The 72,089-nt window shown below is 41.8% G+C and overlaps 1 protein-coding gene, 1 long non-coding RNA gene and 1 pseudogene across 3 annotated transcripts; all 3 read right to left on the minus strand.

Annotated features, from left to right (window-relative positions):
- Positions 1–26,241: 26,241 nt before the first annotated feature.
- PPDPFL (pancreatic progenitor cell differentiation and proliferation factor like) lies at positions 26,242–32,118 on the minus strand. 2 transcript variants are annotated; one of them, XM_040487822.1, is made up of 5 exons: positions 30,537–32,118; positions 30,117–30,179; positions 27,971–28,048; positions 27,769–27,868; positions 26,242–26,443 (listed from the first exon to the last, which is right to left on the minus strand). In XM_040487822.1, the coding sequence occupies exons 2-5, from the start codon at positions 30,169–30,171 to the stop codon at positions 26,257–26,259; spliced, it is 420 nt and encodes a 139-aa protein (XP_040343756.1). In that variant the 5' UTR covers positions 30,172–30,179; positions 30,537–32,118; the 3' UTR covers positions 26,242–26,256. The 2 variants fall into 2 exon arrangements, with proteins under 2 accessions (XP_040343756.1, XP_040343757.1); XM_040487823.1 differs by having other exon boundaries at positions 26,329–26,553; positions 30,537–32,112.
- LOC121038283 (small EDRK-rich factor 1-like) lies at positions 28,058–28,667 on the minus strand (annotated as a pseudogene).
- Positions 32,119–34,231: 2,113 nt separating the features above from the next.
- On the minus strand, positions 34,232–37,914 carry LOC121038284 (uncharacterized). The gene is made up of 2 exons (XR_005794285.1): positions 37,110–37,914; positions 34,232–36,503 (listed from the first exon to the last, which is right to left on the minus strand). It is a non-coding gene; the product is annotated as an uncharacterized LOC121038284 (long non-coding RNA).
- Positions 37,915–72,089: the final 34,175 nt, after the last annotated feature.

Raw genomic sequence — 72,089 nt, forward strand, 5'->3', positions numbered from 1 at the left:
GAGGAGTATAATATATATGTGTATGTGTGTGTGTGTGTGTGTGTGTGTGTGTGTGTATGTGTGTGTGTGTATATGTGTATATATACATATATATATATACTGGGTAGGAGGACAGTAACTTTGTGTTGCAAACAATGCTGCAGTGACAGTTTAAAGTTGGATTGGAACAATATGGTGTTAAGAACTCACAGACACATACTAAGTCTTGTGAATGAAGGAGAATTACTATTTGCCCACAGCACACAACTCTGACTAGTTCAACATACAAAGGTCTTAGAAAAAAATAAAAACAAAGTCGTTTAAAAATAATTTACTGGAAGGTATATATATATATATATATATATATATATATATAGGAATATGTACATGTCCAGGAAAAGACCTGAGAAGATACTAAGCTCATAGAAAAAACATAAGTGTAAGCCTTGTGATGTGAAACCAAAAATCGCAATTAATCAACATTTCTTAAAAGGTAAACTTTATTAAAGATAGACTTTATTAAAATAAAAACTTTGTGCTTCAAAAGATGCTGTGTCTTCAAAAGACATCATCAACAAAGTAAAAGGACAACCCACAGAATGGGAAAGTATATTTACAATACACATATCTGGTAAGAATCTGGCAATCAAAACACATAAAGGGCACTGACAACTCAACAATAAAAAAGACAACCCAATTTTAAAAGGTATAAAGAATTTGAATAGACATCAAAAAAAGAAACAAAAATGGCTTATAAGCATATGAAAAGGTGCTCAACATCATTAGTCTTTAGGGAAATGCAAATCGAAATTACAAAGAAATGCCATTTCACACACATTAGGAGGGCTATAATTAAAAAGATGGACAATAACAAGTGTTGGAAAGGATGTGAAAAAATTGGAACCTGTGGGGAATAAATTTAGGATTTCCCTGAGCTTGCACCTATGGGTCAACAAGACTTAGAGGTGGAAAGCCGCCACAGGGCGAAAGTGCCCCCAGTATAGAACAAAGCGAACAAAGCACAGAGCAGAAAGTTGCTTCCACAGGACGACAACATCCGAGAACAGGTAGAGACAGAAAGCTGCTGCAGCTGGGCAAAAAATACCAGAGCTAGTTAGCAAAAAAAACCAAAAACCAAAAAACAAAACCTTGTTGACCCTGGGGTAGCATGCTCTATCTGTCTTAGCCCCTGGACAAGTTAAGATAAACAGACACAGTGCCTGGTGCCTGCAGTAAATGGCCATCTACTCCACTCCAGGACTTTGATTTGTATTGACCCTAACCCCTAACACCGCATACCTTCAAAGCCCCCTTTCTCACACACATGAATTAATGATCACTGTTTTATCATCTATCTCTGTACGTCCATCATGTATGTAAGCCTTCTGATCCTAATAAAAACGGAGCAAGATACCCTTACTCGGGCTCTTGTCTCCTCCCAGACATTAGCCTCTCTCGTATTCAATTCTGCATCCGCTTTCTTGCTAGACAAGAGACAACTCCAGATTCACAGTCTGTGACTGGAATCCTCACAGATTTTCAACAGGAATTCAAAATAGTGCAACATTTTGGAAAATATTCAATTTCTCAAAAGTTGAACATAGAATTACCTTATGTCTCAGTAATTCTATTCCCAGGTATGTAACCAAAAAAAGTAGAAACATATGTTCACACACAAACTCCTACATGCACGTTCATAGTAGTGTTTATGAATAATAGCCAAAAGTGGAAACTACCCAAATGTGCATCAACTGATGGGTGAATAAACAAGCTACGTTATATTCATAAATAAAATAATATTTAGCCAGAGGAAGGAAGAAGGTGCAGATACATCTAATAATATGGATAAACCTTTAAAGCATTATAAGTAAAAGAGGCTACACACAAAAGTTCATCTATTGCATGATTCTACTCATATGAAATACCCAAACTAAGCAAATCCATAGAAACAGAAAATGGGTTTGAGTTCTCAGGGTCTGGGGAGGGGGGCAGGGGGGGAGTAAGGAGAGTTGAGTGCTAATGTGTATGGGTGATGAAACTACTAGAAGGAATCGGTGCTTTGTGAATATACTAAAATCCATTGAAGTGTATAGTTTAAAAGAGTAGATTTTGTGGTATATGCATTACATTTCAATTATTAACAAGTATGAGAAAATATAAAACTACAAGGAAAAATGGAATTCAAGTACACAGTGAGTGTGTCCAAGGAAAGAACTAGAACAATGAAACAGAAGAACATTATTTACATATGCTATTAAAGAAAAATTTCCAGATATAACTAAATCTTGATCTTTAAAAGAAATACTGCATATATATATACACATACATGTATATATATATATATGCATTCATATATATATATGCATGCATGCATATATATATATATATACATATATATACATATGTATATATGTATATATATGTATATATATATACACACAGGGGAAAATGACACCAAACAGGCAACCCTAAAATAGCTTCATGATTTACTTAAAAAAATTATAATTTGAATAGCTACATAAAATCTTATACTCTCTATATGGAAAGAAAAAGGCAGGACATGGCCATACATACATTCTCAAGGCTTGACAACCTTAGAGCAATACCCACAAAATCTTCAGAGAAAGAAAGAATGGTCCAAGGATTTCACACCTAGCCAAGCAACAGTGTAAGCACAAAGTCAAAATAAAAGAAAAAATTACTCAGGCATATGCGTGCCCAGGAAGCATTATTACTATAAGTTATCCTTTTTTTATTTAAAAAAATGTTAATGTTTATTCATTTTTGAGAGTCAGAGAGAGACAGTGTGAGCAGGGGAGGGGAGGGGCAGAGAGAGAGGGAGACACAGAATCCCTGGAGGGGCAAGCTCCAGGCTCTGAGCTGTCAGCACAGAGCCCACACGAGGCTTGAACTCTCAAACCACAAGATCATGACCTGAGCAGAAGGCAGACACTTAACTGACTGAGCCACTCGGGTGCCCCTGTAAAATATGTTTTAAAATCTATAAAAAAAGGAGTTGCAGCAGAACATATGAGCAAAGAAATAATATCATATATATTACACATAAATAGATATAAATGAACTAAACTCATTTGATAAACAATTAAAAATAGAACTGAACATATAACTTAAAGTTGTAGACAAGTGGTATCCACAAAACAAAGAAACTCAAAAAGTTTGTACAAAAAAAAAATTCTAAGCAAATGAAAGCAAATAACCAAAAATGCAAGCATCATAATCTGAATAAGGTATGTGATGGAATTCAGGATTATAAATAAGGAAATAAATAGTTGTTACAAAGTGGACACTCTACAATGATAAATTTTGTATCCACAATGCAGATCTAATAGCTATAACTTATGTGAGAATAGCATAGCATCATTCTAAAAGCAACAAGTATAAGAAGAGAAGGAAAAACAAACAAAAAAATGTTTGTTAGCCGAGACAAATTCACCCCTCTCAATTGTGGCAAATATAAGTGATCAAAAATAAATAAGGTTATAGAAAACCAAAAATAACTAATAACTAAATAATGAATATAGTAGGCAAATGCGAGCATAACCATTGTACAATAGTGTCCCCTGGAAAGCGGGTGGTACATGTAATTTGCTTCTAGCAATAAAATATGACTAAGGTGATGGGTTCCACTCCTGGGATTTGTTACCTCATATGGCAAAGGTGAAGCTATTTTGTCAGTGTAAATAAGGTCCCGAACCAATTGGCCTAAAGTTAATCAAACAACAGGTTACTTTGGGTGGACCTGACCTAATCAGGCAAGCTACCTTGGGTGGGCCTGACCTAATCAGGCAAGTTTAGAGGTCAGAGAACAGAGAAGTCACAGAGGCTCCACCTCTGGCACTAAAAAAGCAAGCAAGCGTGCTAGAAACTTCCCATGGGTGGTTAATACTTTAGCCACCCTGAGTCGACAGAATAAACCTCCACTCAAAATTTGCTTCCAGTACTGAGACTGGTAACACCAACCATATACCAAGAGAGTATGCACGGTTGTATTCCTTACACAATTGAGGCTTTACGGTGAAAGGAGGATGGGCCTCCCACGCTGCTCCAAAAATGGCTTAGGAAAGCAAGGAAAGGAGTCTGGCTGGCTTGGGAGGTTTTCAATGTGGTCAGGGGATGGGGCCGGTGTGCGGGCTCCCATTTGTGAAAAGGGGTTGACTTCATGTCGACATGGTTTGACTCTCCCCCTAGTGGCAGAAGAGGGAACAGGCAGGCTTTCCTTTCTGCTTTCCCAGATGGGGGCGTGGATGGGGACGAGAGAGGGCTGAGGCTTAACAGCCGTCAGCAAACCTCAGACACTGGAGTCAGACTCATCAAAATCCATGTGGGATGTTTTACAGAGGACTGAAACGTGCCGTTACTATGGGATGAAACTCAAGTTGCTGTGTGGGGCCTGTAACCTGGGGTTAGGAGGGAAGGTGCCCCATCCGCTGATTGCTTTAAGAGCCCCAAATTGTGTGTTCTTCAAAGTGACACAAACATCTTGATCTCTCAGTAATGAGCAGTGATGAGCCGGGGATGAGCAGTGTCCTGCTGAGGGCTTGTATTGTGGCTTTGGTAAGTTTAAAAACATGTGGGAATTTAATTTATATTTTGGGTCTCGATGAAGCAAGAGATTCTCAGATTTCTTTAACCCAAAAGGGGCATCACTTGGGCATTTGCCCAGTTGTGCAAATATGGGCAGATTGGGGCCACTGGTGGGCTTGGGCATCTGGTGCTAACATGACTGCCTGAAGCTTGGCCATTTGTGAAGCTAATCCTTGGTGTCGATCCTTGATCAGGGACATCCTAGACAAGGGATGGAAAACAAGAGCTTTCCAGTGAGCCCCATTGTGTGTAAGAAGAGGTGTGAATATCCAAGGCTATTTCACTCTATTGATCCTAAAGGCCTTCCCAGGAATCCAAGGCTTCCAGGAGAGGAGGGAGAAGCTCCTGAACCGTGGCAACTGGCAAGGGACTGAGGACGGGGGGAGCCGCCCCCTCCTGCAGGTGGAATATGTCAGACATCCCAGGTGTGGCTCCATCCTGTGTTAAGACCTTAGTCGCTGAGCTCGCAGCCTTAAGGTATATGGGCAGCTGGGTGCAGATACAGGGCTGTGGGAGCCTGTACCTCTAGAAGAAACCAGTGTGTCGCTGGCAATTACACTCTCATCATGGGTAGCAAGGGGCTAAGGACGGCATTGCTTGCGGCAGATGCCTTTGGGTCACTAGTGGTCATCACAGGATGTATGAAGAACCCAGAGGCACGACGAGAGGTTGCAAAAGGCTCTATTATAAAGAAGTGATTTTGCTGTTTTGGTTTGCTTTGGTTTTGCGTGGGGTGAGGGGGGAGCAATTATGGCAGTGCCTGTGGTATTGCAATTCGGACATGTTCTAGAACCTTTTGCTAGAGGGGGCTCCTTTTAGAGTGGGATGATTTTCAGATAACAGCATAAATAGGCTTAAGTAAAACTTGTAAATAAAGAATATGTTCCCTCTAGAGCCCAAATGCCTAAAAGAAGTTGTGAATGCTGAGAAAATCAGTAGCTGTTTCTCGGCAGTCTCAGAGACTGAGTCGTTCTTAGTTTTTAAGAATTTAACCGAGTTAGGGAACCTTGTACTATTAGGCACCATTTATTCGTTCCAGTTTAAGAACAGGCCACATTGGGCTGTTAGAGAAGCCATAGGCATATCGCTCTTTCACAAAATAGGTCTTGTTTAATGGGTTTTAATTAATGGGTTTTAATTCTTGAAGTTCCTATAGAATTTACATCAGACCATACTAACTGGTTTCCTCCAGGAAAGTCCACAGAACTTCATTTTTTTCATGCCAGTTTGTGTCAAACACTTAATTTTACCTTATTATCATTAGATGAGTGCATCCATGACCACTATGAGGTATTTTAAGGGAATAGGTGTGACCGCAGGGAAGAATCCCAGTGGTTAAGGTGAGGCATATCTGTTTGGCCTCTGTTTTCTATTCAAGAAAGCCCCAAGAACTGTAGGGACTACCTCCTTTAAATTCAGTGACATTATCGGTGAGCTTGAGTTCCGACATTAATTAAGGTCATAAAGGTTTGCCAAATGATGCATTGTAGCACATTTTAAGTTAATTCAGAATATGTGTCAAAGAGGTTCAAGGGCCAGTAAGAGGCCTTTTCTCTCTTTATTCTTTTAGTAGATTATTTTGAATTGGATATGTTTCAGGGTGTTTTTTTTTTTTCTCTGCTCTATTTACAAGTCTCTTCATTCAGAAAGCCTGAAATGAGTATCTTGCGTTAGGGGTGTCCCTGAAGACGATGGCTGCTTTACAGGGTGGAAAGACCCTGGTCTTCAATCAGATTTTCATGAACTCCTTTGTTGTGCCACGGGAGGCCATGGTGTTTCCCTCTATGACCCCTGAGAATCAGGATCCAGGCATGGGCAGTAACAGTAGTGAAAGTATTTGGGGTCCCGGTGAGTCAGCTGCTCTGGAGAGTCTGGAGCCCAGCACATCACGTAATGACTGCATTTTCACAAGCGATCACCTAGTGAATAGGCCTGTATGTCACACAGGGTGAAGCCTTTCCCCTGGTCACTATGTAGATTGGGAGCAACTCCTGGCTTAGACACCCTACCAGTTGGTCACAGGGAAGGGTTTCTCCCCTAAGCCTAATGTCAGTCAAAGCTACATTCTGAGATACTGCATCAGTCCGGGCTCTCCAGAGACTAAAGACTGTCTCTCCAGAGACAAAGGAGATCTATCTAGACATAGGTATTTGTGTGTAATAAGGAATTGGCTCATGTGGTGATGGAGGCTGAGAGGCCCCAAGTTCTGCAGAGTGAGTTGGCAAGAAGGAAAGCCAGGGGAATGGATGGTGTAAGTTCCAGTCTGAGTCTGACTGAAGGTGGGAAGAGACCAAGGACTGAGGTCAAATTCTTTCTTGTTCAGCCCTTGTATTCAGACCCCAGAGGAACTGAATGAGGCACAGCCCCATTGGGGAGGTCGCTCTGCTTTATTCAGCCTATACATTAAAATGCTAATGTCATCCAGACACAGCTTCACAGAAACTTCCAGAGTAATGGTTTTGTTTGTTTGTCTGTTTGTTTCAGAATAATGTTTCACCGCATAATGTTTAACCATAAAATACCCTGTGGTCCAGTCAAGTTACAATATAGAATTAACAATCACAGATGCACAGGTATGTAAGTCCAGACCAAGATACGTGACCCGGAGCGACTTTCAGAAGGGCCCTGTTTCCATATTCCCCTCTCTAAATACCAGTTAATTCCTGAAGCCTCTGGTATAAATGGACTAGATCCATGACAGAAGCTTGGTAAGCAAGCAAATGCAGCAAATGCAGAACAGCACAACCCAGTCACAAGCCTGCCTTGGGACAGCAGGGCCAATTAGCTGACCAAAGCAGGAGCAGGAAGACCACGGCGGTCGTTATCATTGACTCAGCATCCTGCTAAGAGCACCTATTATCCTAACTACCTGGCTGAGAAGGAAGAAGCCCCCCCACCCAAAGCGTGGCTTGTCCATCACAAAATGACACACACACACACACCAAGAAGGGATGAGAAGATTTTTGGCCGACCTAATGGAGCTTTTTCCAACAGTGAACCGTCGAGCTGGTTGGAAAATGACTGGAGAGAACAGGGGAAGGAGACAGACCTGGGGTTTTTCTTGTGATTAGGGGTGGGGCTGAGATGAGAGAGCTTCCTTGGGCAGGGGCTTGGGGGGCTTGAATCTCCTGATAACACCAGAAGGGGGCAGTACGCAGGCTCTCAGCTCGGCTTGCTCGGGCCTGGGGCACAAGAAAAGAGCGAAGTCCTCAGACCCGCATCCATAAGGAATTGAGTTTGCCAACAATCTGAACCGGCTTGGAAGAGGACCCCAGGGTCCAGAAGGGAAGACAGCCCAGGCTACCCCTGGCTTGGGGCCTGTGAGACACTGCGTGCGGGACCTGGCCAAGCTGCCCCGACTCCTGACTCATGCAAACCGTGAGGTCACAAGTCTGTGTTGCTGCCGAACCTGTGAGAAGTTTCCTGCAGCAATAGAGAAACGAATGCAGTGAGTCACACACCTCTTGAAACCAAAAGTTGAGCCTTTTTCTTTCCCTACAAACATCCACGGAAGTGTTCACAAGAAGTGAAGATATATTAATTGACATTTATCTGGTAGTAATGGAATAAGACTGGGAATTGATAACAAAACTGGAAAACAAAACAGTGAACAGCAAGTATTCTTGTTTTAATAACTTTTGTTAATGTTTATTCATTTTTGAGAGACAGAGCGGGAGTGGGGGAGAGGCGGAGAGAGACACAGAATCCGAAACAGGCGCCAGGCTCCGAGCTGTCAGCACAGAGCCCGACGTGGGGCTCGGACCCGAGAACCATGAGATCATGACCTGAGCCGAAGTCGGGGCTTAACCGACTGAGCCACCCAGGCCCCCTAACAGCAAGTATTCTTTTAACCAAAATGTTAAAAGTCGCTTGAACATCTTCTGAGTCATAAAATCAGACAACAATTATAAACAATATAGAGTGTAACAAAAATTAGAATACTCTACTGAAAGAGTAGTCAACTGCCTCCCTTTTGACCTCAAACTTTGTGATTCACCGCTGCTTTCCAGCTTATCTCTGGACCCAGGCAAAAGGTCTGGGAGCAAAGGGCCCACCCACTGGACCCAAACTGCCCCTTCAGTAGGGACTGCGCTGAACCAAAGACCCACCCGTGACCCAGCCCTAGACATCGATCAACCTATTTTCACTGCTGAAACCCACGCTCGGACCCACGGACCTCTGGCCCACATTTTCCTTAAAACCTGGAAGTGTTTTTGGCACTTTGGAATCAGTCATGGAGATACCAGTCCACTGTCTTCCTGGTGTTGGCCTCACTGAAATGAATTCGTGCCTTGTTTCATCACCATTGGTCTCTCTGTCTTTGGAGCTTGTCACCAGCAAGTGACAGAACCTGGTCTGGGCCCCGGAGGCAGGTGCTCTCCCAGCCCTGCACCCCCACCCCGCTCCCCTACAGTGTTAGGTTCTCTTACCACCCTGCCCCCCCACCCCCTCTACAGTATCAGGTGCTCTCACAGCCCTGCACCCCTGCTAAAATATCAAAGCTTTGGATCTAGAGCTAAAGCTGAGGTAAGAGAAAAATTCCTAACCTTAAACATTCATGTTATCAACAATTTTCAAATGGAATAAAAATAAATTAATGAGGGGCGCCTGGGTGGCGCAGTCGGTTAAGCGTCCGACTTCAGCCAGGTCACGATCTCGCGGTCCGGGAGTTCGAGCCCCGCGTCGGGCTCTGGGCTGATGGCTCAGAGCCTGGAGCCTGCTTCCGATTCTGTGTCTCCCTCTCTCTCTGCCCCTCCCTCGTTCATGCTCTGTCTCTCTCTGTCCCAAAAATAAATAAACGTTGAAAAAAAAAATTTAAAAAAATAAATAAATAAATAAATTAATGAAGTTCCAACCGAAGAATTAAAAAACAATAGAACAACAAAATAAATCTAAGGAAAGAAAAATGATTGATAATATAAGGGAAAAATTTATAAATTCAAAATCATTTTTAAGGGGATAGCATTTTTAAAAAGACCAGGAGTTAGTTCTTTCTTTTCTTTTTAATGTTTATTCATTTTTGAGAGACACAAAGAACAAGGCATGAGTGGGGAAGGGGCACAGAGAGAGGGAGACACAGAATCCAAAGCAGGCCCAGGCTCTAAGCTGTCAGCACAGAGCCCAACGGGCCTTGAACTCAGGAACCATGAGATCATGACCTGAGCCTAAGTCAGAGACTTAACTGACTGAGCCACCCAGGCGCCCCAGATATGTGCTTTTTGAAAAGGCTGTATCATGATGAATCTCAAAGCAAAATATTTAATGGAAAAGTATTGGAAATACCCCAATTATAGGCAAACACAAGCCAAGGGTTTACAATCACTGCTTTAAGGTCATGGCACTGCAAGTCAGAGATATGTTTTCAAGGAATAAGATGTGAACGATGTCTCCTCCCCACATTGTGCAACTCGGCTCCATTGGTCATTTTTATCCGACACTGTGTGAATAAAATGCCCAACACAATTAGGCAAAGGGAAGAAATGAGCTATAAAAATCAGAAAGTAGATGATAAAATAATTATTTTATTTACAGATGATATATTTATTATATAATTATAAAGAATCAGTGAGGGGTGCCTGGGTGGCTCAGTCGGTTGGATGCCTAACTTCAGCTCAGGTCATGATCTCGCGGTTCTTGGGTTCAAGCCCTGCATCGGGCTCTGTGCTGACAGCTCAGAGCCTGAAACCTGCTTTGGATTCTGTCTCCCTCTCTCTCTGCCCCTCCTACCACCTGCGCTCTATCTCTCAAGAATGAATAAACATAAAAAAAAAATTAAAAATCAGTGAAAAACTATTATAAATGACATAAAAGCTCTTAACGTATCTAGGTAGAAAATTAGCATACAGGAATCACTAGTCTGTAACACACAAACACAAGTGATCGGAAGAGAAGATAGGAGAACGTGTATAAAAAATATCTAAGAATAAAAACACCCCACCAAACACAGACCAGCATGAGTAAAGGTTTGAAACACTAGAGAGAGACACAAATGAGGCCATGAGCCATGGAAAGACACACTGACCTTGGGGGAAAATAATTAATTCAATAAAAATGAAAATTCTCTCTCAGTTAATATTGAAAGTTAATGCAGCTGCAATGACATAGCACCATTTTGGGGGGATGGGGGGAGACAAGATTTAGAACCTCATAGAGAGAAATAAGAAAAGAAAATACAAAGAATATGTCTATAGAAATGAGCAAGGCGGGAAAATTGGCTTGAGAAGATGGGATGCACATTACATGCTGAGCAGATACAAGAAATCCCTAAAGAGGAAGGGCCAAGGTCCTTGGATCCAAGGAAGAATGTGGTGGTGAGGTCCCCGGGCTTATTTTCCCCTCGTATGTCTCACACTGCATCCTGGAGAAGCCAGCAACCAGGAAATCCAAATGGGCAACAGAACCAGACCAAATCAAAAAAGAGCAGACAAAAGTAAAAGCCCAAGGAAAGCCTGCGGAGTCCGGTCAAAGGGCCAGGAAAGGGGCATGTTAGCCTTTGAGAGTATTCCCTGTGCTTCAGCCAGCACCCCAGAGAAACCATGGCCCCGCTTCCCTCCTGGCCAGCAAAGGTGAGTGGGGGCTTGGACTCCCACCCTTGCCAGGCAGTAGTGGGCACCCCAATCCCCAGCACTGGTGGGGGAGAAGGTGTCCCGGTGCAGAGCCGGAATGTGACGGTTCCCATGATCTCGGGAGCTTCCGGGCTGTGATTTGAAACTGGCCTCCTTATTTGGGGCAGAGAGAGAAAGGAAGAAGCAGGCCTCCAGATGGGGCAGATGGGGAGGGAGCAGGTTCCATAAGCCAGGGAATGCTGTACAAGGATTGTCCTGGGCTGTGCAAGGTAAGATCTCTGAGGCCACCTGTCACATTTTTAGTTTATACGGAGTCCTTGACTGGGACCGGTCGCGTTACCTTCCAGCTCTCAGTGCCACGTCGCCATCTCAAGGCTGTGTCCTTGAAGCAGCCTCTGGGAGTTGGGAAGGCAAAGAGAACACGCATTCCAAAGATGGGAGGGAGTGGGGAGCCCAGTTCAGCTCACAGGTCAAACAGCGGCCATGTCCTCTTGATGACCTCCCCTAACACTCTACCCCTGACCCATTAGCAGCCTCCTGGGTATGAACACGTAGCATTCTGTTTGGGTAACAATGCAAGTGTCCCCTTGAGACAGTTATAAGGTCCAAAGCCATCCTATTTTGGAGGACAGCTCTTTTTATCAGAAACATTTCAGTGTTCAGTAAGGACAGGTTTTATTATTATCATTCAAGGCTTGCTGGACGAGGGGTGCTTGGTGGCTCTGTCGTTTAAGCATCTGACTCTTGATTTTGGCTCAGGTCACGATCTCCGCGTCTTGAGATCGAGGCTTGCATCAGGCTCAGCGGAGCCTGCTTGGGATTCTGTCTCTCCCCCTCTCTTTACCCTTCCTCATTCGCTTGTGCACATGTATGCTGTCTCTCTCTCTCTCTCTCAAAATAAATAAACACTAAAAAAAAAAAAAGACTTGCTGGGTAAATTTAGCAAGGGCTTCTATATATGTTATGACACCCTCCAGGCCAATGCAGGGAACAAAGATGGCAACCAAACAATAAACTAGTGGAAAACAGAATGTGCCCAGCTGGCCTCGAGGAGAGGGAGGTTGGCAGCTTTTGGAATGTGACCAGGCTGTGCATTCCATGTATATTGGGGAGGCAGCACTGCCCGGGGTTAGGGGATGGACCGAAAGTGGGTATGTCAGACCAGGATGTGCACCCTCTCCCCCTTTTCAATGGTGTGTGTTCCATTCCAGAGAGAGTGCATTTCAACAGGTCCAGCTTGCGGTAGGACAATGGGATCCCAGTGGAGACTGAGCGGTTTCCCCTCATCCAAGGATGCAAACTGATGTACCGGCTCCCAATTCTAGTAGGCAGCTCCTCTCCCAGGCATGATGGGGCTTGGCGTTCTCAGCAGCATAGCATGTTGTGAGAGCGGGGGCAGTGGCTGTTTCCTTCACTCTACCTTTTTGGTGTTGGGTGCTTCAGCAGAGGTTCCAATCTGTCACAGGGAGCAACAGTCCTCACTGGCTGATCTTTCGAATGTACTAAAGCTTGGGACCATAATTCAGTCCGCCCAGCCAAGGTGGTTTGACATATAACCAATTTAATCTGCTACTTTAGTATTTTCTTTTTCTTTTTTACCAACTCTGTTGCTTATAGGTCTAGGTGAGATGGAGCTTCCATTGAACGCCATGTTCTTTTGCCCCATTTTGCAAATCATGACCTCTGAAATGTGACCCTCCAATCACTGTCTATTCCAGGAGAGTATCCATACATAACCCAGCTTCTCTAATCCCCTCATGGTGGTGGCCCAGTTTACACATTGGCAGGAGAAAGCTTGGGTTAGGCCGGATGCAGTGTCCACACAAACCGAGGCATATTCAGAACCCTCACTCGGAGGGAGGGGGCGAGTATAATCAATTCGTCAATCGCTGTCCAGTGGGGATCTCTGGGGGACGGCCCCAGTCTCTGTTGGCAGTTGCATTGGGCATTGTCTAAAACACACAGGACATAGTGTCACTGCCTTAACCAGGTCACTATACTTCAAGGGCAAATCATCATGCTGGCCAACACACCGTCTCACCGGGGCACCGAGGTGGCCACTTTTTAAGCACCCAACCTGAAGGGCCAGTTGCTAAGGCTGTACCCAAGCTAGAACATCAGCTTTTTGATTGCCAGGGAGTGTCAGAGCCTTCTGGGCCAGGATGTACAAAACAGTGAGGGCTGCCTCAGGTTCTTGTATGAGGGGACTCCTAAGGGCTTACGTACCCTCATCTACCCCTTGGCTTTTTATTGTCCCAGTCGGAGGGTTAATCTTTTTAGTGCAGCCCAACCGTCAATGCAAAGGGAACACCAGACGAGCCACTCTGAGTTCATTCAGTCCACGGGCTGCTGTGTTTCCTTCCTTCCTGAGAGTCTCCACCTGAAGCAGCACTGTGCACACTGCTAGGAGCTGTCACTCGATAGGGGTCTGTCAGGCTCCTGCCACCTTCCGGAGCTGGGACCAAAATCCTAGGGGCACTCTCCCTTCTCTGGTCTGAGCCGCAGCGCCAGACCCACACCTTCCAGAGTCATGGGCACATCTAACTCTCATGGTAGCCTGCTTGGGAGATGCCCAGGGCTTTAATTCGCTTCACTAGTATTTTTGTCTTCTCAAAGGTGGCTTGCTGCTCTATCCCTAGTCCCATGTGTGTTCTTTCTTTACCAGGTGGTATAAGGAATGGGGGCACAAGAAAGGGTAAGAAATTAAAGTCCTCTGAACCCCTAATTCCCCCCAAAAGGCTTGGATCTCCTTCACATTTTTAGAGCTTGGGTAGGCTCGTATCTTATCAAACACAGCGTCTGGAACACTGTGAATCTTACCCAACCAAGGACTCCCAAAACCTTGAAGTGATGCCTGAGCCTTGAGTTTTCTGTGGGTTCACCACCCAATCTCCTCTTCACAGATGTTTCAGCAAAGTGTGCTGGGAGTCCTGCATCAGGAGGGTATCCTCACATTGATGGAATGGGCCCATTTTACTGATGTGGGGAAGGAGAAAAGGGACAGCTCTCAGGTTACCAACTGATGACATGTTCTGGGGATGCACAGGTAGCTTTGGGGAAGCACTTGAAAAGTTTATTATCGTCCCTCCTACGTGAGAAAGAAAGTGATCTTAGATATATCAGAAACTTGCGCAAGTCCTTATCTGAAAAATAAAGCTTTTGCAGGAACACTTTCTGTCAAAACATGGGAGTAAATCAGTAAGTGTCAGCAAATGGCAAAGGGCTCAAAAATGGTTATGGTTTAAGATATGATGCAAGTTTATTATAAAGCAACTGACAAGGGAATTTATTTCTGTGACATAGATTTTAAATTTATGAGTGAGAGCATGATACCAAGACATATCAGATTTTTAGGAATTTTATATAAACAAACCCTAAAAAAAGTTTATCATCACTTCTTATTTGACAATGCTTCCCATAAAATTTAACATGTACAAAATTTACATAGTTGTAGAAAACAGCTCTTTTAAGCAAGAAAACTCAGCTCTCTTGAGTAATCAACGACCTAATAAAACAAAACATAGGATCTTTTCTAGGAAGAGTACATTAAAGGTAAAACAACAACAATAAAAACCTTGCTATTTTTTTAATGTTTATTTATTTGACAGAGAGAGACTGAGAGAGCAGGGGAAGCGGAGAGAGAGAGGGAGACACAGACTCCGAAGCAGGCTCCAGGCTCCGAGCTGTCAGCACAGGGCCCGACGCGGGGCTCGAACTCACGGACCGCGAGATCATGACCTGAGCCGAAGTCAGACGCTTAACAGACTGAGCCCCCCAGGCGCCCCGTGAGCTCCTCCAACTTTCTAACCTGAGCTGCAGGCTCTAGCTGGGCATCAGTGGCCAGCGGAAGGGCTCATGGGAGAGGCCAGCCCACTGTGGCAGGTACGTGTTTCCCTTCTTCGCCACGGTGTGCTCTATGAAGCTCTGCCAACAAGTTCACTAGACCGTCTGGCATTTTCAGGGCGCCCCCATATTCACATAACACTTCCAAAGCATCTACCTATGGGTCATCCCTCCCCACATAGAAGTCACTGGTCAACTTAGGAACTCCCCATGGATACCTCTTCCCCACGACCCCTTTCATCCATGTCCTGACTGGCTCGGCAATCGTTTGTTCACAAGCTCTCAGGAGTTTCCCTAACCCTTGTCCGCAGGGCAGGGACAGACAGGAGAAAGACGTAAATCACTCCAGATTGGTAGGTGGCAGTTTCAATGAGCAAAGGGAACTCACATCTGAGGCTTGTCTTAATGGCTGCAAGGCTCGTAGATGTCCACACCCACTGGCCACACCTTCAAAGTTTATATACAAAGCCTTAAGTGGGCTCAGTCAGGTATACTGTCCGGATGGCCTCAACACCATGTCACCGTGGCTGTGTCCTTGGGGAAGTTTCTGGGGGATGGAGATGCAAATGGAAGGCAAATTCCCAGACCATGGAAGGGTGGGGAGCCTCCAAGTGCCCAGGGTCCAGCTCATGGGCCAACCAGGGGTCAAGTCCCAAGGATGACCTCCCAAATAGACTGTCATCCCCACAGGCTCTTAATAAATCTTCTCCCGCTGGTATCAGTGGAGGCCAGGAGGGGACCCATACTTCCAACCTCATTCAGCAGTAACAAGGGGCCTCTCTTGCTCCTCACTGGGGTGGTCAGGGGACGTCAGGTGGAGACAGAACTGTGGACTCTGTGCAGTGACAAGGTGCCAACAAAGCCTAGGGGACAGCCTGGATCCCCACCTACTCCTGGCGGTGATGAGGTAATACCCTACCACCGCCCCTTGGAGTCTGCTAAACCATAAGATGGAAACAAGACCCAGAATCTCATAATGTAATGTGTAAAATGTCCAGGGTCCAACTGAAAGTCACTTGTCATACCAAGAACCAAGAAGATCCCAAACTGACTGAGAAAAAAAAAAAAAAAAAGCCAACAGATGCCAACACCGAGGTGAAACAGATGTTGAAATTATTTGCCAAGGATTTCAAAGCAATCATTATAGAAATGTGTCAGTGAGAAATTACAAACATGCTTGAAACAAATTCAAAAAAGAAAAACAGTCTCAGCACAGAGACCAAGAAGTTTGAAATGAAAATTTTAGAACTGAAAGATACAATAAGCAAAATTAAAAGCTCAACCGTGAGCTCAATAGTAGGACGGGAGGCACGGAGGAAAACATCAATGAACTTGAAAATAGAATAATAGAAACCACCTTTCATGAACAGCAGGGAGAAAATAGACTAAAAATTGGACAGAATCTCAAGGATCTGTTGGACTGTAACAAAAGATCTAACATTTGACTCAATGGAGGCATAGAAGGAGAGGAGAAGGTGGGTGACCTAGGTGTCCTTCTCTTGAGTTTTCTCAATAATGACTGAGAGTTAGAACAAAAATTAGGTATCACTACAGACTTATCAAAACAACGAAAATAACAACAAAGCTATAGCATCAAATTTGCGGGAGGATGTAGAAACACTGAATCACTCACGCATGCCCGTGGAAACGTACAAGGGTATGGCCACTTTGGAAAAGAGTTTCCCAGTTTTTTTATAAAACCCAACCACTACCATACGGCCCAGCAATGGCACCTGAACAGTTATTGTAGAGAAATGAAAAGTTATGTCACACAAAAAAATGGACACTGATGTTCTTTGCAGTTTATTTATAATAACCCCACCTGGAAAGAGGCTCTTTGATGGTGAATAGCGAGACATGGTGGTACATTTGTAGCCCGGAACGCTGCTCAGCATTAAGGAACGAGCTATTGACACTTGCAGCAACTCGAATGAATCTCAAAGCAATGATGCTGAGTGAAAACAAACCAACAAACACCCAGTCATAAAAGCTTATATCGCAATCATACTGTATGATTCCACTGAATATAATTCTCTAAATGACAAAATTCTAGAGATGGAAACAGGTTAGTTGTTGCCGGGGTTAAGGAGGAGTATGGGCAGCAGGAAGGCAATTCTTGGTGATGGAATAGTTCTGTATCCTTGATGGTGGGGTGGTAACACAAATCTACATGTGATAGAATGGGATAGGACGATGAACATACCTTATATCAATATGAAATTCCTTCTTTTGATGTTGTATAATTATATAAGATATGATCATTGGAGGAAACTGGGTGAGGGTTATACGTAACCTCTCTGTACTATTTTTGTAACTTTCTGTGATCTATAATTACTTCAAAATGAATAGTCAAAGAAAAACTGAGGGCAAACTAGCCCTTCAAAATATTCGTGTGAATTATAAAGTTATGGTAAATAATAACCAGACAAATGATCTACATTTGATTACGCCTTGCATCAGGCCTTTGCACGTATTACTACAGGGAGTATGAATTGGTAAAACTTTTATATCGAGAATTTGGGGACTGCCTACTAAAAATCGACATTAACTCTGATCAAGGAATTTCACTTCTAAGTACAGACTAATAACTGTTTCTGCAGGCTAATAATTGTTTGTGCGTGACATGCAATGAATTAAAATGCATTTAACGGGAGCACCTGGTCGTGTCAGTAGGTTAAGCCAGGACCTTTGCTTCTGGCTCAGGTCATGATCTCGAGCCCCCTTGCAGGCTCTGCACTGACAGAGAGGACCCTGCTTGGGAGCCTGCTCCTTCTCTCTCTGCCCCTCCCCTGCTCACGGGCATGCGTGTATGGGGGCCATGCTCCCTCTCTCTCTCTCTGTCTCTGGAAATAAATAAATAAACACCAAAAACTAAATAAACATTTTGGTAATAATAAAAGATGGAGAAAACTCAAAAATGCATTATAAGATTATTGAAAAAAAAGAGCCATTAAAACAATGAAGTGTCTCTAATAGGATCCATATGGAAAGTTCTTATCTATGTCAAGTCAAAATAAGAAGTACAGAATGGTTTGGTGGGCAGCACGCTACCATGAAAAATCTCTATGTCCGTGTGTACATCCCTATCTATATCTCTTATGTAATTTTTATTTATTTTTTATTTGAGAGAGAGAGAGAGAGAGAGAGCGAGGGCTGGAGCTAGTGGGGAAGGGGCAGAGAAAGAGAAATCTTAAGCAGACTCCACACTGACCCTCGAGGTGGGGCTTAATTCCATACCCCTGGGATCATGGTCCCAGCCAAAATCAATAGTCGATGCCCAACCAACTCAACCGCCCAGGCTCCCCTCTTTTGCTATTTTTATGAAGTATCTAAAATACTGTTTCGAGCCCAAAGGAGAAGCTGGCGACAACTGTTTCCTCAAACAATGGGAACTGGGGGGTGGGGTAAATCAAAGGAGACACATACTTATCAATTCTTCTCTCTTTCATTTGGAACGTATAGTATATGCACATACTACTTATTCTAAATAAATTATTCTTTCACAAAAAGCACGCCCCAGTTTGTGATTGTTGCAAACTCTTAACAGGCAAGAATCCTGTGTCATCGTCTCCTGAAGTACCCCAGTTACCTAGAACAGTGTGATGTACTTAATACAGTAAATGCACAAGTACAGTTGTTTAAGAATGACCCGTCCTGGGGCGCCTGGGTGACGCAGTCTGTCAACTGTAAAGCCTCACAGTCACTATTGGGTTGTTGTTACACATCTTCACACACACACACACACAGTGCTCTCCTCCTCATCCCTGACCAAGCAAAGTAACCTCTTGAGACCACACAAGCAGCGAAACCACAGGGTTTAACTGATTCTCATAACAGGACCTATCACTTGTGTAATTCTTAGTACTGAAGAATTATTTTCGAATTCTATAAAGGTTTTAAATTGTTTCCACTAATTTATCATTTAAGTTTATTTATTTATGTCTGAGAGGGGTGCAGAGAGACAGAGAGGATCTTAAGCTGACTCCCTGCTTTCAGCACAGAGCACAACGCCGGCTCGAACTCAGGGACCGTGAGATCATGACCTGAGCTGAAATCAAGAGTCAGTGCTTCACGGACCGAGCCCCTCCCTGGGCGCCCCTATTGTTCCACTTTCTTCAAGTCGAAAGCCTCGGTGGTTATTTTTCACCTCAGTCATACTAGTCTTCCCTTTCGCCATTCCACAATCTGCAAACTTCAATTCCAACTTCAAAGTTCATGTGAAATGAGCTTTCGGGAGACTGGAGTCCAGTGAGTACCTGACACGGGGCCTTCAGATGATAAATGATCACAGCGAATGAATGAATAAAACAAACACTGCCACTGGAATTTGCTTAGCAAAGTCAGCACACATCCCCAATGTCTGGAAGTCTCTTAGCCTCTAATGATTTAATTCATGTGCTGCTATTTTTGAAACTGAAGTGACACGAGCCGGTTGTTTTCTCTACTTATCTTGACAGCCATAGTGCCAGCGTAGAATCACAGGGCAATGATGAAGAGCAGAGATGCACAGTAGGTGTTTCACTTCACAGGAGTGCAGGGGGATAAATTAGAAAAAGCATCATTCTTGCAGATTGCGTGGATCTCTAACACAGCTAAGGAATGACTTAAGAAGTGAAAAACAAGAAGCTCACCTTCAGAACAAGTTAGCAGGTTTCCGTCACCCTTAACATCTGAGGATGTAGAAGAAAACTACCTGCAAAGGCAGAAGGTCCTTCCGAACTCCCACTCCTCCTTCAACCTTTGATTACACACGTTCGCCCCTAACCTTTGTCCCCTGAAATGACTTCTCCGTATTGCCTGCTTTTGTGTCAAGCATTACTCCCATGCTCTCTCGGGCCAGCTGAGTTCTTCACGTCTGAAATTACAACCACAGCAAACCAAAGCCTTGCTCCCTGGGTTTGGGTAGAGGGAGGGTTGCCCTTTCTGCAAGTCTAAGAAAGCCCAACCCTACATGGCAGGTACAGTTTACCAGGATCCCTAATTAAAAAAATGAGATTGCTGGGGCGCCTGGGTGGCTCAGTCGGTTAAACGTCTGAGTTCGGCTCAGGTCATGATTTCACAGTCTGTGACTTTGAGCCCTGCATCGGGCTCTGTGCTGACGGCTCAGAGCCTGGAGCCTGCTTGGGATTCTGTGTCTCCCTCTCTCTCTGCCCCTCCCCTGCTCATGCTCTGCCTCTCTCTGTCTCAAAAATAAATAAAAACATTTAAAAAAATTTTTAAAAAATGAGATTGCTAGGACTCAGCTTCAGACCAGGACCGTCGATCTGGAAAAGAGCTGGAAAAGGAGCTTTGGAAAAGGAGCTTTGGTGTCTGCGTTTTATCAAACTCCCCGCGCAGTTCTCAGGCCCTCGGAAGGTTGATATGTGCAGGCGGCGGCTTCGCAGCTCTCGGTGTCGGCAGCCGCCAAGGCTCTTGCAGAGTTGTTGCACTGTTGAAACACCCCTCCAGGCTTTCTCCCTGTCCCTGCTGTTTTAATTCCTCGGCATCAGACAAGTTATCATTGCCGTTTGAAGAAATACAAAGTGCTTCACCTGAGCACTGAAAATAACAAATTAGAATAATTAGCTAGAGAGAGATTTGACGTGAAATTTAATATTTTCTACAATTTTGAAAGGACAAGGAGTGTGGAATAGTGGTAACAGGCAGTTTTCAAAAGGAAAAGCCTTGTGGGTTGAGTTGGCGTTAATTTGCCAGTTTGAGACTGGTTAAAGTGTTGAAGATCTATACAAGAGAAGTTAATTCACCTCCACGTTGCCCAGATTTCCACCCCAGCCCTCCACTGCTGCTATGAATGAAGCCCGCTTGGCTTTCAGCGTGGGGTCCTGCTGCTGGAGTCCAAAACGCGGGACAGATTGAGCTCCCATAACTTCCATCAAGCAGACTCAAATGTGCTGCTACCTCAGGGACTGCACAGAATGTCAGCCAGACGGGAGGAAGTTGCAAGGATGCTTTCTGAGCAATAGAGAGAATAATCGGGCGTCCTTCCAGAATATTAAGCAGTATCGGCAGTAACAGGAAATAAACGGGTATGTGAAATCCATCTAGGATGACTTAAGAAAATGCAATATTATCGGTTTAGTTGGTGAGCTTTGTCCGACTTCTCTCTTCATGGTAAAATGTAGCTTGAAATTCAAAAATGGATTGCTCTCGAGATGCACTTTTTAAGATTGCATAAACATTTTCAAAGCAGTTTATTTGAAAATAAAATGTTGGCCCCTCTTTGCCATAAAGTAATTTCAAAATCCTAACTTTGTTAGTTGACGTATAAAATCATAGTTCCAGTAACTGTTCACTCATTAATTTGAAAACCTCTGCTAGGCATGTAAAAAGGATAAAATATTTATGAAGCTCACATTCCTGTTGGCTGTTAATCAAATAATTACAATAGTGCACGTGATTTAACATATTCTGGGTTTACAACCTGGATACAAATGATTTTCAATCTATCTAATTAAAAAGGATGGAACAAAACTCTTGTATCTGACCTATTTAGATAAAACTATAACATGGGGCGCCTGGGTGGCTCAGTCGGCTAAGCGTCCGACTTCGGCTCAGGTCATGATCTCACGGTCCTTGAGTTCGAGCCCCGCGTCGGGCTCTGGGCTGACGGCTCGGAGCCTGGAGCCTGCTTCGGATTCTGTGTCTCCCTCTCTCTCTCTCCCTCCCCCGTTCATGCTCTGTCTCTCTCTGTCTCAAAAATAAATAAACATTAAAAAAATTAAAAAAAAAACTATAACAAAAAATACAAATCATTTTTCCTGAATAGATGAAATACATATTTGGTTATAATGAATTTAATTAGAATGCATTAAAAGGTTAAATGAAAGTTGTTGAGAGCACTGTATGAGAAAGATACCATACTTTTTTCCCCTTCCACCTTTTGGAAATCAAATCATTATACTGTAACAGGAGAACATTTTTCAGACACCCCAGTTGAAATACATTCTTTCTAAACTGTTGAGGAAGGAAAGTAACTGTGTAGCACTCTCTTTGACTAGTTTTTTTTTTTTTTTGTATGAAGTAATTATAAGAAGATAATTTTTGAAATGAAACCAGAAAAGAATCTTTAAAATAATAGCAATTTGGTAAGAGAGGTGGGAAGAAAATGACGGGATAAAACTTCCCTTGTTGGTCTAGGAAATTATTTCAGGCCCTGGAGAGGCTTATGAGGCCGGTCCCACAGGACTGAAGGCATTCACAGCTGCCCGGTGACTTTACATGCGTGCTGCTTGTGCAGGGTGATGTTTCGATAATGCATAGGTCGCCCTGAAGGACTTTAAGAAAAAAGTCCGTAACCCCAACCCTGACCAGACCGCTTCTCGTCCCAGTTTTTGCTGGCAAGAAACACAGTAGACAGTTCGACCCCCACCTAGAAAATACCAAATTCTCCGAAAGCAGCAGTCTCTTGAAAACAGTGTAACAGGAGACCAGATATACTATGTAGAGCGTGGTAAATTGCACTATTTTTTTCTGCCTGGAGTGCTTTTCCCCAAATGGGCTGCTTCCTCTCTTTCAGGATTCAGTCCCACGCCTGCTTCTTGGTGAGGCTTTCCTAACACCCCGGTCGGGGCAGCCTTCCCTCAGCCTCTTGTCCTCCCTCTGTCACTCTCCAACACAAGCACTTCATTTCCTTTGCAGAGCTGGCCACTGTTGGAAAAACACCGTCTTTTTTGATTGAGCGCTTGCTTTTCTTGGCCAAAATGTAACACTTCTTGAGAGAGGGGCCAGCCCTCGCTCAAGAACCATTGTCATCCATTTGACCCATATTTGCTGAAATGTCAGAAGCTGGGTATAAAATGTTGAGCAGAGCAAACATGGTCCTTGCCCTGGTGTAGTTTACCGTGCAGTGGGGAAAACAAACAACTCGACAAACAAGTGTACCATTATAAGTGAGATAAAAGCTAGTGAGGAGAGAAATAGAGGCTATGAGAGCTTATAATGAAAAATCTAATCTCGTAAGTGGATTGGAGACATTTTCTCTGAGGAAGAGCTTTGAGCCCCTATTTAAAAGATGAGTAGAGTCCAAGCTGAGAGAAGAGGCTGGAGAAAGACCCTGTGGCAAGAGAGAAGCTGACGTATGTGAGAAACTGAAAGAAATCTGATGTAGCTGGAACACAGGAAGCTTTGGGGAGCGAGATATGAGACTTGCTATGGAGATCAGATCTGCATGGGTTAGGATACCGTGTGTGTGGGGGGGGGCAGGTGTTGTGTGAGTCGTGACTTTACCCTGAACATAATGGAATTATTGAATACCGTGGGCGAGCTAGTGTTAATGCGTATTCACAGAAGAGGATTGCAGATCTGTGTTTTGTTAGATGATTGTGACCGATCCATAGAGGACATTCAATTGAAGAGACCTAACAAAGACTGCAGGTAGACCATACGATGTCATGGCCCTTTTCCTTGGGAGAAATGACAAAAGTCTGGGTTTGGGTAATGCCAGTGGGAAAGCAAATAAGTGGGTCGACCCAAAAATGATAAAAAATAAAATCTAAACTAGAAGTTTAGCTACTCCATTCAACTTAGACAATTATTTTTCCATCATCCCTTTTTAATAGGCAAATGGAATTCTTGAATTTTGTTCCTTACGACCCAAGCTTCTTCGTAATGTATGAAGCACCAAGTAGGTTTAAAATCCAGCTAGAGGTCTTTAACTCTAGTGAGAATTGATGAATTGGCTCTTGGTGGTTTTATCTGTAGAAGATACAGGGTCAATAACTGGGAATCTGCTATCAAAATCATATCTCAACAAATTACTGGAATCGTAACATATAATTTCACAGAACCTGAGCAAAAATTGCCAAAACCTAGTTGCATTTAATACAGCCAAGTCAAATAACATTTCATAATATTAAATTAGAATGGTCATAGCACATCTCAAGTTATAGGGAGTTATGACACTCTTAAAATATATTTAGCCCTCACTATTTATTATCTAACCATTAGGCAGCAAAGCCAGGCAGGAGGTGTTTTAACTAAAATAACACAGCTATACTGAGATCTATGTGTGAAGTACTTTTCAAACACAGCCTCAAAGTGTCTGAATTGTAGGAAAATTACATTAGAAGCAATTAACTGGAAGATGTTTTGTTCTCTTTATTTATATCATTCTCGTTTTGTAGAAACCCTGGGATAGCACATAAGAATTCTTTCAATCTTTAATCATCTTTTAATTCATTTTAATGTTACTTTTCTGAAAGATTCCTCATATATTTATTTTTTAGGATCCCTGTCTATCTCCCTCTCTTTCTATCTCTCTACCCATCCATTCTCACATATATATGTGCATTATTAGCCACTCTAAAATGCTTAATAACTATATATGCTCATTATATTTGACTAAAATATTGTGTAAAATCCAACTACTTTAAACGATAACAACTTTCAGCAGCAGTAACACCGGTCAAACTAATATAAAAGCAGTAATTTTGACACATTCAAAATATACAAATGCATAGGCAAAATATAATTTAATGAACATTATATTTCTTGGTGAACAAAGCAAATGTCAACTTGATAACATATTTGAGGAAATTCATCGAATAACCTAAACAAGCAATCTGTTCACACATATACCAAGTGTCCAAGAAAAAAAGAATTTGTTGATAATCTTAAAGTAAAAACAAAACCTCCCACAATTTACCATGTTAGTCTCATCACATTTTTCTCTAACTTTAGAAAAAACACTTGGTCTTCAATCCCTGTAATTTAATTTTACAGTAAAGCCAAATGAAATACAGAGCCCAGACATGTCATTAGTCTCTACAAACACATAAAATGCATAGGCGGGCAACACCAGAAAAGCAGCAATGTGTAAATAATGGGGTGCTACTGGGCCAAAGTGACATATGAGTCCCTTCATTGACAGCAAAGTGATAGAGACACACAAAATTGAGGGAATGCATGTCCCATTTGGAAAGAGTAGGAAAAAATTGTTCAGTTGTCTCCAGCACAGTAAATGGTCAGTCCTGATATTTTTTCTCATGTTAACACAGTTGGGCAGGAAGACAGTTTTACCAACAACCATGTGTGCTCTACAGGGTGTTTAATGCAACGATAGTCACATAAAACTAGTGACATTGACCTCTTAGTGAATTCACCACCCCGAATTTCTTTTTCTTTTAATTTTTTTTAACGTTTATTCATTTTTGAGAGAGAGATGGAGCAGAGACAGAGCATGAGCAGGGGAGGGGCAGAGAGAGAGGGAGACACAGAATCGGAAACAGGCTCCAGGCTCCGAGCCATCAGCCCAGAGCCCGACGCGGGGCTCGAACTCACGGACCGCGAGATCGTGACCTGGCTGAAGCCGGACGCTCAACCGACTGAGCCACCCAGGTGCCCCAAACCACCCCAAATTTCTGAAGCCTCACATTTCACATTGAAAAATATTTACAAGCAGTATACAGAAACTTTACAACTGCAAGTCTTGGTATTATCTACCCCATATTGAGGAAAGTAGGGACTATTCTAGCCGATGTAGGAAATACTCATATTCATGAAATGTGACCAATCACTCATTATTTTCTAATTAGACACAAAACTTATCATATTAGAAAATTTGAAGACACAGAAAAATATAAAGAAGAAAATGAAAATCACCTATAATCCCATCTCCAGAAACACCCACTGTTACCATTTTGGAGTATTTCCTTTGAAACTATTATTATGAATATGTACATTTCTAACAACTAAAATCATATCACATATAAATTATTCTCCTTTTTTACTCAACTTTCTATCATGATTTTCCATATTGTTAAATATTATTTAAAATTATGAAATTTAAAGTCTACACAATAACCAATTAGTTATGTATACAGTGATATATTTTTCAAAAATGTTTAATGTTTATTTATTTATTTTGAGAGGCAGAGAGAGAGAGAGAGAGAATCTCTGTACTGACAGCATAGAGCCCGATGTGGGGCTCAATCACACAAATCATGAGATCATAATCTGAGCCAAAATCAAGAGTTGGACGCTTAACCTCCCGAACCACCCAGGCGCCCCTGCAGTAATCTATTTGTAACAGATGATGTATCTATGGGTGTGTTTTCTATTTCCAATGTTCATGATTAAAAGTACAGTTTTGCAACTGTTCTCTACATTTGTGAGTACAACGCCCTTCCGACCATCATTAGGCACAACGCTTCACTTTTAAGACATAATCATTTGACAGACATATAAAGAGTCTAAGAATTTTTTGGAAAATTGAAAATAACAACTTTTAAACACTCTTTGAAAAATCACATGGGTAAGGAAAAGTTTATTTCATACAAGTCACTACGTTTGAAGACTCGTTACTTTTCAAAGCCATGCTTCTCGATAGTCTCCACGTTGCTGATGCCACTTGCACAATCGTCTGTGTTTTGAGGAAACTGCCTAAACTTTCGCTGTCTGGGTGTCTGCAGATCCTGTCTGGGAAATGGGAACTCCAGCAGGTTTCTGTCTTCCTATAATGAAGGAAAGTCACCTGGAATAGCTTAGTACTGAAAGGTGTGCTTCACAGATACAGCAGCTCAGCAGGCAGGATCTTCTGGATCGTCAGAATCAACTATGAGAGCTGCGTAAAGTGGTGAGATATTACGACGGCGTTCACCGAATTGCTATACACAAAGAGCTGAGAAATGCTTACCCGTACATTACATTGTCTTCGTAGTCAAAGTAAAGTGGAAAAATAAATGAAAGTTACCTAGATAATTCAAATTAATATACTTGATAAAGAGAGTAAAAAGTACATGTTTTCAACAAGCAGCCTCATTTGATTTCTCTGTCTTTGATTTTTAAGTGTGTCAATATGTAATTGATTCTATTTCAAATTTATCATATGTAAAATATTCATCAAAATCTTTATATATTAACATTAGGACACATGAAATCCATTATAATTTACTCTTTTTATTCCGTCCAGTAGCTAGTCATAGTCAAGCGTCTAAAAAAATAAGTATTTTAGAACCCATTAGAATAAAAACTATACTACTCAGTGTGTTAGGGTTCAAAATGTGTAGAAACACTTGAACGCAAACCCACCAATTCAATCTCCTATTTAGAAATTGGTGCCACACAGAGGCCAATCAAAACCAGCAGTGGGACTAAAGCAGGTTGTCTAGGACAGCAATTAAATCATTGTTTTTCTCTTTGCTTTGTTAAGGTTGTATCTGAGAAGACCTAATTTTTCATACTGGTCTCCATTTATTTTAGCATCCATGGATAATCCTTGGATGTAATAAATTGTCCCAGATTTGGCCAATTGGTTCCTGTGTCATTTTGACATACTACGTCATGTTTTGAGCCTTTCTTTCTCTTTCACACCATAAGATGGGCCAGGCTCATTTTTTTTTCCTTGTCCTTTCCTGTCTGGAACCAACTATTTCTCCAGGGAGCCATGTTTCCTTTTCACTGGAGTAGATAATTGTTATTTGTTTCCTGAAGGTATCGGAGAAACAAATTTAGAACCTTGCCTCTGATTCCCAATCTATTTTCCCTAAACCATGGTAGAAGTTGGCACTTGGCTTTTCAATTTCTCTTTAGTGACAGTATTAGGAAGAGTACTGGTGATTTGGCTGACTGTTAACAAAATGGGGGGGAGGGGCAAATGTCTTATGCATCTCAATGACTCAAGTATGCTTTAGAGTGAAGCCTTCACCACTCTCAAGAAACAACTATGCTTTATCTTGATTGGTTAACATCATAATTACCACCTACATTTATATTGTTTCATGTAAGAGCAAATACAAAACGTTTATCAGAAAACAAACAAACAAAACCTAAAACGTACCTACTAGCAGACAGATCTTTTCTTCTTACATCTGAAAGCTCCGGTTCAGAATGGAAAAAGGATTTAAACCACCAGTCGGATTCTGCCACTTTTGGTAACTCTATCAAATAAAGGTCACATTATCTCCTTACCAAACACATTTGAAAGATTAAAAACAAAGGAGAATCATGAGGATGATGCTGATAAGAAATAAATCAAATACCTTGTTGGGATTTGTCATCAGGTATGACGTTAACAGAATCAGAGCCGCTTAAAGAGCTAACTGAAGAAATGCTGGCCTCTGTAGGAAACAATCAGTAAACAAAGAAAGAATTGGCAAACACAGATATATTGTTTATGCATAGACTCTGAAGTAGCAAAGCAGCATGTTTTGAAATAATTTACTCCTGGATCATGAGTTCATGAATTAAAATTGATTAAATTGTCAATCAGTCAAAAAGACTTCCAGAAAAAGGCGTATTACTTTTTTTTTTTTTCTTTTAAGTGTAAGATAGTTTCATAAGGATATGCCATAACATGTGACTGTTTGTGCTGGAAAATTTTGACCATAGAGCTTGCGATACACCTAGCTGGCATAGCACCCAGGTTTTCCAAAGAGTCATCATTTGTCTCTTGTCTGCATAGACTTTTTCTCATTAGTTGCCTTCTGCTTTAGCTGCATTATCTGAGTCCTTCTGCTCTCTTAAGACATGGTCAAGCTATCCTTGTCTTTTTCCCTTGCGAATTTCCCGGGATTTCTTCGTGATTTTCTGGAGGGCAAGTTCTGGTTGATTTCCATGGGTCATGCCTACCACCAGACCAAGCCTGGAAGGGAGCTACTGGGAAGACCAATGGACTCATAGCATGCTCTTACATTTTCTATTAATAAGGTATATTCCTTTCTATGGTGGATAACTCTGTCTCTCAATCCCTCCATAGATATAGATGTAGCATTTAAAATATAAAAGTCAGCATTTGGGGTGCCTGGGTGGCTCAGTCAGTTGAGCGTCCAACTTCAGCTCAGGTCATGATTTCGCAGTCTGTGAGTTCGAGCCCCGTGTCGGGCTCTGTGCTGACGGCTCAGAGCCTGGAGCCTGCTTCAGATTCTGTGTCTCCCTCTCTCTCTACCGCCGCCCGCCCCCCCCCCCCGCCATGCTCTGTCTCTGTCTCTGTCAAAAATAAATAAACATTAAAAAAAATTTAAATATAAAAGTCATCAATATGTTAGTATAAAGTTAAGAATAAATATTGGAAATATTCTACATTAGAAATATTACATATTTAAATATCCTACAAATATTACATATCTAAATATTCTGCAAAAGTTAGATTTTAAGAAATAAAGGAATTATTTTTAATTTTTTTAAAGTTTACTTTTGAGAGAGAGACAGAGCGTGAGCAGGGGAGTGGCAGAGAGGAAGACAGAATCCAAAGCAGACTCCAGGCTTTGAGCTGTCAGCACAGAGCCTGACGCAGGGCTTGAACTAACGAACTGCAACATCATGACCTGAGCTGAAGAAGCCAGACACTTAACGTACTGAGCTACCCATGTACCCCAAAGGAATTATTTTTAAAGACTAAACATTTTATTTACTTTATCGTACTTGTATTTTAAACCTATAAGTCTTTTAAAAGATCAGAATATAAAAATAACTTCTATGGATATAATAACATTAAATAAATGGGCATAGTTTAAACATTTTGAAAAAGAATAAATCAATAGGCCTCTCCAACTTTCATCTACAAACAAGCATTGAAATAAGAATTTTCTACTTGTGGACATATTTTCAATAAATGATCATTTGTTCCTGAAATGATCGTTTCATTCTATGGAATTTCTGAATTGTCTTTAGTAAGTTACAATTTTCTATTCAGCTATGAGTATTCACAGATGGGTAGATCAATAAAAATCAGACTGGCCAAATAGAAGCTGACCTATTATCCATAGCAGAATATGGAAATTTAAAAAATCCTTCAAGCAGAGTCATGCTATCCCTTCTTTTCTCAGGAATAAACAGTATTTTATTTGTGTAAAATTATCAGCTTTTAATGTACAAATCAAGTGTACGATACATGAAATTAAAGCAATTATGAAATATGCACTTATTTTCACTTATTTTAAGAGTTAATGGTTGCATCAATGTGGTATAATATCACAGAGTTAAAACAAAGAGATAAACCTTGACAACATTGATTCGAGAGAAGTCTGGAATGAGTTCTATTCCCATTTTCCTCACTGGCACAAACAGTCATCCAGTCTTATTCCTTAAATTCTGACCAGGACATGACACATAGGTTAATAACATCTCACAAACATCACCTTAAGTCACATTCTCTAGGCGTATCCTCTAGGGACGATACCAACTTACTTCGATAATACTGATTTCTGGCCAGCAGGCAACCAATGGAGGGAACCGACGCCATTCTTCTCCCTGTAAACAAGCACCGGTGAGAGACTCTAGAACAGTGACAGGGGAAGAGAGGACATTAATCACATGGGACTTCTTTTCTTTTTTTCCATATATATATATATATATATATATATTTTTTTTTTTTTTTTTGCAAAGCAACACAATTTACTGTGTAATAAATATCCGACAAGAAAAAGTTTACACAAAACCGTAATCAAATATACTACAATAAGCCAGAAAATGCAATGTGTATATTTGTTTGGAAAAGCAAGAAATACTAGATATCCAACTACAAACAATGCCCACAACTTATTCCATCTGAAACAAACCTAAAAGTTAGAGTAAAAGTGTCAACACAGACACGAAATAGTCACTCACCTATTTTCTCCAATTTGTTCTTTTGAAATAAACGTGTTTTCAGGTTTCCTGAGAAAACACACACGGAAAGAATGGTAGTGATCCAGGAGGGACTGAGGACCTCAGGCCAAGAGCACTCTGCAGGGAAGGTGGGTGTGCTCTGGGACCCCCGGGAACACCTTATATTTGGAAGGCTGAAACCTGAGCTGTGGCACAACAGAGGGAGGCGAAGCTCTCTGCCTGTCTGCCCTTGACCACGTCAGTGTGCCAACTGGGGCTGCAGGCAGCAGGGACTGACTCTGTAAGGTCATAGCTCATGACTGCTGGTCTCTGCGGGGCAAGAGGTGATGGCCGTGCATCCTCTCAGCCTTCCATTTGATCTCACACTTCTGGGGGAAGCACTACCCTGGGCTTTGCAGGGGGAGGGTGGCTGTGGGGGTTATGGGGGGCCACCCCAGCCAGGCTGCAGGCCAGCTGATGGAACTGTACATGCCCACAGACACAATGATGCAAAGCAGAGCCACAAGAAGAGCTCCCCGAGTCATTGAAGTCCTATGGGACAGGATGTGCGCTGCTGAAATTTATGGGCGGTCCATTAGAAGCTCAGTGAGAATAAGACAGAAATCATGGGTAATGAGGGGAAACCAGTGACTCCATGACATGGTAGCAATATTATTCACTCATTCAAAATCTGTATTTATATTCTAATTTTACTAACGTCCATTATGGGAACTGTTTTGCCATTTCACAGACTCCGTTTGTCATGAATCAAATCCTGGCTCTGGGGCGGGGGATTCTCAATCACTCTTTCAATTTATTGAGTAGCTATTTGTTTCACCAGCTCAAACCACACAAAATTATTTGTGCCAGCTAGGTTCAAATACATTCAAAACACTGATTTTAGTATGCCACATTGGTTCTTTTTAAATGTCTGGTCCACCTGGTTATGGCTCCTTTATGTTGCTAACATTACTTACTTAACGCCTTTTCTCTTTCTGTCTTGGTTAGTTTTGCTAGGAGTTTCCCTATTAATTGGATCTGCCAAACAACTGTTTGTTCTTTTCTTTGTTTCTTGATTTTATATTTCATTATTTTCTTTCCTGCTTTTATTCTTCCTTTTACTTACTTTAGTATTATTCTCGTTGTCATTTATTTCAAAATATTTTGTCAACTGCCATTATGACATTTCTCGAATGTTTAATTTCAAGATGCTTTTCTTTTTCCAAATCCATAAAAATTTCAAAATCTTTTACTTTATTTCCAGACCCACTGTATTGTCAACAGAGAATGTTTCATTTTTATTCATTCTTTAAAGTCGTTTTTGGAGATGGCTTTCTGTGTATTTAAGAATAGTAGATACTCTTCATCCACCGCATGCAATCTTGATTTCGTAAGTGTCTATTAGGGCGTGTTACTTCACTTTGTTAAATTACATACTTACCGATGTGTTCCTGCTTGATCTACCAGTTTCTAGTATGACTGCATCATTGAATTCTATCACTTTCAGTTTCTTAGGTTTTGAAGCTATGTGAATAGATGTATACAGAATCACGATAGTATCTTCTCGGTAGATCTTGGCTTTTCTCTTCCTTCACCAGCACTAATGTTTTAGAAAACTTTCGCCATTTCCCCCCCTCCCCCACCTTGATTTTTTTCTTTTTCCCCCAGACTCCAACTGGTCTAGGATTAATTTTGCAGCACCGGCTGTTTTGAAAGTAACAGAAGGGTGTATTTCTTTGCATCCCTTCATTTTCAACTTGCTGGTTTGCTTCGTCGTGTAAAGCACCCTTTGGCCGTATTATTTTTTCCTAATTTTACACGCACCCTCTGTGTCACAATTATACTTGTGGTCTTTCTTAGCCTTCGGTTTCTTGATGAGTTTTGAATGTGTGTTTTCAGGTTCACTGTGCGTGGGAGTTAACTTGTCTTGTTCTCTCCCCTCTGCATCACACCCCCTGACTACACCACTGCCCCTGTCCTGGTTAGCGGTACCGAGGTTTTACCTACCTGACTCGAGTTTTTGTATTTTTCTGTTATAAAACGACTCACATTTATAGAGGTGTTTGTTTCTGTCACACATTAGTATGTGAGTTCCTCAAAGGCAGAGAATACTCTATTCATTTTTGCTTTAGCAATACCCAGCACAGAACCTGATACATGTAGTAGTTCTTGTTCTAGAAATCTGACAAAACCAACATATTCCTCCTGTGCGTGGTCATGAGGATTACACCTTTTGCTACAAATTTAAATGTCATAACAGGGCTCAGATTTCCATGCTATAACTGTGACATAATAGTAATTTTTACCCAATTGTTTTCTGACTTACTTTTTTTGAATATCTATGCATTAACTTAGTTTAACCATAGTTTCATTCAGATTTTGTCCTAGATTTAAATTATGCTGGGGTGCCTGGGTGGCTCAGTCAGTCAGGCATCCTTCTTCAGCTCAGGTCATGATCTCACAGTTCATGGGTTTGAGCCCCGCGTCGGGTTCTGTGCTTGACAGCTCGAGCCTGGAGCCTGCTTCGGATTCTGGGTCTCCCTCTCTCTCTGCCCTTCCCCCGCTCATGTCTGTCTCTCTCTGTCTCTCTCGACAATAAATAACATTAATTTCTTTTTTAAGTTATGTTAACATTTTTCTTTGATTCTACTGAGAGAATGCCCGCCCAAGTGTGAGGACACACTACAGGCCAGCATGGAAGCTGGAACTGTCATTTGCAAATTTCTGTTCAGGAAGTCGAAAGACGCTGGCAAATGACTCTTTGTAAAGGGAAGAGAAAATAGATATAAGAACAAAAAAATAAGAAGTACTAATTAAAGTCAACCGCAACCTTTGTGAAAGCTGATCTATTTATCACATGTAAGATACTATTACTCTTTCTAATTGTATTGACATTGAATGAAGCAGTAAATGGGTATCAGATTGTTGTTTTGGAGAGCATGGGAATTTACGGTAAGAAACATGATCATGCTTGTAGGTAATTTATCATGACCCTGTGCCATCACAGACAATTGACCAAGTATGCAGTATGAGATCAGTGTGTGGCCATTCTGGAAGACTTACATTGCCTATATCTAATTCCAGTCTGCAGTTACACAATATCTGAGTGTGCACAAAGATGTCAGGGATTTTAAATATGTAGTAACATCCAGAAAAATAAACATGCCATATTAAGCGTCGATTACTCTATGCTTAATAACTTGTACCTGCAAACAAACATGTGTATGAGGTGTTTAAAAAAAAAAGGCATGACAGTGTGCACTAAAATACCGTTTCAGGGGCGCCTGGGTGGCACAGTCGGTTAAGCGTCCGACTTCAGCCAGGTTACGATCTCGCGGTCCGTGAGTTCGAGCCCCACGCCGGGCTCTGGGCTGATGGCTCAGAGCCTGGAACCTGTTTCTGATTCTGTGTCTCCCTCTCTCTCTGCCCCTCCCCCGTTCATGCTCTGTCTCTCTCTGTCCCAAAAATAAATAAACGTTGAAAAAAAAAAAAAAAAGAAAACTCGAGGCTTGAAGCCACACTGCTTGCAAGAACACAAAAAATGCAGGCCTTCTCATTTTAAAAAAAAATAATAATAATAATAAATAAATAAAATACCGTTTCATTTCATAAATTTGGTGGAGAAAATGACCAATAATTAGTTACTGAATATCTCTGGGCCTTCCACATATAAAATGGAAATAAGAATATGTTAGTCTATTTGAAATCCAACGCAGTTCCAAACTATGTAATTCAATTGTTCGTTTAAATTTCATGTCTACCTGAATTACATACAGTCTATGAGGCAGTTATCATGGTTGTACAAAATAGAAACCAATTCCACGTACAAGCAGAGAAATGAGTTATTAGGAGAAGAGTCGTCAGTTCCTAAAATCAGTAGGAGACGTGGAGAGGTGTGGTCTGAAAAGCCAGGTCATCCGGTGCAATCCTGGGAGCTGGGCAGTGAAGGACCTGAGTGGGGGTACAGCAGGAGGCGTCCTCAAACTGAGTTTCCGTGGCGCGAGGACCTAGAATTGCCACAGCCACACATCCCAACAGCGGCTGGCCTTCCCCGACAATCCGTCCAAACAACAGGCACCCCAAATGCAGTGTGCCTTCTAACAAGTGCTGTGTTTAGCTCTGCACGGAGAGTGTTGGTGACTACTGCCTAACAAGGGGAACCGTCAGAACAAAGTACTTGGCACGTTCACCAGAGAATCCTACCCCCATGTGCCCCTCAGGGGGATAATGAGGGTCCGGGGCCAGGAGTGTCTTTTCTCACTGGCCCTTTGCTCATAAACTTTCCCAACAAATCCTATTTCTCAACACATACCATGAAACGTTTGCACACACTGTCCTGAGAGGTGTTTACTACCAGAAAGCGGCCCAGAAGGAATCGGGCTTAGAAGGTGGCAGGAACTAAATACTCTTCCCTTAGCTACGACCAAGTCTCCAACCCAAAGCGCCCAGTAGAACTGATCTTGTCTAAGTCTAGGTCATGTGCTGACATCCAGCTACATAGAGACACAACATATCCTTGCCGCAAAAACTCCTAACTGCACTCTAGGAACTATTCTCTCCTTTCTTTTTAGTATTTATTGGGCATGGTCCACCTAACTGAAGACTACATTTCTCAGCCTCCCTTGCAGCTAGGAATTAGTGTGGGCCAGTGAAATGTGAAAAGGGAGTGGTCCGTCCTCAAGGTCACCGCCTTAAAGACCAGTCCACTTGCCCTGGACTTCTAGCCCAGAGGTAAGAGGTCACAACTCACGGGGTGGCACAACTGTTCTTACATCAGAATGAAATGAAATTCTTACGCGGTGCATCTTGTTACTGGTATTCAATTCACACTGCACACTGACCCTTCAAATCCCTCTGACTTCTGTAGTGAGTAGTACAGAGTGCTGGATCCCCCACACGGGAGGGGTCCCCAGGTGCCACAATGCCAGGAGCAAAGACTGAGCTTACCAGCACGCTCCACTGTCCCTATTCCTAACGTGCACCTTGCTTTATGGAGCAGTTTTCATCTCACCCACCACCAGCTCTTATTTATACTGTGTACCTGACTTACAAGTCTTCCTTTTCTGCTCTCTTCCCTGACCCCTTGAAGCAAAGGAGAATTAATTTCAATGACGTCCTCGTGTCTTGTTACTACTGGGTGGGCTAATGAGTCACTTGCCAGTTACGCAAATAGTCAAACATCTATGTGTGTGTGTGTGTGTGTGTGTGTGTGTGTGTGTGTGTGTGTATTATCAATCCAGGTCTTGATACTCCTTTGCTTTGGTCCACATTCACCCTGATCAGTCTCCAAACATTAGTCACAATGTGAAAACGTGGACTGATCACTTCTTCATAAGCCCTGGTCTTGATTCTTGAGGTTTCCCCCACCGTCCGCAAAGCCACTGGGCAGGTGAGTCTTCTCTATCTGTGGTCGCCAAATCCGTGAGAGCAGTAATTAGATCCTTTCTGAGCACGATCTCACAGACAGGAGAAGATGGCTTGCATTCTTGGTGCAAAGACCATTTCTCAGTAGGCTCTATCTTTAGGATTCTCTTAGTCGCCAGTTTTCAAAAGTCGCTGTCAGTGTCGTCTTCTGATAGTAAGGCATCTAAATAGGCAAAATAACTGGCAGTACTCCCCAAGGCTCAGCACCCTGCATTCTCCAGGACTGGCAGGATGGAGTCTGGAGAGCTTGGGAGGCGACTCTCAACAGTTGCTTCATCAAATGCTTTCTTCTTCCTAAATGTTGAGATGTAGGTAAGCAAATACACCGAAAGTAATAAATATGCTAGCGCCTAAAGGCCTTGCCTTCCATTTTCTCTTGGTTTTATGCTTTGAGGCAGAGACAAATATTCATAATTATCTAAGTCAGTGTTTCTGGCTTGTGACTCCTATGCCTGCTGAGTTAGGTACTGTCTGTCCGTGATGACCAATGTGATGAGTACTTGCAGCCATAGGAAACTGTTTGGAGACATGAACACACTTTCTCTTTTGTGTCTTCCGTAGCATCTGTAAGGACAACAACAACAGCAACAAAATCATGGCATTTATTTTTTTTTAATTTTAGATTGTAGATTAGATTTTATTTAAATTTTAAATATTAGATCAAACTCCTAAACATCATTTGTCTTTGCCATAGTCTAATTGCTCTCATCTCCCACAAATCCCAAATCTAAGTACAAGGAGGCTGTGTATTTTGATATGCAAAATATCCAATACTGATATTTTGATGTTTTGATAGGATCTTTGATACCAAGATCCTAATCTGAATGCATGGAGTATCTGATGATCTGACTGTAGGTGTCTTAGGCTCTGTTCTTAGGAAAACATGTGCATCCACATACAGTTTTACTAGAGACTCCTTTCCCCCCCCAAACCCCAAAAGAATGAAAAGAGAGTGGTGAGAAAAGGTGCCCTGTGAACTTGCCTTGACAATTTCATGAAGAAAATAGGATGGCACTTCTACGTTGTTCTTAACTGAAGCAAGGCTCCAGGCCTTTGCTCTTGTACATTGATGAGTCTCTGAATGTGGGCTGCCCCAGGGGGACACGTGCCAAGGGAAGGGTGAGTGTGTGCTCAGTTGACAGAGACCCCTGGAGGACAGCTACAACTCACCAGCGGTGAGAAGTCATGGTGGCTGGTGATAAGCACCTTTGTCCTGAAGGGAATCTGGGCAGCGCGGCCAGGTCCCCAGATGCTACCCTTTGCATTGCTTGAGTCAAGTGCTTTCAAGAGTTTGGGGACACCTCTTTGCGGTCTCCAGCAGGTTTCTTTTCCTGGGAAAATTGAGGAGAGGAAGGTGAGTGGAATGCGGTGTAATCCCTGCCAACGCAGCTGGACTTCAGTCACATCAGATAGCTAGGCTCCCACCCTTTACTGTCCATCTTGCATTTCTCTGACTCTTGGCTAGCACCTCTGCTAGTCCAAATGACCTAACCTGGAAGGCTTCACAAATCTTCATCTCTGAGTTTCAAAAGCCACTGCTCATTTTGCCCTTCTTAAGCTGAGGATGTTTGTGTGGGGAAGGCACGTTCCCCAGAAAGACCTATTTTTACGACTGGCTCCTGGACCCGAGCTCATGAAATGTTCCATTTCATAAGAGTGGTTTTGCATTTCTTTGGCCTGGAGCCAAGCTGTGCCAGTTGTCTAGAGGCTTAGTCCTAACAATGTGATTTATGGTGGTCTGGGGTTTCAGTAGCTGAGGTAAATCATGCAGGGGCTATATGGCCACACGACTGATTCTCATTAAAAACCCTGGACTCCAAGGCTGAGATGAGCTTCCCTGACCGGTAACACTCCACACATGTCGTCACATCTTTACTTGGGGAATTTAGTATGTTCCAAGTGACGCTGTGGGAAGAGACTCCTGGAAGCTTATGCCTGGTTTCTCCAGACTTATACCAACCAGGGGAATTTTGGAAGTCCATCACCATCTATAGGATCCAGCTGGTTTCTAAAAGAGACTTCGTATGCTTAGAAGTAGAATTAGTATCAGCCACTCCTACCAAGGAACAATTTTAAAAGTTCAGTATCTTAGCCATTGTGTGTGGGGGCCAGTTTTGGAGGGTTTTACCTGGACTTTCCCACCAGTAACTCCTATACCAGGGGATAATGACCACTATAGTCGTTCTGCCAACCAAGGAAAGACATTGGGCCCAGTGGACAAAGCAAGTGTGGCCTGGACCTGGATCAGGGCTCTGCTAATGATCTAGGCTCTATACCATCCACTCTAACAAGGATGTCATGATGATGTTTCTTATTCCTGAGAATCAACTTCAACATAGTACTTTTGTTCAGAGGTCCTCAACATGTCTATATATTCCCATCCCATGGTGTGTGAATGGCCCTTAGGTCCCTTTGGGGAAGACCTAGGGGGCCTATTTCCAGATACACACTCCATGTTACAGGATCTTAATTCATGGAAACGCAGCCCTCCTTAGATCAATGAGTTCCAGATATGAGAACGGTCTAGGATCCAGAAACTAGAGTGCTGTTAGAATCTTTGGCTTTATCTTAATTGTACACATTAAGCCATCTTCCTGAGATTAATCACCTATATTGGCCTTAGGAACACCGTGTTATACAAGCCATCTCACTGTAGGTTAGGCTCCCTTTATGGCTACTCTGACCTTACCACCTATTCTGATATTTGCACTCACCGAGCTTCTCATGGTTAAGTACCATAACCTGGCCTCTTTTGGGGGATCTGGTTATTCCCATTGCAATTAGTGAGTCACATCTATAACATCACCTTTGATTCTGAGTCTTGAACTATAAAATCCTCACTGCGCTTCTCGGTGAATCTGGTGCTTCTCTCTCCAATGTTCTCCTTCTCATTTTGTGAAAACAGAGTATCTCCTGGAAAATGTAATCATTTTGGGTCTTCTGACCTTAAGTAGGATATCTACTCTAGCATGACCATTTCTATCTCAGCCATCTTCCACAGTGATTCTGGAATTCCTATTTACTTTGTTGTTATAGCAGCCCTAGCAAACAAATACACAGGACAACTGTTAAGATGTATACCGATGGTGAACTGGGACAGGATACCAGTGGACAGGGATGCATTAGTATCCATTGTTGCTTCCAAGAATCAGCCTGGCAACATATTGACATTGTAAGATGGTCTTTCCAGGGTGTTAGATCCTATATTGTGAGAAAAGTGACCCTTATCAATAGACTCTCCCATTAGCCACCTTGACCCAGCACCATAATGCCCAGTTCCATTTGTATTCACCGAGGTACATGTTGGAAAATCCTGCAGCTCCTTTAGAATATACTTCCTTTGCACTTAACATTACCTTCAAGCAAAAAGGGAACTCTGATTTTAATAAAGAAGAGTTGGCCGTTTCTGCAGACACAGAGGTTTTGGGACAATCTTGGCAGCTGACTATGTTTTTTGTGCATTGGCTCAGATGTCCTTATCACAAATCTCGGTGTCTGTTTTGTTTGTTTGTTTTTTGTTTTGGTTTTGGTTTTGGTTTTTGGTTTTGGGTTTTGGGTTTGTTTTTTTTTTTTTTTTGCAACTGGGACTGTTTTGTTTGTTTGTTTGTTTGTTGCTTTTGTTTTTTGTTGTTTTTTGGTTTTTGCTTTTTTGGTTTTTTTGCAACTGGGATCCTGGCCTTGAAGAAGCCAACTTACCAAGGTCGAGAATTCAATCTTCTTTCAGTTCTCACCCCCTTGGAATTAAGTCTTAGAGACCTACCCTCAGTTTTTTTCTGCCTTCTAGTTGCAGGAGAGAACAGTCCTTTTATATGCTGCCAGGTAGCCATCTGACTTCTTATCGTTCACCTTACATCAGTTAATAATCTTTGCCCTCCTTTTGCAGATTTCCTCCAATGCGTCAGTGATATTCAGCTACAGACAGCTCAGCCCATGCATGGCCTTATTAATCGCTACTTCCTCTGACCCTCTCAGACACCTGAGATGCTGCAAATGCTAACGAATCCCCTTCCACTGGTATCCTGTCCCAGTTCACCATTGGTAAGCATTTTAGCAGTTGTCCTGTGTATTTGTTTGCTAGGGCTACTGTAACAAAGTGTTAGGAACTGGGTGGATTAAACAACAAAAATGTATTTTCTCACAACTGTGGAGCTCCAAGTCTAAGACCAAGGTGTCGCCCACTTGGTTTCTTCTAAGGTCTCTCTTCTTGACCTGTAGATGGCTGTCTTCTCTCTACATCTTCACACGGGTTTCTGTATGTATCTGGGTTCCAATCATCTCTCTACCATGTTAGATTAGGGTCCCACACTAATGACCACATTTGAACTCGGTTCTTTAAAAGCCCTATCTCCAGAGTAGAATCATATTCTGAGGTCCTAGGGATTAGAACTTCAATTTCAGGGTAGGGGGACAACTGGGTGACTCAATTAGTTGAGTGTCTGACTCCTGATTTCAGCTCAAGTCATGATCTTATGGTTCCTGAGATTGAGCCCACGTCAGGCTCGGCACTGACCACAAGAAGCTTGCTTGGGATTCTCTCTCTCCCTCTCTGTCTCTGACCCTCCCCCGCTCATACCCTCTCTCCCAAAATAAATACATAAACACTAAAAAAAAGCCTTCAATTTCAAGGGAACACAGCTCAGCCCATAACAAACTGCTCAGAGCATGCTAGGTATCATTGGCACTCCACCCATCACCAATGACAGGGGCCACATTGTCAGCCAGCTGAAGGGTGATCCAGCTCCAAACTCTCAGCTCTGCTATCATACTGTCTTTGGCTGGGTTCCCTGGGAAGCAGACTCTGAGATGCACTTGGCAAGGTTTATGGGGCATGCCAGAGGGAAGCCTTGAACATCATCTGTTCAAACCATCTATCTCTTCATCAATTACATTACAGTAACGCTCAGACACCTCACTAAATAGAGGCAAGATTTCAAACACAAATTGCATGCTAAGGATCAAAATTTTAATCTTGGACATGAATTATCCATTTCATTGAATATCCTGAATTATATCAATTTTGATTCATCTTTACCCATAAATATGAGCATTATCATTGCTGGAAGGTGACACACATAGTTTCTGACATAAAATTTCACACACTGAAGTCATCTTTTCACTGATCACTTGACTAAACTGACAAAAAACAATTTCCTATTCAGAATTGAAACCAGACAAAATGAGCTTTAGAAATAGAGACACAAAATGCATTTTTAATAGCCTCTTGTAATTATCAAAGAGCCCAAATCAACCCATATTGCTACAAGCATTCGATTGTACATTATTTATCTGAAATAAAAATTGTAAATGAGATCTACATATAAAAATAAAGAGTAGTTTTAACAGTGGTGTTAGTTTATTATACTTTTCATTCTTTATGCCTAATTGAGGATATAATTTTCAAGTAGGGTGTTATTTCACTATCATCTTGTGTTTTTTTTTTCTCTTATGGAAATAAAGACTGCTGAACTTTCAGATTGAATGTTAGCGTTTATAGATAATCCAAAGCTCAAGATGGAGTTTGAACTTCAGCCCAGGGAAAGCCATGTATCTTGATGAGTTTCATCACAAGAAAGGAAGGGGAAAAATTACCTTTGGCAGAATCTTCACAAGTTATTGCCAGAAACCATAGAAAATTCACTTGTATTGCAAATCCATTATGATATTATAAAATCGGTTTTTTTATAATCAGGATCAGTAGTTCAAGGTAATTATATAGTTAACTATAGAAAGATATAAGCAATTAATGTTACATTAATCCTAGACCACTTTTCTAAAGTATTATTATGTTTATATGTATTTAAACACATATACTCAATTACAAAAACATGCAAGGAGATAGGGAATTTTAGTTGCTTCTATAGTAAATGTTTGTAAAACAACAATTTTAGTTACAATCCAAGGAAAATATTGGTAAAACATTTGCTAAAAGCAGAGTTATCTCAATATATGGCAAACCTTCATCTATGCATATATGATACTGAACTCAAAGATAAAATTGAATATTCTTTCATGATTCCACACCCATTTCAAACTATTGGTGAATGTGTACAAATATTTTGGGGTTTTATTGTTTCTTGGCTAAGCCATATTTTCCTATGTATCCCCTAATATGGGGATACATACAACCCCTATGTATTCCCTAATGTATCCCCATCTGTGGGGGGCTGGGCCCCGGCGCCAGGCTGAGACCAGGTCGAGCAACGTTCCCTGTTGACTCACGCCAACCCGGTGGTTCCCCCTCCCATTCCCCCACTTTCAAGGGCATACGAAAGCCTTGTCAAGGCTGAGAAAGTTAATTCCTGAAGCCTGTGGTCTGCAGGTGTTGGCAGTAATGCTACCTCCCTTTTTCTACCCCGAGTCAGATAGAAACAAACATGGGAATTGTGTTTTGCTAGCAATCTTATCAACAAGGTCTTGTTGTGACCCGTCTAGAAAATGCACAAGAAACACAGAACTAAATGTTTTGGTGGGCAGCGATTATGTGAAACCTGATTATTCTTAGAATGACCTGATCCATAAGAGTCTTATATTATAAAAGATTGTGTACAGCAACAATAAAGCCGTCACTTGGGCCATCAGCCCAGGGGACCCTCCTGTTCCCAAACTTTCTCTTCTCTCTTTTTTTCTTGCATTCCCCTACCCTCAGGACCCTGACCTCGGTGTTTGTCACGCCGGCCGCGACACCCATCTTCTGCTATGACCACCTTACCCTTATCCCCACTTTATTTAGAGTCATGAATATTTGGCATTTTCCTCTATTTTATCCTACCCTCCTGTTGCAACCCTGAACACATGGCAGATTCTGGACCTAGGAGCTGGGAGCGAGATAATAACACTGGCAGGCAAGTGTAAGAGTAAAAGAGTGCGACAGAAAATATAGCCATCTCTCCTGCAGTGTTTTCATTCACATTAAAGCAGGGAGAGAGGACATTCCTATTTTCGTGGAACGTGTCCATTTCTGTTGAAGCCCTAATAACAGTTGCTCAATCCCCATCATTATTCTGACTGTGCAACATAACACGTCTCAGGCACAGTGGAGAAGCAGAAGAAGCATCCCTGGCGTTATGTTGTTTACAGTCCAACTGGTGGAGATTATCTCACACAGAGACCCTCAGAAAGAAGACCCATGGGAAGGAAACTGCAAGTGGTGATAGTAGCTTTCAGGGGGCTGAGGAGGGGGCAGGAGGGAGTCTCAGGGCGGACTGGTGCCTTTTCTTGTGGTGAAACGAGAAACCTTTGTAACTGAAGTATTTTTTAGATGTCCCATTGCAAGCAACGTGCTAACCATAAAATCTGGAGCTAGGGTAAATAAAGTGCTTCAGTCTTTGTCATATTAGTATTCAGGCTGCATTTAAGTTGTAATTAAAACACATTTTTCTCTGAATGCACATTTAATATGCTCAGTCAGATTGATTCAATACCCCCAGCAAGCTGATCTTTCACTCTTTGGTTTCCGAGATGGCATATGCATTGATTCAGTATCTCGCTTGTGATGTGTTCACTGTCTTCATCTCTCACATATTCCAAATGAGGACCTTCAAGCAACAGAAGAATGTCTAAACACAGAATTTAAGTAACACATCATAGGATCACAAATTGCAATAAATGATGTATCATATACCCCTTAATTATAAATTGTTAATCCTTTGAGTAAGACAATTTACATTCCACAGAATTGGGGAAAAAATGCAATTCACATTTCAGGATTGATAGGTAGAAATCAGTTTCCAGGTAGAACTTTGAGTTCGTCATATAAGGCAAGACAAATGTCCTTGAATTTAATCCCCACGATATACAATTTTCATTTATATCTATTGGTAAAGAAGGTTAATGAAATTCAGAAGCCAGTCCATTTGGTCTGGGTTTTGTCTAAATGTGCTGGGGTAAGCAAGATAGCAAATCAGTCCCCCCACGCCTTCATTTCTTCTCGTGAAAATAGAGCTATTACAATTTAAATATCTTCCAAGGTGTTATATATAGGAATCTTTAAATTATTGTATGCATTTGGAAAGCGTGACACATTATACCACTTGTTACCAATTTAACCCAATTAGTGTTCTCCTTTTACTTTTAAATTAATCTCTAATTGTACATTAGACATCTGTGAAAGATCATGAACTATTTGCAGCCTCTTTTAGTAAATCCCCAGGGGGATATATCTCCTGGAGTTGGGTTACCAGAGTATATAACCAAATTACAGGACGTGAATGGCTCCCTTCAGCGAACTTCATTAAAACTAACTTCCCTTCGTCGTTAAAATACAGTTTGCCTTTGCAGCAGCTTTTCTTGGTGAATGTAGCCCTTTTGTGAAGCATCCTACACTGAAATTTGAAATTTTATTTAGAATCGCTAACAAAATTAGCATATCTTTTCTGCAGTGCTTATGCTATCAAAACATATAATGAGTGCAAATTCCGTGATATTATTTTTATAAAAAATAGTCTGTAATGGGTTTAGAATAAATATCACAGCATCCACTCGTTCATATCTGGTGGGAATACCCTGAAAGAGTTTGTTTTAACTTTTAATTAATTAAATTTTCCATACAGGGGAGGAAGTGTTTATGATTTTTCAATGAATATTTATGAAAGCTCATTGTCCAAAATTCACAAGTCTTCATTCAGACTCAGAAAGGAGTTTATGAATATTTCATCAAAAACCAAGATCACAAAATGAACCACTTTGTAATTCTTTCAAGAGCCACGATAAACAATGTCCATGAATTAAAACCATGCATATGTTAGTAAGCAGGGGTATTTTTTTTCCTTCTGAACATATATTACAAATGCCTACTTAGGATCAACAGTGCCTTAGATCCCACTCCCATTTTAAAATGGAGCAGTATTAATGGCTCCACAACTCACACATATTATCAAAATCCTGCAAAAAAGTTGAGGGAAAAAGGCATAATTCCCAGACTGAGTTTACAGATAATAATTACCAAATCCTGAAACAGTGGTGGGAAACTAATTTTACAATCTAGAAATCAGGGATCCGTGCGTCGTCAAATGACAGACTAAGATTAGAACGCATTTTCCAACATGTAGTTCAAGGTAATAGTTATTTATAGTGTAGTTGCTATGCCTCAGGCACTTGCTGCTATTTTTATCTCCAAGAGTCCTGCGGACTTCAGGAATATTGACATTTAATGGACTGTCATATCCCTATCTGCAATAGAATGGGAAGGTAGGGATTGAAATCCTAATTGAATTTTCATTAAAATTTTTAATGTTTATTTATTTTTGAGAGAGAGAGAGACAGAGACAGAGCATGAGCAGGGGAGGGGCAGAGAGAGAGAGAGGTAGACACAGAATCTGAAGCAGGCTCCAGGCTCTGAGTTGTCAGCACAGAATCTGACACGGGGCTTGAACCCAAGAACTACGAGATCCTGACCTGAACTGAAGCCAGACGCTTAACTTACTGAGCCAGTCAGGCATCCCCTAAATGCATTTTCAAATAGACATCTGCTATTTACCATTCATGAGTATTAGTCATTTTTTTATTTGCTTTTGTTGTCCAATATCATGGATATCGTTCTACAGGCATTCTGAAAGCCAGTATTCTATCTGTAAATTCTCAGTGTGCCTTGAATATTTGGGTTTCTTCCCACATAGACGGTATTCATTCATCCAAAGGTATTTTTTGAATGTATACTATATACCAGGACCTAATGTGCAGATACATAAAGTTAATAACACAAAGTCCTTGGTCTCATAGACACTAATGAGCAAACACATTAATAATATAATTTCCAGGAGGGAATATGCTACAAATAAAATTAACTAAGCAGAAAGACTGTTGGGGGGAAACAAATTTAGGTATGGGCATGAGAAACAAGCTTTCGGAGGAGGGCTCCTTTGGGTGAAGTCTAAAGGAAGGAACAAACTCCTACATTATGCCACTGTGAGGAAAATTCCAGACACCAAGAACAAGTACAAATGCTCCAAGGAGAACAAAGCCTGGAAAGAGAAGGAAAGACCATTGTGGATTTAATTGGGTGAATGCGACAGAGAGATGAAGGGAAGCAATGGGAAATGCAATCAGAGAGGTGAGTGGAGACCAGTTCACTCATGAACTTGCAGGACTTGAAGAACACTGATTGTGCTTTACCGTAAACACGGTGGGGAGCTGTTTATAGGTTTTTAATAGAAGCGTGACATGTCTGATTTTCATGTGTAACAGCTGTTCTATGGAATAAAGACCGAAGTTGTCAAAGTAGAAACAAGTAGCTAAGTTAGAAGGTCATTGCAAATCTCTGAGCAAGAAAATAAGAGCACAGACAAAAAATGATAGTGCTAGGGCTCAAATTGTATACTTTAACAGTGGAACTGGTAACATGTGCTTATTAGCATAAGGAGTAAGTGATTAAAAAAAAAAAAACACTTCAAGGTCTTAGCAATCGAAGAACTGACGATGTCACTGACTGAAACGGAGTAGATGACCACAAATTGAGTCTGGTGTCTTGTGTGTCAGGGCGTAGAGACCAAGGGCTTTAGTTTGGATCATTTCGAAACGTGTATTAGACAATCGAGGAGAAATGAACACGGTTATCTGGAGCTCAGTATAGGGTCCAGAACTTGGGTTGGAGATGCCAATTCTGGGCATTACCAGTGTGACATGGTAGTTATAACACCGAGAGCCTACATGAGATGATCTATTGAGACGACGTACGGAGACATGCAAGGAATATGAGGGGTTGAGCCTATGGCAATGCCACGCCGACACTTAGAAGTCAAGGAGAGCAGGAGCCAGCACAAGAAGTGGGGTCTGAGCACACAGTACAGTCCAAGGTTTTACAAATGTGGCATCTGAGGAGTCAAGTAACATACAGGTGGCAAGGAGGAAGATCTGTCAATTGCTTCAAAAGAGTATCCATCAAGTTGTCATAGGGAAGCCACCAATGACTCTGACAGGAGACCTAGGTGAGGCACGGTGAGGGCTTCCAAGAACTGAAACCAGAATAGCAACGGCGGAAATAATATGAGGGCTATTTAGTAAAATAGAACTCAGAAACCAGTTGACCACAGAGTCCAGTATGACTCACAGAATGAGACCACAGTGCCATTCTCTAAACAGAAAACACAAAGAAATAATCTCATTTTCAGAAAATGTGATGTGATCAGTTTTAAACATATTTATACTGAAGTACTTGAGGCACACGTGGAGCTGTGAAGAAACTGGAAAACAGGCTTCAAGCTAGGGTTAAAAAGATATATGCAAAACAATAGAATTTTAAGGGACACCAACACCAACATTTCAAGAATGCATTGGACAAAATGACCCTGCCTAGAACATAAGAAAGAAGAAACCTGATGGGGCACCACCTGGGTGGCTCAGTTGGCTAAGCATCTGACTTCGGCTCAGGTCATGATCTCGAAGTGCGGGAGTTCAAGCCCTGCGTCGGGCTCTGTGCCGATGGCTCAGAGCCTGGAGCCTGCTTCGGATTCTGTGTCTCTGTCCCTCTCTGATCCTCCCCCGTTCATGCTCTCTCTCTGTCTCAAAAATAAATAAACGTTAAAAAAAAATTAAAATTTCGAAAGAAGAAAGCTGAGAGAATTAATTGACTTATATAGGATCTGTGCTTCTTGAGTGACGATGGTACGTTATTTTAAATTCCCTTGTCCTGGTGTTCCCCAAACTTGTTCAATCTGGCTCCAAATCTGTGCGTGGATATAAGGAATCTGTAGTTGCTTCCACTGTGGTAAAAAGAGAGAAAGGACAGAAGTTATTGAAGGGTATAATGATATAATTTTTTTTTTCTTGAAACTCAGTTTCTTTTTGAACACTGAATTCTAACAAATATTGCCTATTTGTGGATGAAGGAACTACGGCCCGATGTAGTGGAGAGGAGATAGAGCTGAAGTGAACTTATCTGAGGTTGAGTTGTGATTTTCCCTCTGGTTAGTTGTATAGTCTTTGGCAATTTCAATTTACTGCATCCTCCTGACTCCCTCTCCTCCTCTGTGGAGTGAGGATCATTAAACAAACTCCATGAGGTGGCCGTAAATATCACCTATGACAATCTTCCACCACAGCACTTGGTGCATAAATGCTTGAGAAATACAAACTCATTTCCTGTGCCTCCTGTAGGGTGTGTGGAAGAACTTCCACTCCTATTAAATCTAAGATCAAGAACATAACGATGTTTTCAAACCTATTTTAAAATTTCAATAGTTATAGTTGGGGAAAGTTGAAATAACACAGCTTGTTTTTGTTATTTACAATTTCATTACTTTTTATAGAGGTAAAATGTGCATAGAGTGGAAGGCACATATCTTAAGTGGGTAATTGGATGGTGTTGATAAATGTATACACCTGTGTAAGCACCATTCCACTCAAGGTGTATCGCACTTCATCACCCCTTCGTGTCACCTCTATCCTCCCCAAAGAGCCGTTGCTCTGAATTACATCACCCCTGATGAGTTATGCCTGCTTTTCATTTCATATGAATGGAAATATACGCAAAGTATTTTTTGTGAATGGTTTTTAGCACTCGTTTTATACATGTACGTGTGTATACACACACATGCACACACACATATAACTAATCCACGCTGCTCAAACTAAGCAGTTTAAGTAGTTTACTCTGTCTCTTTCTTTTTTTTTTTCTTTTTATTCCTGAGTAGAATATTCCATCATACAACTTTATCAGATTGCTTACCCATTCTTTTGTTGACAGACATTTGGGTCATTTTTGGTTTCTAACCACTAAGAGTAAAGTGGCTATAAGTATTCGTGTACAAGTCTTTTTGTAGACACGTGTTTTCATTTCTCTTGGGTAAATACCTAGGGATGAAATTGCTAAATCATTGGAATAGGATATGTTTAACGTTATAAGATGCTCCCAACCTTAACAGTGGCTGTACAATTTTACACTCTCACCAACACTGTGTGACAAATCCATTGTCTCTTATCCTTGCTGATACTTATTGTCAGAGTTTTTAATATTATCCGTCCTGGTAGATATGAAACAGTATCTAAGGATGCTTTTGATTTGTGTTTCCCTCGTGACAGATGATGTTGGGCACCTTTTCATGTCCTAATTGGTCATTCACGTATTTTCTGTGTGTGAGGTGTCCAAGTTTTTGCCCATTTTTACCTGTTTATCCTTGATTATTAATTTGTAGGAACTCTTTATGTATTCTAAATAAATTTCTTCTATGTGAATATTTTCTTCCAACATGTATGCTTCCTTTGCATTTTCTTCATAATGTCTGTTGATGGGCTGAAGGTTTTAATTTTGTCAAAAGCCAATTAATCTTTTTTTTAATTATGTTTATTGTCTTTTGTGTTCTCACTACAAAATTTTTGCCTATCCCAAGATTGCAAAGATATTTTTATGTAGACATTTTATGCCTTTAGATTTCATGTTTGATGTATGAGCGATCTAAAATTATTTTATATGAACATTAATATTAAACAATGTGTTTTCATATATTCTTTTTTTTTCTTTTCCTTTTTTTTAATTTTATTTTTTAAAATTTACATCCAAATTAGTTAGCATATAGTGAAACAATGATTTCAGGAGTAGATTCCTTAATGCCCCTTATCCATTTAGCCCATCCCCCATCCCACAACCCCTCCAGCAACCCTGAGTTTGTTCTCCATATTTATGAGTCTCTTCTGTTTTTTCCTCCTCCCTGCTTTTATATTATTTTTGTTTCCCTTCCCTTATGTGAATCTGTTTTGTCTCTTCAAGTCCTCATATGAGTGAAGTCATATGAGTTTTGTCTTTCTCTCACTGACTAATTTCACTTAGCATAATACCCTCGAATTCCATCCATGTAGTTGCAAATGGCAAGATTTCATTCTTTTTGATTGCTGAGTAAGACTCCATTGTATATAGATAGATAGATAGATAGATAGATAGATAGATACCACATTTTCTTTATCCATTCACTGATCGATGGATATTTGGGCTCTTTCCGTACTTTGGCTATTGTTGGTAGTGCTGCTCTAAACATGAGGGTGCATGTGTCCCTTTGAAACAGCACACCTGTATCCCGTGGACAAATGCCTAGTAGTGCAATTGCTGGGTCATAGGGTTGTTCTATTTTCAGTTTTTTGAGGAACCTCCATACTGTTTTCCAGAGTGGCTGCACCAGCTTTCATTCCCATGTTTTCATATATTCTGAATTTTCTTCAGTGGTTAAAATTTTAATCGTTTTATGATCAGATGATGTTTATGACTAAGTGCAATTTTGGGGTTGGAAATATTCTCTCCCTTTGAAGAAAACACACTTCAGGGCACCTGGGTGGCTCAGTTGGTTAAGTGTCCCACTCTTGATTCTGGCTCAGGTCATGGTCTCATGGTCATGGGATCAAGCCCCATGTTGGGCTCTGCACTGACAGTGGGGACCCTGCTTGAGATTCTCTCCCTCTCCCTCTCTCTCTGCCCCTCCCCCACTTGGCCCCTCTCCCTCTCTCTGTCTCTCTCTCTCTCAAAATAAATAAACATGAAGTAGACACATTTCTAATCTTACCTGACTAGTTGCCTTGTAAGCTGAGATGTGACTCGATTAAAAAATATTCCACTTTATGGGGCGCCTGGGTGGCTCAGTCGGTTAAGCGTCCGACTTCGGCTCAGGTCATGATCTCACAGTCCGTGAGTTCGAGCCCCGCATTGGGCTCTGTGCTGACAGCTCAGAGCCTGGAGCCTGTTTCAGATTCTGTGTCTCCCTCCCTCTAACCCTCCCCCGTTCGTGCTCTGTCTCTCTCTGTCTCAAAAATAAATAAACACTAAAAATAAATTTAAAAATATTCCACTTTACATCTCTAAAGTTAAAAAAAAAAGCAATCTGTGTTTCACATCAGCACTCATCACAAATTTTAAGAAACATCAAAAATTATAACAACAGTAATATAAACAAAGTGCTTCAAGGTTTTTAGAAGAGTACATGAATATATAGAAGTGATGATCAGTAATTAGTAATTGTATCTTTCAGATTTCTCTCTTTGAACCTGTTTACAATGTCTGAAGAAATACAGATTCAACTTACAGGAATTTTTATTTGACCATCTTAAATATGTAAAACAATCTACAGACCACTTCTTTTACAGCATAATGGAAACATAACCAGGACCTCAAATTATTTTTATATTAACCTTTCAGAAGATAATGATTTCTGACTTTGAAAAGAGAGGAAGTCCATTTTAACACTCCATAAATCCTATTTCTCTAAATTAAAGTAAGAAAATGGCCAATTTAAGCGGCCTGACCGTTATCATTGTGCATTATGCTCTCTGCAGTTGTAGTTTATAAATTGTGCCAGTTTTATAACTGTTTTTTTTATTTCTGAAAAAACCTGTATATTGAGCCAGTAAGTACCTGTCAGTTTGACATCAGTCTGCATATGTACTGTTGAAACAGTGGCTTTTCCTGCTGTCTACCTGGGTTTCTATATTTTAACTTGGTGCTAGTGATCTGTTAATTCTATCTATTATCTATCTATCATCTACTTATCTATCTATCTATCAATTATCTATCATCTATCTATCAATTATCTATCTATCTATCTATCCATCTACTATTATCTACTTATCTATCCATTTATCTATCATGTATCTACCTACCTATCTCTGCAACTGCATCAGTCTCAAGCAGACATGAGTCCAGAAGACAGCCCTCTTCTTTGCTCTGACCTTATATGAATGGCCTACCCATATTGGGGTGCAGACAGAAACTGAGGAGGCAGGGGACACCAGCCATGCCCCAGGGGTACCACACCTGTTCCTCTTGACTACAACCTAATGCCTGCCCGTTTTCTGGTTTTCCTGATCTATCAGACCCACATGGCTTCCCCGATTGTGGAAGCCAAAGGGAGAGCCATTGCGTCCAAGTGTCCTCTCCCTCCCTGCCAAGACTCAGGGGCTCCAGACGCTGACTCGTTGGCAGCAAGGCTGTCGGCGACGGAAAATGAGGTCACTGCCTCTGCCCACTGTTGCAGGACCAGCAGCACCCAGACCCTTCAGCACACCCTGGATGATTGCAGCCAAACCGCACTTGTAATTTTCCTGCACATTTCCGTATGGTCTTCCCATCCTGATGTAGGCCTTGGTTCTATAAGTGCTCAGGCTGGGAGACCACACTGAGAAGCAGCGCTTCCCTTTGCCCTGACTGCTGTCCTAACCCAAGCTCGCAAGTGCCTTCCTTTTCTTTCCTTAGGATTTATGTGTCCCAGAAATCTTCATCAGCACATGTAGAAAGGCCCCTGGGGGACCAATGTCACCAGATATATAGGATGTGATCGTAGCCAGCAAACTCCCTGGTACTCAAGGAGGGATAGTCCACCCACATGCACACCTCTAGGAATAGGGCCTCCACGTCTGCTGTCCTGGTCCCCTTTCTCTGGCCTTCTGCACCCTCTATGCCAAGCCCCAGCTGCTAACGCCAGTCTCTGAACCTGTCTCCAATGTCTCTGGATGGTCTTCTGGCCCAGAGAAGCCTAATTTGTCATGGAAAGGAGGGGAGGAAAGAGCTTTTCGGGGGGGGGGGGGCGCTAGTCGGCAGGATGAATTTTAGCTCCCAAATTGATTCTCGAGTGTGGTGATTGGAAACTCCCAGAGCATGCACCATTGCCAAATCACTTCAGTGTGCAACTCAGCGAATGTGTTGTTTCGGTTCATATAGACAATGGCCAGTAAAGTCGTATTTCTAAAACACTGTGTAACTCAAAGTAATTATGCTTCATCTTTTCAAATATATTAAATATGCTCTTCTGTGGGGAATAAGCCTAGAAATTCCCTGGGCTTACACCAATGGGTTAACAAGGCAGAAAGAAGTACAAAGCCATAGGATGCTCACACCCAAATTTGGGTAAATAAGATTAGGTGAATAAGGATAGAGAAGGTGAGGCAGAAGCCTCAGTATAGACAGGGTGGGGCCAAGGCCCCAATATAGAATGTAGGTATCTGAAATAAACAAGATTAGGTATTCAGGGTGGAAGCACCCCCCAATGTAGTACGAGGGCAGAAAGCTGCTTTCACAGGAAGGAAGCACCAAGTTAGGTAAACAGGTAAAAGGGATATAGACCACTGGCTGCGGGTGAAGCAGCCCAGAAGCGTGTCAGTTAACAAAAGAAAGGTGCCTTATTAACCCCAAGGTCACATGTCCTGCCTGTCTCATCCCCTAGGCTAGCTAAGATAAACAAAGGTGCTGCCTCATGTCCCCTGTAAACAACCTTCCACCCAGTTGCAACACCAGGATCTTGTTTCGTATTAACCCAAACCCCTAACCCCAAATATCTTCCAGACCCCTTTCCCTCACATCCATGAGTTAATGTTCCCAGTTTCTTTGTCTCTTTGTGCACATGCATCACGTTTGTAAGCCTTCCGATCTTAATAAAAACGGGCAGGGACCCTTATTCGGGGCTCTTGTCTTTTCCCAGACATTAGCCATCTCTCACTTTTAATTCTGCGTCCGCTCTCTTGCTGGACAAGAGAGAACTTTAGACTTAGAATCTCCGACACTCTTCAAATATAATTTATTAAAATAGTAAATTAAAATAATTAATTTATTATCTTTATTAAGATAGGATTATTGGCTGCTACAGTCATGCAAGGCCTGATTCACCCAAACAGACCAAAACACAGTGACTCAGAATTGCTGATCTGCTCACGTCAATCATGGGACCCACCTGGTGCAGAATCTAAATGACCACATCCGGGGTGCCTGGGTGGCTCAGTCGGTTGAGCATCCGACTTCAGCTCAGGTCATGATCTCACGGTTTGTGGGTTTGAGCCCCACGTCGGGCTCTGTGCTGACAGCTCGGAGCCTGGAGCCTGCTTCGGATTCTGTGTCTCCCTCTCTCTCTGCCCCTAACCCACTCGCATTCTCTCTCTGTCTCTCTCAAAAATAAATAAACATTAAAAAAAATTTTTTTAAATGACCACACCCGTGGCGGCGCTGCCTTAAGATTCACACAAGTTCACTAAACTTCCCTATTTAGGTGAACAGAAGTCATATACAATAACCATGGATGCCACACAGTGATTTCTCATAAAACTTTAGTCCCTCCTCATCACTAACTAAACCCAAACTACAGGGTCTAACAGAAGAGCTTCTGTCTGGCCAGGAGTTTCCTGCTGGCATCTGGTGAAGGCCCACTGCCTCTGAGAGCCTGACACACTGACTGGGGACATCACCCTTTTTTCTTGCCCATTGTTACCCGCTGAACTTCTTGGTCTCTCGTATCCAAATGTTAACATTTCATTTCAGAATAGGCTTTACCAATTCAGAGCTTTAGCCTCCTTGAAATGTCTCCTTGAAAAAGGGCTGCTTGCCAGCTTTACCTGTTAAACAGAGGGAGAGATTATCATTCCAGAATCTGTGTTCTCTGCTGTGACCCACATTCTTGGCCATGTGCCCACCACTCAGAGTGTGTGAGGGCCCTGTGGCGGACAATCCCTTGCCCTGTGGTGTGTCCTCACTGCCCACCCTTGACTGGGGCCATTGCTCTAATAACCCCTTTCACAAACATTCCCAGGTTTTCTCAATCTTGGCCCTATGAACATTGGGGGCCAGAAAATTCTATGTTGGGGATAAGAGGCTGGCCCGTCCATTGCAGGGTGTTTAGCAGCATCCCTGGCCTCCACTCACTAGAAGTCACTAGCACTGCCTCCCTTCATGACGACTGACCATGCCTTCAGACACTGCAAATGTTCCCTGGGGAACACAACTGTCCTGGGTTGATAACCCAGGAATAACCCAATAGCACCCTACCTGAGCTCCATCATGCCTCTCACTTGCTTGTACCACCATCAGGAATGGCAATTAGAGCTCACCCTACTGTGTTCTAGGCTGTGCAAGCAGGGGGTTGCCTGGAGGTGGTTCCTAACCACCAGGGGATGGTAACCTGTGGACCAGTGTCTCTGTATCTTATTGTTGATTGCTTCTTGCTTGAAAATGCTTGCCTTTGTCCTTATCTTGTATCACTATAGTTCTCCCAAAGAAAGTAGCTCAAGACTGTCATTACAGATTTTACAGCCCCTACTAGTTGGACTGCATTCTACTAAAGCAAATCGTTACTAAAATCCCAATCCATGAAGTGATGCTCATCCAACTGATCAATAAGGCTTGACCTAATATCTGTGGCTACAAGACATGAGGGTCATCATTCCTGAATACTGTAAGTTGAATAGGATATAGATTCTAAATTTTTATTCTCGATGTTTCTTACATTGGTCTATGTACATCATTTCAGATGTTTGGATGAGATCGTTTGGTGTCTAAGTCATTGAGTTCCTCAGCTAGACAGTTATATATTACATTCTATATATTATAGAAAGGTATGTTTTCTTACTATTCCTGTCACTTACATTGAGATATTCATGGGGCGCCTGGGTGGCTCAGTTAGTTAAGCGTCCGACTTCGGCTCAGGTCATGATTTCATGGCTTATGAGTTCAAGCCCTTCATCAGGCTCTGTGCTGACAGCTTGGAGCCTGGAGTCTGCTTCAAATTCTGTGTCTCTTTCTGTCCCTGCTCCCACCCACCCCCTGTTCGTGCACTGTCTCTCTCTCAAAAATAAATAAACATAAAACAAATTCAAATTGAGATATTCACATGTATGCGTATGCATCTAAACACACACACACACACACACACTCCCGGGCATGGATGATGAGAAAGAACCCTAGGGAATTCTGCATCCAGCCACATCCCATTTCCAGGTGGCTTTATGTCAGCCATGGGAAGATGATAGCTATGATTATGAAGCTTTTTCTCTGACCATGACCCAAATTTAGTCAGATACTAAGACAACTGAATGGCTCATCCATCACGATCAAATTGAAAAACATAGTGGAAAGGTGGCTTTTCTATCCTCAAATGTCTGGTTCTCTTTCCAAGCGTTCTCACTTATTCATACTTATGTAAATGAGATCGGCATGGGGATGTATTTGGAAATCCACAATACAGTTCCAAATTTAGAGATGTTGACAAGCCAAAAAAGGAATCCAACTACAAAAAAACACTCTTAAAAGCTTTCAGTTTAGAAATATCTGGGTACCCTAGGCAAAAATATCTACCTAATAATGGAAATATGTTTCAAGTCAATTAAAAGAAGATATACTTAGGGGCACCTGGGGGGCTCAGTCAGGTAAGCTTCCAACTCTTGATTTTGGCTCAAGTCATGATCTCACAGTTTGTGAGATCGAGCCCTGTGCTGGGCTCTGCGCTGACAGTGGGGGGGCTGCTTGGGATTCTCTCTCTCCCCCTCTTTCTCTGTGCCCCTTCCCCGCTCACCATTGCACGCAAGTGTGTGCACACACACGCACTCTCTTTCTCTCTCTCTCTCTCTCTGTCTCAAAGTAAACATTGTAAAAAAGATATATTTAAAAATAAAAGGGGATATATTTAACAGAAGCTGGAAAAGATTGTGATGGAATGATTGCTAACACGTAGACATGGAAACATAGAAAGAAATTGCACGTTAGTTCAGTGCCAGGATACTTTTGGTGGCACAGATGATGTAAATGCAGACAAACAAGATTGTCCATAGTGGGAAGCTGTTCACATCTCTCTACCTACTTTATTTTCCATCCCACTTAGAGGGGGATGCAGGATAGCAGGGCACTGACTTTTCCTTACATGGCTGCTTTAGAATCTTCTTTTTTTAAAAAAAAATTTTTTTTCAACGTTTATTTATTTTTGGGACAGAGAGAGACAGAGCATGAACGGGGGAGGGGCAGAGAGAGAGGGAGACACAGAATCGGAAACAGGCTCCAGGCTCTGAGCCATCGAGCCTGACGCGGGGCTCGAACTCACGGACCACGAGATCGTGACCTGGCTGAAGTCGGACGCTTAACCGACTGCGCCACCCAGGCGCCCCTAGAATCTTCTTTAGGACTTCCTTTAAGCAAGGAAGGATGCAGTTTGGTTTGTTTCTCTTTGAATCTAAGAATGATGGTGGTCACTTCGAATATGCCTTTCAAATACAGCCATCTTTTTCAAAGATGATTTTCTTTTTTTTTTTTTTAATTTTTTTTTCAACGTTTTTATTTATTTTTGGGACAGAGAGAGACAGATCATGAACGGGGGAGGGGCAGAGAGAGAGGGAGACACAGAATCGGAAACAGGCTCCAGGCTCTGAGCCATCAGCCCAGAGCCCGACGCGGGGCTCGAACTCACGAACCGCAAGATCATGACCTGGCTGAAGTCGGACGCTTAACCGACTGCGCCACCCAGGCGCCCCTCAAAGATGATTTTCAAACACTGTTTTCAACAGGCAGCCACCTTTTCACACTGGTCAGGGTTGGGTCCTTCACTGGATTACCCTAGGTCTGCATCTTAAAAGGTGTGAGGAAATCTCTCCCCTCTGGTATCAGTAAGGCACTCACGTAAAAGGCGATTCTGTCAGTCTCACGAGGAAAGCAGATTCACTTTGCCAAATCGACAAGGCTGGCTAGTGTCACCGAATGAAAGCCCGGTTTCAACTTTGAAAGCCCAAAGTTTCCCCTACAAATTTCCCCCGGTTAAGGTCCTCATTACAGAGGGTTGCTGGTAGGCTTGTGGCGAAAACGTACTTCCTATTGATAATACAAGCGACTTTTATTTTATATAGATGCCCTGAGAGTACTTCATTGTACTTGAAAAATTAATAAGCCAAGAAAAGCTTTTGATAGTGCAACTGTCAGAGCTGGAATTCCCGCTGTTCTTTCTGTCTGGGCCAGCACAGTGTTTTTGAACTTGACTATAGCCTTTTGGCCTTATACATGTACCATGGACTAAACATATAGAGATGGTGCCTTTTGCCATATACTTGCTCTCACGATAATCTGCGCACATGGGGAGGTTCAAATATCATTATCCAGGTGCTACTAGAAGCAAATAAAGGGAAAGTTGGAATCACATGCCCAGCAAACATTTAACGAGCATCTTCTTCTGCACAGGAGGCCCTGTGCGAGCGATAGTGTGGGATGGACAGCTGGGCAGTGGTGTCGGTGTCAGAACAGGGCTTGAATCCTGGCTCTATGACTTGCGACAATAAAGCACAACGCTTCATCTCTCTGAGTCCCAACTCTGCAACTATAACAACACCGACTTCCAAAGATCTTTATAAGGATTGAAAGATTACGGCATATGAATGACCTACTCAGTGCTGGCACTAAAGTTTATTTCCCATTCTTCTTTCTTAGAAAATGGGAATGCAAGGAAAGACAACAGCCCCTGGGGTGGAGGAAAGTTGCAATTCCTTAGAAGACAGAACGCGAAAATTGAGCTCATAAAATGCAAAGCAATAACAGGTCAGTTACGTAAGAGTTGCAAATTAGAATTTTTCAAATACCGATTGCAACCTAAAGCATATCATCCTGCCTTTGACAAGAACATTCATTTACATATTAGAGACCCCATGGGAGAAAAGGTTGTCTGAGTGCTTCCTGGGATCCTTGGTATAGATGTGTGTTTACCTAATGCTGCACACAGGACTTCACTGCCACCTGTGTCTTGATATTTGGTACATTCCGAAACTTTATGGGGTCTCAGGACTTGCTAAACTTAGAAAATATACCTTATGACGAATTCCTTATCCTCTGCCCCAGAAAGAAACTGCTGAGGGTGTGTCTCTTCCCCTTGCCTCCTCCCATTTCTACCTTTCCTACGGCTCAGGCCCTTAACCGCGGAAGAAAGGCTCATTCTCATCACAGCTCAGTGAGAAGCAAAACCATTCCCAATGCAAAGAGCACAGGGCAGCTGGTTTCATTGGTCACGTGCTGCGGTGAGAGAGGTAGGGCAGAGCTGCTGGGGCTGCGGAGGAGACAGGAGACAGTGTCCCCATGGACCTGCCAGCCCCATTCTTTTCAACCTGTTTCTGCATGGGGGCTATGGTATATACTCGCACGGGTGTTGACTACAGTACAATATTAATAAGGAAAGGCAGCCTGACCTAGAAGGAAGCAGAGCATTCCTAAGTTCACTCTTGCCTGGAAAAGCAAAGGGCTGTCCATAGATGTTTTGAAGTGACAAAAAATACACTAGTGTCAGTTGTGGGCGCCTTCCAATGCTCTGAAAAATCACTGATTTCTGCCAAACACTGCGGGCTGAGACCGAGCATCCAAGCGTGGGTGACGATCACTCACAATCCCGCAGCGAGCGAGAGAGCGAGAGAGAGAGAGACAGACAGAAGAACCATGGGCTCAGTTGTGATCATGTTCCCAACAGTGGGAACAGGGACAGCAGTGATATGCACAGTTCTGTCGCTTCTCTAGGTTTTACGCATGGGTGGGGGGACCCTCTGTCTGGATATTCGTACCTTCGTGATTATGTTGAACCATACAAATTACTTATTTTTGGTCACTTTTGACCTATACAAATGACTGCTTTGTGTGATCAGACCTGATTGTTGCTGTTTAGACTTTAAGCCTCAGCTCCAACTTCAGCGGCCCAGGCCACCTCCGCCTGGCCAGCTGGGTTGCGCGTCCCTTCTCTGCATTCGCAGCTTCCTCACATGGAAACTTCTGGGGTCTCCGCTCCCTCATTCTTCGATCACTGGACACAGGAGCAGGATGCTGACTTCATAAGACAGGTCTACGGAAAAGGTCACTCACTTTTTCAAAATCGGTGAGTTTAAAACTTCTTCGGGCTGGCTCCACATAGTCTCACCAAGACTACGTAGCCAAAGTGACACAAATAATGCCTGCACTTAGACTGTCAAGTGCACACACACACACACATACACATGTGAACCTGTATCAAGTCTTCTTAAGTGATTTTCAGGTGAAAATTTTCATATTCCAATGCTTTGAGGAAAAGCCAGCTCCTTCTAGCAGCGTCGTTAATTAGGGCGAGGGAAGGGGAGCATTTAAATATGACCTTGGGCCTCATCCTAATTTTCTTGGACCCTAACAGCAGCCTGCTCCATATGATTGAGGCCCAAGTCTTCAGCAGCAACTTTCCTTCACAAATCTGCTTAAAACAGACTAATGATCTGCTCTTGGTCAGACATAGAATTGAACTCACCTCTCTGAAGTTCCTGGCTTAATAGGGGATGAGTTTCTTCAACCAACCTCTTCCTGTAACCACTTAGCTAACAACCGGGGGTAAAAACACACTATGCCCTCTTTCTACAATTGATTTCCAGGAAGAATGTGTTTAGTGGAAGTAAAGAAGAGGCAGCTAAAGAGTTCGCTACTGAGTTCCAGAAGCTCACGTTTGCCGAGTATTACCTGCTGAAGCAAGCATTTAACTGCAATAAGACAGGGCTTTTTTGGAAAAAGATGCCAAAGAGGACCTACGTTACAGAAGGAGGGAATGCAATGTCTGGTAACAAGCCCATGAAAGACTGTCTCGCCCTTTTGTTTTGTGCTAATTCAAGTGGGGATTTCCAAGTCAAGTCCCTGCTCATGTATCATTCTGAGAATTGGTGAGCCTTCAAGAAATGCAAGGTGCAGAAGAACCAGTTAAACATTATGTGGAGGTTCAACGGCAAGGCTTGGGTCACTCGTATCTTGTTCATTGAGTGAATCAATGAGGCCTTTGGTCCTGCAGTGAAGAAATACCTTTTGGAGAAGAATCTACCACTCAAAGCCTAGTGGTTCTGGATAACGCTCCTGCTCATCCTCCAGGCTTTGAGGACGACTTACTGGAGGAATTCGAGTTCAATAAGGTCAAATTCCTTCCTCCCAACACCACTCCAGTTTTCCAGTCCATGGATCAGCGGGTCATTTAGAATTTTAAAAAGCTTTACACCAAAGGACTATTTCAGTGATTCTTCAAGGTGACTGAAGGAATAAACCTTACCCTCTGAGAGAAAAATCATTTCTACATCATGAACTGCCTCAAGATCATTGATAAAGCCTGTGACGGGATCACTAAGACAATCCTCAAATTTTTGCTTGGAGAAAAATGTGTCCTGACTGTGTTCTTGGACATGACTTAGAGGGGCTTGCTCATGAACAGGAGGCGCCAGTTGGCGATGAAATTGTGTCCTTGGGGAAGACCAGGGGCCTGGAGGTGAACAAGGATGACATTCAGGAGCTGGTGGAGGAACACGGCCAGGAGCCGACCACTGACGAACTGACAGATCTGTATCGAGAGCTACAGCAAGAGGTTGTGGGGAAGATCTCGTCAACAGAGGAGGAGAAGGAGAAGGCAGAGGAATCCCTCACTTCAAATGAGATTAGGGAGGTGTGTAACAAGTGGGGAAAAGTGCAAAATTTTGTAGAAAAGCACCATCCGAATAAGGCTGTAGCAGTGCGCATGATGAACCTGTATAACAACAATGCAATGTCATGCTTCCTCGAAATCCTTACCAGGAGGCAAAAGCAAGTGTCATTGGATAGGTTCCATGTTAAAACTGCATGAAAAGAAAAAGATTCCATTGAGCCAATAGATAGCAGTGATTCCATTAGTGATAGTGAAAGTCAGCCTACACAATAACCCTCCTCTGGTCTCCCTCATACCAGCCACAAAGGTTTTCAAAGGGAAGTGCAGGCTAATTTGTTTATTTTTCTTTATATTTTGTATTTTCTTTATTATTATGTATTATATGACAGTGTTTTAATCATTTTTATATGAATAGTTTTGGGTTGTGGAATGAATCATCCAAGTTTCCATTATTCCTTCTGGGGAAATTCGCTTTGATATACAAGTGCTTTGGATTACAAGCATGTTTCCAGAACTAATTATGCTCACAAACCAAGGTTTTACTGTATATAGAAGAAACCTAAGTGTCCACTGATAAATGAATAGATAAAGAGAATATGATACACACACACATACACACACACACACACACACACACACACACACACAATGGAGTATTACTTAGCCATAAAAATGAATGAGATCGTGCCCTTTGCCACAGCATGGATGAGCCTAGAGTGTATTATGCTAAGTGAAATAAGGCAAACAGAGAAAGACAAATGCTATATGATTTCAATTATATGTGGAATCTAAAAAAAATGAAACAAACATACAAGAAAATCTAAAAAAATGAAACAAACATACAAACAAATGAAAAACAGAACCAGAATCATAAATATGTAGAATAGGTAGTCGCCAGAGGAGAAAGGCTTGGGGGGGGGGGGGACTTGGAAGAGGATTAATATGTATAAACTTCCAGCTATAAAATAAATAAGTCACAGGGATGAAAAATGTAGCATAGGGAATATAGTCAATAACATCTAATAACCCAGTGACAGATGGTAACTACACTTTCCACAAGGAGCAGAGCATAGTGCGTAGAATTGTTGAATCACTGTGTTGTACGTTTGAAACTAATATAACATTATACGTAGGCTATGCTTCAATTTTTTTTAATAAGGGACTGTTGCTTAAAATATGGAGCCAAAACCTGAGTCTTTGAGTCAGGCTTCTTGATTTGAATCCTGGTCCCACCATTCGATGGCGTGTGACATTAGGGAGGTTACTTGACCTTCTGTGGCTTAGATCTTTCATCGATAAACTCAAGAGTAAATAAGACTGTATGAGGACTAATGACATATTTCCTGTAAAGTATCTGGCATGCTGCTTGGCACAAAGTAAGAGCACAACTACTGACAGCTATATCAAGTGAAAAAAGCACTTAATAAAGGTGGAGTATAATTGGGATGTCGGTGCACCACTCCCTTTGTATAATATGGTTACACCAAACCATATTCTGCTAACACCAGTTAACAGAAACTAATGACAACAGGTGCCATTGTTGCCATAGAAATGTGAAAACAATGTTAACAATTCTCTCCTGCTACAAAGAAATGCAATGCCTCATAAAGAATAGAACAATCTTCATATAATAATAAGAAAATACGCATTTTCCTTTTAGTTTTGAAGTGACTTTTGCCAAAGTCTTATAGGTCCCTGGACTTAAAATGTTATCTGCACTGATTTCTTCACCCGTATAACTAAGCCATTCTCTAGAAATAAAAAAGTAGTAAGAATAGCTTTAATTGGCTACTTCCTTCCTGACCTACTTCATGTGTATTTAATGCTCATGACAAGCTAGTAGGTCAATGACATTGCTATCGCCGTTTTATGAGGACACGGGCATGGGGTGGTGAGTCTTCGGTTGCCCGGCTCATGTATAACCTGAACACCAATGTGCCCCTCCCGGGTGTTCACACACTACCTTCCACTCATCTCAACCACAGCATACACACGCTCCGCGCTGTCCACCTTGTGTTGTCTGATTTCCTTGTCTGACTCTGTAAGTCAGGGAATAAGGGAGAACAAAAGATTTTAAAGATACCTCCCAGAGAACCACCCTGCAAGCCAGGGAGTTTTGTGGTGGTGACATCGTGGTAAAATATGGTTTGACCAGGAAGCCCCAATTCTAGAATCTGACTCCACCGCACCCCTCTAACGGGGCTGCAAATGCCCGATCCTTAAAATTCACAGTGGACCTTTATTAACATCTAGTTGTGGGGCCTTATGCTCTGAGGGGAAAGGGGAAATAAAAACAAACAAACAAAACTTCGGGACGGAACACTGTAGGTTACTTCCTTAGTCCCTTTCGACTTATCCTGAGATTACACGTGTCAGATATTTATCATTTTTCTTTTGCATTTCCTGATCCTGAACCCTCTTGAAATGTTGGGCAACTTCCCACCTCTGGTCCTGTTGGGATACTACAGCCGTTCTCCAAGACGGAAGCAAAAAAAAGATAGATAATTGCTTTCTCAGTTCCCCTTGCATCCAGAGCATGGGTAAATGGTTTCAGTTCAGCGAATGTGATTATGCCATGAGAGCAAGGCCGGTGAAGCTTCTGTTCTGGGAATTGCAGAATCAATGTGAAAGTAACGTCCAGTTTTCAATCAAACTGTGGCGATAACTGGTGTCATCAGTAGATACATTGTCTTCAGCCCTCAACAGTCAGCAACAGTGATGCTGTCATTGAACTGATTCTGTAGTGTGATTTTTAATTGTAATTTTGACTGATCAATCCATCTTTTCCTCCCCAATTATGCTTTATTATCTACACCTTATTCTCTAAACTACTTAGTAATGTTGTGACCTACCTTTCCTTTGCCTACCCAATGGGATAGATTCTTTGAAAGGTACACACAGTTATTCACCTTGGATATCCATAGCTCCCCTATATGAATCTGTAGTCCTTCCCATCATGAAGTAAATCTATTTTCTCATCCCTTGAATCTGATCTGATATTCTGACTAGGCAAAAAAGAATATTTAGAAATTGTGGAATTCTCACTTTAAAGACAGAGTTAGCTGCAAAAGATCTTACAAGTTTTCCACGAAATATCTCAGAATTCGTTTGTCACCTTATCAATGAGTCTTGATGACTATCCTGGAGAAATCATGCAGTCCAGAGACGAGCCCCCCAGCTCAGGCAACCTGGATATGGCAGCTGACGGTAGTCTGGCAGAAACCAGAAAGCCCACCAATTTGAGCCCAGCACAAATTGTCATGTCACAGAATCATGAACTAAATAGCTGGTTCTTGTTTTAAGGCACTATGTTTTAGGATAAATTATTGCACAGCACAGTTGACCTTAATTGGTTTTTATTATTTAAACTTAAAAACCTTGACTACCCTGGCTTAGGTGAGATTCCAATAAACAATCATTTGAAATGGCGATAAGCAGAGGAAATAACCTCAGGAAACTTCCCTGTATTTTTCACGAGCTCATCAGGAAGCTCTTTGAGGGCGACATTGGTCATGTCTAGCACAGAAGATAGCATTTGACAGGTGTTCAACAAGAATAGATGCACACGGGCTCCTGGAGCTCAGTCGGTTGAGCGTCCAGCTTCCACTCAGGTCATGATCTCGCGGTCGGTGAGTTCGAGTCCCGGGTTGGGCTCTGTGCTGGCAGCTCAGAGCCTGGAGCCTGCTTCGGATTCTGTGTCTCCCTTGCTCTCTGCCCCTCCCCCTGCTCATGCTCTCTCTCTCTCTCTCTCTCTGTCAAAAAAAAAAATTAAAGAAAAAAAAATAGATGCACACATACAAAATGGATGTTAATGGCCTAAAAGAATGAAATGCCTTATTTATAAATGCTAAGAAACCAGCTACAGATTAAGATTAATTTAGTGTATTTAATGTTATCCAATGTGCACTATTATAAAAATAAAATGATAGTTATCAATTGTGACCTACATCATCAGATGAGGGAGCATTGCTTTCCTTGCTTTTTTCTTTCCCGCTCTTTTTTTCTTTTTTGAGAAAGATAATGGTTATAAATATATTCAGTCAATTATAATTCTTCACGGAATCCATATTTGTGAATGCATTTATTCACTAAATTTATTTGCAACACCCAAACCAATAGTCATGGCACCCTTAGGTCATTGATGAATGTGTGTGGAGCAGCAAAACATTTGAGTTACCTGATGGGGTCAAACAAGGTGACTCTCTGCCTTCTTGTGTCAGCTTTCATACTCTAAACAAGTACCCTCCTCACTGCCTAGTAAGTGCCCTGTTTTGTTTTGTTTTGCATTTTTGTGCTTTTGGCTGGCAATCGTCCTGTTTAAAATGTTCCCTGTGCATAGCGCGGAAGTATTTCCTAGTATTCCTTAAGGACAAGATTGTGATGGGCTTATGAAGGAAATATGTGTTAGGTAAGCATGAGTTATGGTGCTGTTGGCTGTGAGTTCAATGTTGATAAATCAATAATACTCATTAAGTAAGCTGTCTTTCAATAGAAACGTGTAAAACAAGGTTATGTGTCAATCAGTTGATGAAAATGTTGTGAGTAGAGTCTTACAGGAACCTGAACCCGTATTTCCCCCAGAAGCAAAGGTTTGTATCCACTAAATTAGTGTTTTGGTGATTTTAGAATGTAACTACAACAAGTCATGAGAATTGACTATTAAATTGCCATTTAACCAACCATTACTGATGTCAAAACAACTAGCCACCAAGAGACTTTAGATCCTTTCTAAGGCAGGCTAAGGGGTTGCATAGTAAATTAGATTCTAGGGCCCAGACCAAACAATCTAGAAAAAAATCTTAGTCCTCATTCTGTCCCAATTCTTATTTGCAGATGAGAACACTGAGGCCTAGAGAAGTAGCCTGCCCGGGGTCCCACAGTGCAAAAGCCCCCTATAGGCATCTCTTTTTTTTTTTTTTTTTTAATTTTTTTTTTCAACGTTTATTTATTTTTGGGATAGAGAGAGACCGAGCATGAACGGGGGAGGAGCAGAGAGAGAGGGAGACACAGAATCGGAAACAGGCTCCAGGCTCTGAGCCATCAGCCCAGAGCCCGACGCGGGGCTCGAACTCCCGGACCGCGAGATCGTGACCTGGCTGAAGTCGGAGGCTTAACCGGCTGCGCCACCCAGGCGCCCCTATAGGCATCTCTTTAATGGTTCGGATTTCAACTGCCTGCCTGACCATGCAGCCAGGCCATTGGCTACCGCCCATAAATTGGTAAAAATTCTACCAGAAAGGTTTTATCACTGCTCAATTCTTTTGTCACTAGTAGGAAAACAACATGCAATTCAGCTTATCGAGTTAATTTAGTTTTACCCTCTACAATCAGAGTCTTTCCATCTACTGGTCTTAATGCAAACAGAACACTGCTCATTCGCCCTGGAACTGCCATCAGTAAACCAGACGGCTCATTGTTGTTCATTGAGAGCCATTCATAGGGCACTGTCCGCATGACAATCGGTTCCAACAATTCCTCAGGTAGCTCTAACACTGCTCCTAGAAGGAAAATAGCTACCTGGTCTTGAGTGATGGGTGCCTCCTTACATTCCCCCAGCATCACGCTCCTGTTTGTACCATTTCCACTGTATTATGGAATCCTTTTGAGCACTACCTTCCTTATTAGAATGTTTCTCCAATATCACCCAGGATATGAAAGGTATCTCAGGTCTCATGATTATTTTACATTCTTCAGTCATTGAGGTGGTCTCAATTAATGCGTAATAGCAAGGGAATAATTGTTTCTCAAATGGTGTGTACCGAACAGCAGCATCTGAGAATTTTCTCTTCTGAAACCCAATGGTTGCTGCTGGGGGGAGGCATTCACGGGCTTTTACCATAAGCTCTGGTCTGTGTGAGTACACCACACACAATTCCAAAATCAGATCTGATTGGGATCAAAATGGTCCAGTGCAGTGAGAAAGTTACTGCTTTTTGTAATTCAGACATGGTCTGAAATATAGGTCCCCAATGAAATACAGCTGAAATACAGCTAACATTATTTCCAAATGTAGATGTTTTATCCAAAATCCAAATTAAAAAACCGAAAGCAAAATGCTAGGCTTCTTGTTTGGTCCTAAGGGTAGATAGTGACAACAATTCAATTTTTTTTTCTCTTGTGGAATATACTGGGTGCTCCTGCCCAAATTACTCCTAGGAATTTTGCTATTCAGCTAGGCCCTTGGACATTTGCTGGATGCATGAAGTAGTCCCAGTTGGCCATGTACATCATCATTGTATTCAAATCAGTCCTAGCTTGCTCTTCAGTTTCTGATATCACAGTGTCATCAATATGGCATATTATTGCCCTTGAGACCTGCATGAAGTCCAAATCCCTTGTGGCCAAATTATGACAATAACCTGCTAAATTGAGATAACATCATGGCAGCACAATATGGAACTCCCCTTTATCATGGGAGGTATGATCCAAGACCTCTAGTAGATGCCTGAAGCCATGGATAGTACCAAACCCTGTATATACTATGTTTCTTCCTATACATAATACTTATGATAAAGTTTAATCTATAAATTAGGCACAGGAGGAGATTAGCAACAATAGCTAATAATTAAATGGACAATTATAAGCAAATACTGTAATGAAACTTAAGTGAATGCGGTCCTCTCTCCATCTGTCAAAACATCTTACTATTCTGTACTGGCTCCTCGCCTTGTGATGATGTAAGAGGATAAAATGCCTATGTGATGAGATGAGGTTATATGAACGACATAGACATGTGATGTGGTGTCAGGCTGCCATTGACTTACTGACAATATGTCAAAGGAGGATCATTTGCTTCTGAACCTCAGTTGATCTCAGGTACCTGAAACGTCAGACAGCAAAACCATGGATAAAGGAGGACTACTGTAAGGGTAAATTCGGGTCTGTCTCACGTGAAGGCAAACTGTGGCCATCTGTTCTCTGAGGTTGAGATAAAGGATGCGTTTGTGAAGTCAATCACTGTCGTGCTTTCCGTACTGTTGAAACCACATCCGCAGCTGCTGAGGCTGTGGGTGGTACACTTTTAGCCCTGATAGTCTGCTGTGAGGCTCCAGAAGGGCCATCGCCTTTTTCACAGGCCACACAAGACAACAAATTCATTGATGCCACTACTCCAGCTTCTATCATTAATTAAAGTGGTAATTTCGTCTTGACCATAAGGTATTCGATACAGCTTCAAGTTAACCACCTGGGTGGGCTTGGGAGTATTTCTAATGGTTCCCATTTAGCATGCCCAATTAAAACTTGCCTGAGGTTGGGCTTACTTGCCTTCTGTTTTACAATCAGGTAGTGGAAGAAATCCCCACCTGGACGTTATCTCCATCCCGATAGCGTATTCAGGTAAGGAAGAGAGGACCATCTCACACAAAATCTGCCCCCAAACCCTAACTTCCATCCAAATATTCACTTTAATTCCATCAATTGTTGTATCTCTATATACTCTCAGTATAATCTCTTAGCTTATTAAGACTTCAGAATCATAGTGCCTTGAGCTTCTTTGTCAAAGAGTTCTCTTATCCCCACCCCAACCATTCTTCCATACGTATGGCCTTGGGCCTTTACATCAACCTTTATCTTGACTGACCAGCTTAACCATCACCCCAGTTGATTCCTGTTCAGGTTTCTCATTGGAATCTTTGCCCTCCAACCTGTAAATTGCTCCAAACTGGGGTAAATAGAGTGAATTATTCAGGATTCTCTGATGTCCAGGGGACCAATAGGGGTTCCCATCAGTCCACCCAACCTTTGATAGTGCTATATCAACATCCTTGTTTCAGCTTCACCGATGTCTGCTTTATTCATCCCATTTCTCAACAGCTCTCTAAAGACTCCCACCTATGGGGTCAATCTCTTGACTCTCCCCTTTGTCTCTCCCCATTTTCTTCTTAATTACCATAATGTTCTTTGTCTCAGTAGGATCCATGTGAGAAAGCAGAGATATCAAATTTCATAAGGATTCTGGAAATGTTAGATTTTTTAGCAGTGAAGTTACATGGGACACCCGTTCAAAAGGGGCCACTATAAACACAGCATTTACCTTAACTTGGATACCAGGTATATTTCAGGGGATGAATATCTCTGTCCTCCTAAAAGCAAGCAACCCAACAAAACACAGCTGTTGTACCATAACATTGGTGACCATATGGTCACCCAGGAATCAAAGATTCCTCATCCTTGACCCTTTCATCTTGTCTCTTCCCAAAACACACGTTTCTGTGAGCCAGGGCCATTTTAGCAATTCCCACTTTGCTGACACAAACTACAATTTTGATACCAATATAAGATGGGGGTTTTCCCAGACACGCCAAGTAATTGTGAGACCCCAGATGAGTGTCCTAGAATTCAACCCAATCCTGGAAATTACCTGGAGATAGCATCAGATCCCACAGATTAAGGGGCTCAGTCCTACAAGCCTGATCCATCACCTAGTGCAAAATGTCAACCACGGATTGAGTTGTTACCCATGCTTCTGACCCAGTGGTTATAGATCACAGGTTACAACAACTCCCTTCTTGGGTTTAATTAATTTGCTTGAGCACCTTGCAGAACTCAAAGAAATAGTTTATTTACCAGATTACCCAGTTTACTGTAAGTGGATATAACTGAGGAATAGCCAGAAGGAAGAGTTACATAGAGAAAAGTATGTAAAAAATGGCACAGAGCTTCTATGCTATCTAAAGGCACTGCTCTCCCTCAATCTCCATATGTTCACCACCTGGAAACTCTCCTACCCTGTCTTTTTGGGTTTTTATGGAAGCTTCATTATACAGGCATGACCGACTAAATCATTGACCATTGTCAATAAATTCAAACTCCAGCCCTTCTTTCCTCTCTGGAGGTGGGAAGGGCATGGAATTGAAAGTTCCAACCCTCCAATGATAAGGTTGGCTCCCCTGACAACCAGCTCCCATCCTTAGGTGTTTCCCAAAAGTCACCTCATCAACAACAACAAAAAGATCCTTTTTATCTTCCACATTACTCAGGAAATTCTAAGGATTTTAGAAGCTCTCTGCCAGAAACTGGAAAAAAGACCAAATACACATTTCTTGTTATAAATCACACTATCATACAACTCCATAAATTATTTTTTTAAGTATAGATACAAGAAAAGGACAAGTTCTAGGAAAGGATAGCTAGCTTCTTAGGAAATGCTAGAGTCTACTCAGCTGTGCTGTGCTATTTTCCTAGAAACAATTAAAAAATTTAATGAATTTAGGAAAAAGGAGAGATTTTCACCAAGCAGTAGAGGAATATCCGTGAAGATGCTTCCAGTCTTTAAGGATTTGCATTATAAGATAATTAAGTTTAAGTAGTAAAATATATTGTTAGAGACTATGCCTTCAAGTGTTATTTATGATTCTAACCAATACTCCTACCTTTAAAGTAACATTATGCCTTACATATAAAGGTATATACACAGTAAACACCTTTTGAAACTTTAGAAAACTCTAGAGAATGACAGGCAAAATTTCATCTAATGGTTACTTGCTCAGTGGTACAGAAAGAATCCAAGATGTTCTGTCTTGCAGCAGATGGCAGACACATGGCCATTGATTCATTATTATTTACAGATTACCTATTTGTTATAAACCCTTATTTGCATATTTCAATATTTCATTACTTAAAAAAAAGAATTTAGTGAATAAATACACTTCAAGAGGATAGCCAATGCTTTAGCATCTTGCTAATACTCTGGGTTTTTAACATATTTATACAAGTTACTTTTAAAATAATGGATATTTTTGTTCTTTATTAACTATCAACTCCCCTGTGACATAGAAGTGTTAAAAATTTAGCAACTTTTATACTTGATAAAACTAAAGTATATAAGTAACTTGCTCAGGGTCACCTACCTGTAGAGTTATTGAGGTCAACTTAAGTTGTGTTAGTTATAGGCCATTGACCATTCTTGAGTATTAATCACCATGAACTTCACTGAACTTCAACACTGTCCATTTGAGTGACTAGCCCAGCCAGCAATGCCAGCCTGGCCCGTGCATAGAACCTGAGGTGAAGAATTTTATCTTCATGCATATTCTTGAGGCAAAAGAGTCTCCTGTGTATACAGTGTTTGGATTAATGGAGTAAAGGTATCTCAGTTTTTAAAAAGTTGGTTTTCAGTACTTTCTCTTTACTGTCCATAAAGAGCCCCATGGAGCTTTATGAAGAGTTATTCAATACTGAGTTACCTTGGGTTGTTTTTAATCCCAAATCGGTTTTGGCAACAATTTTATTTTACTTCCCAGTGATAAATCATCCCTTTGCATTCAGTTACAGAATAAGGTTTTACCAGCTTCTTTAAAAGAATTTAGAAAAATCCACTGCTGTCTCAGTGTATTTCAATCAACTTTAACTAAGTGTAGACCAACAAAAGACAAGACAGCAAGCTGCAACATTAAATGTGTGTGTTTATTTGGAGTCTTAGGGATCGCAATCTGGGGTTGCAGATCTGTGTCTGTGGAGACACAGAGTCAATCGAAATCAAAATTTGTCCAGAAAGACAAAGGAGGCTGGTGCTTTTAAAGAGGAAAGAGGAAATTTACATAAGTTGTTCTGAACAAAATGTGATTGGTGCTGGTATAGCTATAGCTACACTATCTATATGTGGTTGGTTGCTAGGACTAGGGCTAGACACAAAGTCCATTTCTGTCATTCCAACTTGTACCAGATGCCTTGGCTTTTAGCTGAGTTCAGTAACGATTCTGAGAATTTCAGGTGGGAGAGAAGGTGCACAAGTCCCACCTTCTTTATTCCTTTTTATTCTCTCCACTATCATAAGTTAAGAACTGTATTTTTTTATCCTTATTTTCTTCTAAATACAAGGGTTCATCTGCAAGGAAAGGAGATAAGTTACATTGAGAAAGGGATTTTGAAATTCATTGACAGCACCTGTTTTCATAGGCTACCTTCTCTTCTAACCTCCCTCAGACTTCCTTTCCTTGTACACTTTGTCTCTTAGAACATTTAAGCAAGGAAAGGTATTTATTGTAAAAAAATAAGGGAGTTGGTTAATTCTGAGAAGCCTCTAAGGCGAGCGCAGCCCTCAACA

The sequence above is a fragment of the Herpailurus yagouaroundi genome, unplaced genomic scaffold, assembly GCF_014898765.1.
Source record: "Herpailurus yagouaroundi ecotype Mexico unplaced genomic scaffold, PumYag 165, whole genome shotgun sequence".
Lineage (NCBI taxonomy): Eukaryota > Metazoa > Chordata > Mammalia > Carnivora > Felidae > Herpailurus > Herpailurus yagouaroundi.

Coding starts and splice junctions, on each gene's coding strand:
- PPDPFL (XM_040487822.1), bottom strand. CDS start 30,171: ATGGCGTCGGTTCCCTCCATTGGTTGCCTGCTGGCCAGAAATCAGTAT. Junction 28,049..30,116: donor CAGAAATCAGTATTATCGAA/GTAAGTTGGTAT, acceptor TGTTTCCTACAG/AGGCCAGCATTTCTTCAGTT. Junction 26,444..27,768: donor AAAGATCTGTCTGCTAGTAG/GTACGTTTTAGG, acceptor CCTTCATTATAG/GAAGACAGAAACCTGCTGGA.